Source organism: Mirounga angustirostris, unplaced genomic scaffold (genome assembly GCF_029215605.1).
Source record: "Mirounga angustirostris isolate CCGP_5_RB_7025 unplaced genomic scaffold, mMirAng1.0.hap1 SCAF_1, whole genome shotgun sequence".
Lineage (NCBI taxonomy): Eukaryota > Metazoa > Chordata > Mammalia > Carnivora > Phocidae > Mirounga > Mirounga angustirostris.
This window is the reverse complement of record NW_026991709.1, coordinates 111,255,207-111,327,295: the sequence shown is the minus strand read 5'-3', so window position 1 is coordinate 111,327,295 and position 72,089 is coordinate 111,255,207.

Below are 72,089 nucleotides of genomic sequence, written 5' to 3'. Positions count from 1 at the left end.
CAAATATTTTTATTTCAACTAGAGTGGAAACATATTTTCCTCATGTTCAGCAATCCTGGGACCAGCCCAAAGAACTTACCTACTTGCTCCAGAAAATACTTACTCCCAGACAGTAAGACTGAGAACTAGTTAAGATGACTTACCAAAAGTAACAGCTTGCTCAGTAAGACTCACCTTCAAGACTCTCTCCTCCCAGCCTGACAACCCAAAGCTATTGCATTGTAAACTCTGTCCATCCCAGTTTCCTGCCTTTTAAGCATTGCATTTAAGTCATCCATCTTAGGCCCTAAAATCCTATAAATAGCCTCCCTTGACTTTCCCTTTTTGAGACACAACCTGGACTGTCAAGGCAGGTCTCTTTCAATACAATATGGATAAGAAGCTTAGTTTTTTCTTAATTAATAGATTTTCCTGGTGGTCTTTTGGGAAGTCGGCACAATTCTGTTGAAATCTTTCCAAAATATAGCGTTCCAACTTTCTTCATCTAAGTAGGGATGGCTGTGCATGAAGGACATACAGGAATCCTATCTATGTCCAGATATTATTCAGTGCCTTAGGTGATCTTTCAGAGTATTGATTTTTCATCCAAATACATAGCCCACTAAACAATCTAAACCTCTGGATAGTTGAGCCTTAAGTGAAAATAAAGTGGAACAGTCTTCAAAACTGGCTACCTTAGAATCTTTAGGGATGGAGCCCAAGAACAGGGTAAGTTCAAGGGGAGCCTCTGGTCTAACGTATCATTAATTAGGGATCAGTTAGGTTCTCAAACTCCCATGTGCATCACAATCTCCTGAGGAGCTTAGTAAAAATGCAGTTTCCTGAGCCTCATGCCCAGAGATTCTAATTCATGGGCATTGGGTGGGACCCCAGCATCCATATGTTAATCAAGCATCTGTAATCTTCTACCTACCAATTGTGGGAAGTGTGGATTGATGTGCAAGAAGTAAGATCCTCATAACTGCAGGAAACTGGTTATGATTAAAATCTTTAGATAATATCTAATAATGAGGTACCATTTCCTGAGATAATACTATTTTACATTTTGGGCTTTAGTTTCCTCGTTTGCAAAATGGAATTGCTAAAACTTATTAACCATAAGAGATGTCCTATTTTTGTCTGTGTCAGTACCCCGACTGAAATCTGCATAGTGAAAGAACAATTGGCAATTTGATTAAGATCCTGTTTTGAATCCTATTGTTAATGTTGCTAAACTTCTTTAAATTTAATGTGTTGCCTTAAATAGAATACTCATTCTCTAGGAATAAGTCCAATTATGTATACGTTTTTCAAATATATTTGATTTGTGCTCATCTTGAAATTTGAACTTAATATTTTCATATGTTCACAAATCTAATCAGCACACAAAATCTTAAATTAACAAGTAAACAACTGAGGTCCTAAAAGTGCGAGGTACTATAGGGTAGGAGTTGATGAGATGTGACAGGTACATATAATTATAAAACAAGGCTAACTATAATAAATAAACAAAAAAGTTCTGGATCCAAAGGATAGGAGACAAATCTATGAGAAGGTGACACTTCTAAACAGTGAAATTTATAGTATATGAATTGTATCTTAACACATCTGTTATTAAATATATATATATTTAGACAGCAATCCCACTTTTGGGTATATATCCAAAATAATTGAAATCAGGATCTTGAAAAGATATCTTCATTCCTGTGTTCATTGTAGCACTATTCATAATAATCAAGACATATAAATAACCCACATGTCTATCAACAGATAAGTGGATAAAGAAAATATGGTATAATTCACACAATGGAATATTATTTACCCTTAAAAAGGAAATCTTGTCATATGTGACAACACAGATGAATCTGGAGGATATAAGGCTAAGTGATGAGCCAGAAGGACAAATGATTCCACTTATATGAGGTATCTAAAATAATAAAACTGATAGAAGCAGAGAATAGGATGGTGGTTCCCTGGGGCTGGTGGGGGGGGCACAGCAGGGAAATAGGAGTTGTTTAGTAAAAAGTCTTAGATGTACAAGATGAATAAGGTGTAGAGATCTGCTGTACAACTCAGTGCCTATAATTAATAATGCTGAATTGTATATTTAAAAATTTATTGAGGATAGATCTCGTGTTAAGGGTTCTTATAACAATAAGAGACACAAGAAAACTTTTGGAAATGATGGACATGTCTATTACCTTGACTGCAATGATGGTTTCATGAGTATACACATTATGTCCAAACTCATCGAGTTATATACATTAAATATGTGCATTTTTTGTACATCAATTATGATGTTATGATGTGGGAAACAAAGGTAAAAGAAAAAAATAAATTTCCTTACTACTTACAGCCCATTGACAAGTCCTCGAAACAGGCAGAGTGAACTTCCTCTAAGAACTCAGCTTCTTTGGGGGCGCCTGGGTGGCTCAGTCAGTTGGGCGGCTGCCTTCGGCTCAGGTCATGATCCCAGGGTCCTGGGATCGAGCCCCGCATCGGGCTCCCTGCTCCGCAGGAAGCCTGCTTCTCCCTCTCCCACTCCACTTACTTGTGTTCCCTCTCTCGCTGTGTCTCTCTCTGTCAAATAAATAAAAAAAATCTTAAAAAAAAAAAAAAAGAACTCAGCTTCTTTGATGTTGATCCTTCGCTGAAGGCAAAAGGCAATCTTAGGGGCTCCTGGGTGGCTCGTTGATTAAGCATTCACTCTTGGTTTTGGCTCAGGTCATGATCTTGCAGGGGAGCCCTGCATAGGGCTCTGTACTCAGTATAGAGTCTGCTTCAGATTCTTTCTCCCTCTCCCTCCTGCTCACTCTCTCTCTCAAATAAATAAAAAATCTTAAAAAAAAAAAGCAATTTTAGGTTAACATTGTCCCAACCTCCAGGATCCTGTAAGTCTCCTTGAACATACAAAAATTCTTTTGGAAACTTCCTTTATCTCTATCCCCCAAGATATATGTTAGCAATCCTCCAAGCATATGACCCACTGATACATATCTGAAGGATCTCATGATTAAGGTTTTACTAGACAGTAATAAATGAGCTTTTCCTAACAATGGCTAGTCCTCCAGGTCCTGAAAACCTTGCCTCCAAAATTCCCTAGAGACTTACACTATCCCTAACCCTCTCCCAGCTTGAAAGTATATAATGGGCCACTTCTCCTGACCTCGGTGCAGCTCTTCCTGCCCACGGATCCTGTCTCTGTGCTTTAATAAAACCACCTTTTTGCACCAAAGTTGTCTCAAGAATTCTTTCTTGACTGTTCGCTCTGAACCCCAACATTTCCACATCAAATTATACCTCATAGAGCTGTTAAAAATGCATATTTGGAAAAGTAAAATTAAGATAGAATTTTTTTTTCTTTTCTATATAAAAGTAATCCCAAGATAGTTGATTCAGGACTGATGTGGTGTTCCACAAGGTCAGGGAACCATGCTCTGTCATCTTCAGCATATGGCTTCCCTCTATGGTTCCAGATGGCTATTTGGGTTTCAGTGACCACGATGGCATCTTAGCCAGCAAGAAGAAGGAAGGGGAGGACAAAAAGCATGGTCTTACTCCTACAGTACTTCCTGGAAGTTGTTTATGTCACTTCTTATATCTCCTCGGCAGAAGTAAATCACATGGCCACACCTAACCTAAAGGGAGGCTGTAGAATGTAGTCCTTACCCAGAGCAGCCTGAAGTCTGGGGCTAGCATTCAGTAGGGAAAGAATATCTCCTATTAAGGAGGAGGGAGAGGACAAATTAGTAGGCTCTGATACATGGATATTCTGTAGACGGTCTTGAATACCATGTTAGAAGAGTTCGTAGTTAATTCATCAAGCAAGTTGGAGATGATAGATTATTTTGAGGCAAAATGTGACATTTTTTAGAAATGTAATCTCTGGCAGTGATGTGTAGGATGGGTTGAAATGAGGAAAAACTAGAAGCAGGGAGGTCAAATAGGTGATCACAATACACAAAGCAAGAGGTACTGTGGACAGAGTTTAGGGAGGCAGCAGGAGGACTGAGAGGAGACACTCAGTTGAAAGAATACAAGAGCTCCAGTAGATAGGCAAATGAGCAAAATGGGCTCCCACCTCACCAGCAAGAAGGTGGGGGTGTGGTGAGGTCTTCTGGGTGCCTGGCATGAGAAAGGCTGCTCGGGCCCCTGGAGGCGTGCAGCTCACATTGAACACCACTGGGACTGACTGAGAGTAAAATAGCACACCTTCATTGGAATTGTCTACAGCAGGAGATATAAAACATTAATCAATATCTCACATTTTACAAATCTCCAACTACCCTGTTAAGTAAGTATAAAATACCAGACTATGGGTATGTAATCGCTTCTACCTCAGGCCTCAAGATGGGTAATGGTTATATAACAAAGCCAGTATTTCGATATGCTCCAACAGTACATAAAAACTAGCATTTATGTACTGTTTTATAGGTGACAAAAATTTTCTAAACCATTCAATCATTCCCTTAAATGATATACCCATTTTATAGGTGAGAAGACTGAGAAATAGCCATGTTGAGTAACAGCCTTATTGATGGGAAGGGATGAGGCCGAGATCCTAATTGAGATCTTCTTGCCTCCTAATAATCCCAAGGTCTCCTGCCTTTGCTACTTGAATGAGCAGAAAATGGCCATTTCTGGATTGTGTGTGTGTATGTGTGTGCGTGTGCATGTATGTTGTGCATTTGGTTCTTGCAAAAAATGGAGAATGCGCCGAGTACCTGGGAATCATGATTAACTTGTCATCGTCAAAAATTGCTCCTGCGTGAAAGTGTAGCCAGTGTTCCCTATGACAGGAGTTGTTTCTCCAGCTAGGACATTGAGACTGGGTGGTATTTCTAGCCTTCCTAAATTACTTGTACATATTCTCTTGGTTGGTGTGGTAACGTGCTCCCCTTGTCGCTCCTGATTTATGCGGGCCTTTCATGTTGTTCATTGAACTTACTGAGACTTCTGGGTTGGCTCATGGCCCATCTACATCTCCTTAAACCCTTTTTTCCTAAACTCACAAAGATATAAAGCATGCTTTTAGCCTACTTAAGAGAATTAAATGTCTGCTAACCTAGAATAAATTACATCTGGTTAGGAAAGAAAATAGGAAGTATACTGCAGTTATTGATAACATGAGGAGTTTGGGACCAGCCCAAACATCTCATACTAGGGCTTTATGTGCCCTATTTATTTATCATCATGAGCAAATAATGATAGAGCTACTCAATGAAATGCTATTTACTCATTGAAAAATGGTAGTAACAAAGACTATATAGCCACACATACAAAAATACATTATATAACAAAGGGGAGAATGCAGTTAAATTAAACGTGCCCCACAGTTTTTATTATGTGAAGGGAATCTAAATATGCCCCCCCAAAATATGCCAACTTGGCATAAAAATTGCTTTGAGCTGATGACAATTAAGAAGCAGCAAATACAGAAGATGCTTTCTGGCTTCCCCCTATCTGCCTAAAAGCAGGATATAAATCTTCTTTTGTGAAAGTGTTCCCCTCCCTGCTCTTGGGCCAGGAGAGCAGTCATTATCACTGGAGACAGAAAGATGGCCCTGAGATGGGTCTGCACAAACAAATCGTACTGAAATAACTCTTATCTTCCATTAGTTTCCTTCATTTATTTACCTTCCCACAATTTACCACCCCCAGGAGTCCAAATCCCTTTTCTTTTGTCTTGCATTTCTCCACAAATTTCTCATCCTTTGTTAGGATGGTATATAAGCCCCAGATTCTGACTACCCCTTTGAGTGACTCATTACTGAGTCTGCCAGTGTATGTGCACATTGGACACATAAATAAACTCTGGGGTTTTTCTTCTCCTGTTCATCTGTTCTTTGTCAGTTTAATTTGCAGGGCTCCAGAGCCTAACCTAAGAGGGTAGAGGAGAAAGTTTTACCTCCTCTACACATGTTAAATAAAAAGGAAAATGGCAGGAAGGAAATATACCACCATGCTAATATTGGTTCTATAGTATGTAGTGCATTCAAACAAACAAAAAAAGTCTTAAAGCAGTATTGCAGTATTTTGTAAGGACTGCAAATTAACTGAACACCAGCATCTCAACTGTTACAAACAAATTTGGCTCAGGAGTTGATCAAAAGTAATACCTGCAGGGGTACTTTGATTTAGGCCTTGATAAAGAGAACAGAACTCGATGAGAGTGAATAAACCCATGCTATGAGGCAAGAGATACACACAGTTTGACAATAGAGTTAACAAAAACATGATGAAGAGTCAGGCTCTGGAGTCAGACTATTATTTGCAAGGCTTTGGTCAAGTTACTTAACCTTTCTATGCCTCAATTTCCTCTTCTTTAAAATGGGGATAACAGTAACTGCTTGGTGGTGTGGTTGAGGATGAATAATATTGCCTAAATACAGTAAGCACTCAATAAAAGTTACTAGAAGCATTCTGAAAATGATTCTTTTCTTGCTAAGAAAACGTTAATAATCATCAGCCATGTGTAGCAAAAGAACAGCTCTATCAAATGTTTGGCAACTTTATTGGCCCTTCCATCTGCTTGATTACCTAAAGCCTCTCTCTGGGTAGCATAGCCCTGGAAATTTCTCTTTGGCCTGGGAGCTCTGCGGTTTCCTCTCTGGGTGGAAAAACAACTCCTTATACGGGGTCCAAAATAAAATGATTTCCACAAGGGTCAGAAAAACAGATGCCATGATATGTCCCGTGAAACGCTGTCGTAGGTAGCCTTTCCCACTCGGCAGCACATCAGGGATGGGTCACAGGCTCCAACATGCAGCTCCCCTCATGTTAGGCATGAAGAATGGGTAAAATGAAAGGGGTATGGGTGAGTCAGCTGTAGGAGGCAGAAAGTGTCATTATGAGGATGACAGACTAGCAGTGATGCTCTGCCACAAATTAGCTTTGTGACCCTGGGCAAATGGATTCACTCTGAAAGGAGGGGCTGAAAAGAGGGGGCACAGCTGGATAGATTCCAACACTAAAATTCTAAGTTTATGCACCCCTCCCAGGGACTACGTCCTCTGAATCGACAGAGGAAACACTGCAGGTCCTCATAGCCCTCTACTGACTCACGTGATCCCAGGCAGATTACAGTGCACCCCCAGCCCTTCTTCACCAATAAAGTCTGACTCAAGCTGAATTTAGGCTGAATTGAGGATAGAGGTTCTAAGCTCCCCACTTATGCAGGCTCTGTGTTTCCTGGCTATCATCATTGCCATGGCCTATTGCTGCCTCATCTTTGGGATCCCCTCATGCTGGGTACTCTGCTTCTCTTTTCTCCCAACACCCTTTTAAACTGTGCTGATCTCTTCCTTTCCTTCTCAGAAGTTCAGTTTACTTTTGGCCTGAACTTAGAGCTTTGGTGATGAAAGAAAGGAGATCGTATTTCTTCTAATCAGAGCTATATTTTCAGGACAGAGCTGCCTAAACCCACTAGAAATAAAACAAGAGGAGATATGAGGTCATGGGCAAATCCCACCTGGCTCCCTCTGGTTGGAGAAGAGCCCAGGGAGAATTTAGTCTCTGGCAGGTTGAGCCCAAAAAGGCTTGTGGGGTGGATGCTGTATACTGGTGTCTCTTATTAGCTGATGGGTTGCAGGGAGAGCTCTTTTCTGGGTGCTGGATAGAGCTACCTCCAATCCTTGCTCTACCCCCAAGTTTTCATGACTGACCAAGGTCTAGGAGAGCCTTAATCTTTGACACATGGAATGCTGAAACCAGAGGGTCCCTAAAAGCTGTTCTGTAGTGTGACACCAAAGCCCTATTTGGTGTGGCCCTGAAAACCTGTAACACATATGGCTGGTGCAGAACACACTGGGGAGGACTTCCAGTTGGATTAGGAATCTTGTCATTTTCACACAACCTGAATAATGTTGTGTGACCAATACACACACACACACACACACAGAGAGACTTATGCTCAAAGCAGGTGACTAGACAATGAATGACCTGTTTGCCAAGGCATTTGAAATATTCACTCCAGGATGTCAAATAGCTGTAAGTACAAGTCTTATGATCTGGTAATAATAGCTGTGGGTAGGCAGTGTTTATTGCACTCTTATGAAATGTCAGGTGCTTAATAAGGATTATATTATTTCATGGTCACTATACATTTATCAGGATAGGGCTACTTTTCTCCACATTTTATGGATGGGAAAACGGAGGCTTGGAAAACTTAAATAACTGTTCCAAACTCACAAAGCCACTAAGTGGTGAAAACAGAATTTAAATACAAGTAGTCAGTCCATGGAGCCTGTGCACCCATCAGAAAAACTGAACTATTTCCTCATATGTGGTCTCTTTCCCAAGGATATGGTTAACACTGCTTATTCTATAATGAATTTCATTCATTGTAGGTTAAGAACTAGGATTTTGGAGACTTACTGCCTGGCTTCGAATTTCATTCCTGCCCTCTATTTATTGTTGTAATCTTGGGTGACTTGGCTTAACTAATGCTGTGCCTTAGTTTCCTCATCTGTAAAATCCCCTCATCTGGGGATAATAATAGTACCAAGCTCATGGCTTATTGTGAGGATTAAGTGAGATAACACAAATAAATCTCTTAAAACATAGTAAGTATTAGTCCTTCTTATCATATGTTAGTTATTATTAATGACACACATTTATTGATTGTCTACTATGTGCCAGGTACTAGGTTCTTAGATATAGACAGAAGAGAGGAAAGGTATTTTGTGGTTAAAAAGATAAGTTATGGGGAGGGGAAGACAGATATTTAAAGCAATTGTGATACAAAGTATTATAATCCATCATGTAACACTAAGAAAGAAGTGATGGGTAGGAGATAAAGCTGTAGGGGAAGGTTTGGGGCCAGACTCCGCATGTCAAAGGAATCGTATTTGCTAAGAGGTTGGGACTTCATCCTCTGTAGGCAATCAAGGGGCTGGGGCATTTTATTTTATTTTATTATTTTGGGGGGGTGCATTTTAAAAATAGGGCATGGCACAATCACTTAAGGGTTTTACTCCCCTCTATCTGAGCCTCACTTAACCAGAGGTGAGTGTAAGCAAAGATCCACAGAAGAAGAATAGTTCTTATGAAACTTTTTGGCCAGATTTTTAAAAATTCTGTTTGGAAGCTGATCTGTAGATTTTTATATAAGAAGATTGATTGTACAAAAAAAGGACTTCAAATCATTTTGTATCCTGATCCCATATGCATCGTGCAAGTGACTCTCATTGACTTAATACATTTGGCACCCTCCAGCATGTATAAAACATGGGTGTATAAATAGTAGCATAGCCCATGTTGCCAGGGGCTTCTCTTGACTAGGGCAAAGATGACCCTGTATTCTCTTGAGAATATGAGGTGACACATAAGGCAGTTCCCTCACTGTGTCTGCCAGAGAGTTTGAGCTGGGGACATAATCCCCAGGGAACAGCAATAATTTTAAGAGTCCTAGCTAGGGTTGGCTGGTTTTTACAGCACTAAGCCCAACCTGTTCCACCGGTTCCAGTCTGCATGGCTGATTAAATGACCAGCATAGCAAGCCAGCTCCAACACCGAGACTTAAAGGAAGTGGAAAAACCCAGGCTAATAATGAAGTAGCCAAGGATGGGTGCAAGGATTTAGCATACAATGTTCATCTCAGAGTTGATGATAGTAGTAAGAATGCCCAACAATTGGTGAAGTGCTTAACAAATATTATAGTACATCTGTAACACTCATTCACTACTGCATAGTTATTGAAAATGATAGGAAGAGTACTCATTGACAACCCAAGCAGGTTGTACTCTACCACCATGTTAAAAAAAAAAGCTTCTAAGATGATATGCAAAATAAAATCTTTTTTTTGTAAAAGAAAATAAAAGGCTCATATTTTAGTAGTTATTATCTCTAGGGGGAGGATTATAGTTAATTTTTATTTTACCCTTTGCTTATGTGTACTATATAATTTTTCTATACTGAATATCTATTACTTTTGTGTCTAAAGTTATTTTTTTTAATTAAAAAAAATTAAATGTAACTGGTGGGAACACAGAGGCATTTGACAACAGGGTACAGAGAACATTCAAGGGCCAGATTGTGATGCCCAACACTGGTGATGGGAATAACAAGAAAATGAAGCACATGCGGCCCAGCGGCTTCCAGAAATTCCTGGTCCACAACATCACAGAGCTGTAAGTGCTGCTGATGTGCAACAGACCTTATTGTGCGGCGATTGCTCAAAAAATGGTTTCCTCCAAGAACCACAAAGCCATCGTGGAAAGAGCAGCCCAGCTGGTTATCAGAGTCGCCAATCCCACTGCTAGGCTGCACAGCAAAGTAAATGAATAGGCAGCTCATGGGCATGTTTTATTTGTGGTAAATAAAACCACAAATTAGGGTGGTTATCTAGGGCAATACTTTGTAAGCTACCTTTTCTTCTCTGCCCACTTGCTTTGCACCTCGCAAACTTCTCCCGTCACTCAGCAAACTCCTTCCCCAGGACCCTAATGAGATTCCCTCATTCTTCTACCTTTCCCTTTTGCCTCTGAGTTCCATAAAGAAGCCTCTGGAGAACCTCTCTGGCAAAGGCAGATCTCTCCCAGAGGGCACTAGAGCAATTAATGGTGAACAGGGTAAAGCAGAATCCACTGCAATGAACTTGGGAGAGGAAATCTGCGAATTCTCATATATCGATGCTTTTTTGTTACCACACATCCTACAAGTGAGTGAGGCTACCCTGCCCATTCTACTGCTGCTTCTCTGTGCCCTAGACCTGGCAGTCGTCATGGGATTGTGCGCCAGGAAACCCAGAGTCTCCAGATAAGTCTTGTTGTGCAGCTCAGGAGAGGCTGAGAAGCAGATAATTAGACTGCATCACAGACCAAGAGCCTGCACTCTAGGAAAGCATACTGTGGACAAAAAACCTTAGGACTTATACCCACTTGTGCAAGAAACAGAAATTTTCTTTGTTGTTCTTTAACTGTACTCATGCCTTAGCTTTCATCCTATCTGCTGCTAGAAACGCAATTTCGTTCAGAGTTCCCCCATCTCTGTGAGGTTGGGTCTAAGTTCCAGGAGGCTAATATTATGTCACAGCATTGGGAAGGGACATCTATTAGGCTGGCATCTGCTTAGACGTGCATTCCCTCTCCTTGGTCCACATGTGTACTGTTATCTCATCCCCATTTCTGACCTCTGGGCCTCTCCAAGTGTGGCTCTTTTTGCTTCTGTCAGCCCACTCTTGGGCCCACTTTTTGGTGCATCTTCCTTTTCTGCTTGGGAGCATGAGGGAATTCAATGAGGCTTTTGCAGGCCCATCAACCCAGACACCCCACCTAACCATTTTCATTCATTGCTTCTGCTTCCTGCCCAGTGCCGGATAAACTGGGGAGGCCTATCACCACTTGGGTTCCATTTGGACAGTAAGAATAAACACCTTCTGCACTTGAATCCCCCAGACCTGTGTAGGGTTTCTAGCATTCCCCCGACACCCGACCCCAGGGAAGGCAAGGCACAGAGCAGCTCTTCAGGGGCCCAGCTTTTTATACTCCCCTCTAGTTCTCTTCTCCTGGCAACCCAGGGGATTTGGGAAAGCTAGTTTGGAGGGTGGGAAAAACTGGCTCTGGGTCATTATGTATTCTTTGGAATCTTTTGTCCTATGCCCTGTGCTCTTTCTAGTCCCTGCTGGGGGTTAGGCTTTTAGAACTACAAAGGCTCTTTTCCCCGCCCCCCACCCCAACCCCACCCCAGTGTCATTCCTGCCCAGAGGCAAAGTGCACTGAGCTTGAGTGGGAGGAAGGGCCATGGGAAAATCCTGGGGCTGGGTGGGGGCCCTGTGGTTAATATCTTAAAATATTATTCCACCACAGGGTTCTGATATGTAATGTTTGGCGAGGGCTGATTCTGGCTTTTTATGAATGTCTAAGAATATCATGCTCCTGCTCAGTCTCCCCCATTAGGTGGTGATTAGATTATAAGACACTGCTCACATACGGTCAGTGTGATTGATTCCTTTGATCATGTCCATTTATTTAAAGAGCGGAGATTATTGTATCTTCCTGTACTATACAAGTGCAACTTTTGTGTGTGCATCTGAGATTAATTGCTATGAAACGAAGTACACCATTTTCCTCTTCTTGACTTTCACATAAACGGAATCATATACTGTACTTTCTTTTTTTAATTTTTATTTTATTTTATTTTTTTAAGATTTTATTTATTTATTTGAGAGAGAGAATGAGAGAGAGCACGAGAGGGAAGAGGGTCAGAGGGAGAAGCAGACCCCCTGCTGAGCAGGGAGCCCGATGCGGGACTCGATCCCGGGACTCCAGGATCATGACCTGAGCCGAAGGCAGTCGCTTAACCAACTGAGCCACCCAGGCGCCCCTATACTGTACGTTCTTGTGTCTGGATGCTCTTGCTCCACTTAATATTTGTGAGATTCACTCATGTGGTTTTCTGTATTTTTGAAAATTACTGCATAAGACTCCATGGTATGAATAGGTGAGAACTTATTGACCTGTTCTCTTATTGATGGATATTTGGGTTGTTCCCAATTTTTGGTTCTCATTAAAAAAGCTGCTAAGAACATTCTGGCACATGTCGGCTAGTAGCACTGGCTTCATTCTTCTTGGGTATATACCTAAGGTGGGATTGCTGGGTCATCAGACAGTTGCATGTTTACCTTTAGTGTCTAAAGCCAAATGGCTTTTTTTTTTTTAAAGATTTTATTTATTTATTTGAGAGAGAGAGAATGAGAGAGAGCACATGAGAGGGGGGAGGGTCAGAGGGAGAAGCAGACCCCCTGCTGAGCAGGGAGCCCGATGCGGGACTCGATCCCGGGACTCGATCCCGGGACTCCAGGATCATGACCTGAACCGAAGGCAGTCGCTTAACCAACTGAGCCACCCAGGCGCCCCGCCAAATGGCTTTTTAAGAATTGTACAAATCCACACTCTAACCAGCAATGTATTAGAATTCCAGTTGCTTGACATCCTAATTAATAATTATTTGTACCATCAGACTTCGAATTTAGCCATTCTAATGGATGGAATCACACATTCTGATGGGTTACATCATTGTGGTTTTAATTTGCATTTCCCTGAGGAGGAATACTGTTGAGCACCTTTTCATATGCTTATTAGCTATTTGCATATCCTCCTTTGTGAGGTGTCTGTTCAAGTCTTTTGCCCATTTTTTATTTCGATGTTTGTCTCTTTCTTACTGATTTGTAGGAGTCTTTTATACATTTAGATTCAAGTCTTTTGTTGGATATGTACATTGCAGATATTTTCTCCTAGGCTATGGCTTGCCTTTTCTCTCCCCTACAAGTATCTGACTTTTGGCAAGCAGAAGTTCTCAATTTTAACTATGCCAAATTTATCAATTTTTTATGTTAGCAATTTCTGTGTCTTGTTTAGTAAATCTTTCCTTAATCTAAGTTCATGAAAATATTCTATTTCTTCTAGAAGCTTTATTCTTTCACCCTTCACATATAGGCCTACTATCAATCTTAAATTAATAATTTGTGTTTGATGTCAGGTAAGAGGCAATGTTTATTTTTTTCCATATGGATATACAATTGCTATAACACCACTATTAAAAGATTATCCCTTTGGGGGTGTTTGGCTGGCTCAGTTGGTGGAGTGTGCAACTCTCGATCACGGGGTTTTGAGTTTGAGCCCCACGTTGATATAGAGATTCTTTAAAAATAAAGTCTTTAAAAAAAAGATGATCCATTTGCCATTCTGTTGTTATTTTGCCCATCAAGGAATTGTATATATTTGGGTATATTTTTGGATTCTGTAGTTTATTTTTTTGACTTATTTGCCTATCTTCAAGTCAATATCACATTTATTTCATGTTAGCAAGGTATTCTATAAATATCTTTATAAATTAAGGAAGTTCCCTTCTAATCCTAGGTGTGCTCTTTCTGTGTGTATTGAGGTGATCCTATGATTCTTCTTTTTTATACTGTTAATTTGATGAATTATATTGATTTCTGAGTATTAAATTAATCTTGCAGCTTTATGAAACTACTTGGTCATATGTATGTCTTTCTTATTTATCACTGGATTCAATTTACTACCATTATTTTGTTCAGGATTTTAGTATCAATACTCTTAAGGCATAATGGCCTGTCACATTCCTTTCTTACAATATCCCTGGCAGTTTTTGGTATCAGGGTTATGCTGGCCTTATAAAACTGGTTTGGCATTATTTCTTCTTTCTTCTCTAAAAGTGTATTAATTCTTCCTTGAATGTTCAGAAAAAAATTACCAACAAAGCCATCTGGGCTGGGCTTGTAGGGATTTGTGGGGGAGAAGGGAGCGTTTTAATTATAGTTTCAATTCCTTTTGTCAATGTAGGACCATTTATTTTTCCTATTTCTTTTGTGTCAGTTTAAGTAATTTATGTTTCCCAAGGAATTTGTCAATTTCAACTGTATTATCAAATTTTTGGCATAAAGTATATTACCTTCTTAAATTTTTTTAATATTTAAGATCTGTAGTTATGTCCCCTTTTTTATTCCTGACATTGCCAATTTATGTGTTTTGCTTATTGATCCCATGCTAGGGGTTTATCAATTTCACTGATCACTTCAAAGAATAAATTTTTAGTTTCTATTTCATTAATTTCTATTCTTTTTTTTTTGCTTCATTTGCTTCTTTGTCTACCTTCTTAGACTATAGGCTCAGGTCATTAATTGTCAACCTTCTTTTAAAGTTAAAAATTTCCCTCCAGGCACTGCTTTGACTGTGTTCCACAAATTTTGATGTGTCATATTGTTATTTCTTTGATTTATTATTTTTATATTTTGAATAGGTGATGCAAGCACATGAAAACACATGTACAAATGAATATACAGTGAAAAGTAAGATTCCCTCTGTATCACTTAGAATCTGGCAAGAAACAAAAATTTCCCCAATTTAGATGGTTCATATGAAGATATTTTAATAAGAAATTATTATGGAAGTGTCACTAGCACAGAGGGATCAAACAAGGAATGCTAAATCCCTGTTGTCTCATCCTCAATAGGATGTCATTATCACCTCTAGACCTGAAGGAGTAATGTGAAGAAATTGTTCATAGAAGCTAATAATAGCTAGAACCATGGGGATAGGGCCCTCTTAGGGGTGTGCACTTATGAAGGGGTGATGATATTGCCAGAACCACTTCACCAAGCAGAAAGGGAGTGGAATGACAAATATCCTGGCCACTCTCCTCTTGTGCATTCATCTTCTGCTGTTGCTTTTTTGTAGCTGAATCCAAGCCAGTCTTTTGGAGGTAATCCCCAGGATAGAGAATAGGTCAAAGAAGGGATGGGGAATGAGGGGGTGAGGAAACAATCAAAGAATAACAAGCACAAGAGAATGTTCTTGGGGTGGAACATGAGGGTGACGCTATGGCCTAATTCCATCCTGATTTAGCTACGTTTGTTGCATGATGGGTGGTTGTAAGGAAAGGCACTCTGGTAATTGGGAAGACCAGGACTCCATTCCAAAGAAAAGTAGGATTCAGAGGATCACAGAAGATACTGCCAAGATAGTGCACTGTACACTTTAAACTCTATCCCCAGTGTGGGATGTGTGTCACGGCGATACACAAAATAGCACTAGGGCTTGATATTATAGAATGTTGAATCACATACTGAGAAATGTATTCCCTTTTAAATTACTCTTCAATCTTGATTAAATCAAGAAGGAAGTTTTTCCACTTGAAAGTTTTAACAACTCTCTAAAAAGAACAGGCCCAGGGGCGCCTGGGTGGCTCAGTCATTATGCGTCTGCCTTTGACTCAGGTCATGATCCCAAGGTCCTGGGATCGAGCCCCGCATTGGGCTCCCTGTTTGGTGGGGAGCCTGCTTCTCCCGCTCCCCCTGCTTGTTTTCTCTCGCTCTCTCACAAATAAATAAATAAATAAAATTTTAAAAAAACAAACAAATAAAACAAACAAAAACAGGCCCAGGGTTCAGAGATTTTGTCAAGCAACAGGATCAAGCCAGAAGTTAATAAAATTGTTTGGTTTTCATGACACTTATTTTGAAGTTACTTTCTGTTTATGGCAAATAATACTGGTTTTCCATTTATGATAATGATATAAGGTTTCTTTTGAAAAAAACATATTTAGGTAAAAACCAAGTCAGTTTCAAAAAAAATATTAAGTAAACAAGAACACAGGGTAATCAGCTGTAGCTGATACAAGTATACTGAAAGGCTACTTGAAGACTAAGGTGGGATGAGATTGGTTTAAATGTAGATATATTACTAAGACCTGAGACAGCACATAATGAAGGGTAGGGTTTCCAAGAGGGAGGAAAGAAGCACATACTTCTATGGGGGCAGAGTGCTACCACCTGGATGGAGGGTTTTCTTAAGACATGCTCCCCACTTCTCTGCCCCTACAAAATTTTTATCAACTTTATTAATACACAATTCACACACTATAAAATTCACCCACTTAACACGTACAATTCAGTAGTTTTTTTTTTTTTTAAAGGGTTTATTTATTCATTTGAGACACAGAGATACAGAGAGAGAGAGAGCATGAGCAGTGGGAGAGGCAGAGGGAGAAGAAGAAGCAGACTCCCCGCTGAGTCAGGAGCCCGATGTGGGGCTCGATCCCAAGACCCTGGGATCATGACCTGAGCCGAAGGCAGACGTGTAACCATCTGAGCCACCCAGGCGCCCCTCAGTAGTTTTTAATATTTTCAGAGGTGTGCAACCATCCCTACAATCTAATTTTAGAACATTTTCATCATCCCAAAAAGGAGCACTGTACCCAGTAGCAGTCGCTCCCCACTATCCCTCTTACCAGCTCCTGGCAACCATTAATCTATTTTCTTTCTATGGATTTGCCTGTTTTGGGTATTTCATATAAATGGAGTCACACAATCGGTGGCCTTTTGTGACTGGCTTTTTTCAGTTAGCATAATGTTTTCAGGGTTTATCCATATTGTGGCATGTTATCAGTATTTTCATTCTTTTTCATTGCCAAATAATATTCCTGCAATGAATATGCCCCTCCCCCAAATTCATATGTTGAAACCCTAACCCTCAATATGATGGTATTAAAAGATGGAACCTTTGGGAGGTAATTAGGTCATGAGGATGAAGTCCTCATGAATGGAACTAGTGCCCTGATAAAAGAGACCCCCGAGAATGTCCTTGCCCCTTCTGCCATGTGAGGACAAAGTGAGAAGTTAGTAGTCTATGAACCATGATGTGAGCTCTCCCCAGATACTGCATCCACCAGTGCCTAGATCTTGGACTTCTTATCCTCCAAAACTGTGGGAAATAAATGTTTACTGTTTAAGCCACCCATTCTATGGTATTTTGTTACAGTTGCCTGAATGAAATAAGACAATTACCTTGTGTGAATATCACACATTTTCCATCCACTCATCAGTTGATAGAGATTTGGGTTGCTCCCACTTTCTGGCTATTATGAATAATGCAGCTATGAGCATTTATACAGGCTTATTTGTGGACATATGTTTTCATTTCTCTTGAGTATATACCTAGGAGTAGAATTGCTGGGTTATGTGGTAACTCAATGTTTAAAATTTTGAGGAACTGCCAGACTGTTTTCCAAAGTGGCTGCATCATTTTATATTATCATCACCAATATACGAGAACTACAACTTCTTCACATTCTTGCCAACACTTGATATTCTCTCTCTTTTTTTTTTTTATTATTATAGCCATCCTAGTGGGATGAAGAAGTGTCTCACTGTGGTTTTTATTTGTGCGTCCCTAATAATTATTGGTGTTTAGCATCTTTTAATTTTATTGTTGAGCTGTAAGGATTCTCTATATATTCTGGATAGAAGGCTTTCCCATCCCTCCCCCTCCAAAGGATAGCCCTTGCCTGCTACTTAGCAATTACAAGAGACAGCAAGAAGTAGATGTAAATTCTAGTCCACTGAAGAGTTACCTTGTCTTGTAGGAGGTAGCCTACCAAGTGGGGGTAGCCTGGGCAAGTGTGTTCTCAAGAAGCCTTTCGGGGTCTATGCAAGTGCTTGGAAAGGAACTGAGTGTAAACCTCAGATATCCACACCAGCAAGACTACAAGAGATGAGACTGACCAGGAAGATTTTGAGTCCAGAGGTTTCTAATTGCCAGTTGCTGCTATAAAAATTCTGCAGATCTTTGCTATTCCAAGTGTGGACCTTTGACCAACAGCATCTACATCTGCTAGGAGCTTGTTAAAAATACAGACTCCATGACCCACCCCAGATCTACTGAATCAGAATCATTTAAATAAGGATTACAGTGATCTGTATGCACTTCGTAGTTTCGGAATTGCTTCTACAGGACATTAAAAATAGATTTTAAAACTGCATTGCAGAAAGCCTGCCTGGGTACCTGTGCCAGATGGAGCTGGCTGGTACCCGAGACTGGATTGGGGAAAAACAATTACACAGGCAGACTTGTCTCCAGTATCCCTACACCAAGCCCTTCAATTCCAATTCTTTCCTTTTATATTTGGGGTCCTCCTTTTTCTTCTTTACTTTTTTTAAATAACCAGTGCTTTCTCTTTATTTTACCTCTCTCCTATAGCACGACATGCTCTGTGAAACACTTCAAATGCCATCACACCACAGAGAACAACAGTATTAAAGGTGTCTACAATTTATAATTTCTCCCCAATTAAGAAATGAGAAGAAATAAGCCTTTTGGAGAAAACTTGATAGACTGGGATGCCCAGGGATTTTTCCTGATCCCAAAATGACACCAGAGATCATCTTTATTATTTATATCCTGTATTTTAAATTGTGCTAAAAAGAAGAATTAAGGGTAACAAAATATGAAAATGCCACCACGAGTAGGGTTTATGTGCCAAATCTAGACCATATTGAAGAGTGTACTTTGCTAGAAATAGGTTGTAAATTTGGTTCTGAGCTTCCTAGGGGCCAATGAGAAGGGTAAAATACTATGACTCACATGTTCAGTGTGCAAAAGATAAAAACCAATCAGCTATTCAGAGTTGCCTGGCCATTCTTGGTGCTGATGTACAAGAGAATTTTCTTTTTCAGTCCTAAAATTTCCAGGTAAGAGCGGACACACCCAAACACATGGACCGCTCCATGTGTTCTATAGAAAATCTTAAGGAATCTTATCTTTAGTCCAGACAACTGGGTCAAAAGATTTATTCTCTTTTACCTAACAGGGAAACCTGCCTTGGCTTTCTTAGCTTGACTCCTCTGAGAACTTTGGGAATGACAGGGACCTTGGAAACCATCTAGGTTATTCTCCAAATATCAACAAGCCAGAAAGCCATGGAAATTGGCTGCTTCCAACGGACAGTCATTGCACATTTTGCTAATGGAACAGTGCTGATACGACTCATGATACTAGTAGTTGGCTGCCAAGTGGTTACGATAGAAGGGAGCAAGCTAGTTGAAAGCACGTGGGAGGTGGAAGAGAGGGCACAATGTGACTCACAGGCAAGAGGGGTTCATTTGGTATAATGGAAAGAGTGCTAGGCTAGTATCCACTGTGTGACCTTGGGCATGTCCTTAACCTCCCTGAATTTTTCTCACCTATAATAAATGATCAAAGTTGTTAATACCTACTGGGTCCTTAGTACTTTATGTCAACCATTCATGTTGAATTTTCACAACAATCTGTAAGCTAGATCCTACTATTTCTTCTATTTTCCAAATGGGGAAACTGAGGCACACAGACACAAAGCTCACTCAGTTGAACCCAGGCCATCTGACTCCACAGCCTGAGCTGTGTCACCTGAGGTGTCAGGTTAGATGAATGATAAACTCTTTCTACCTCTGCTATTAACTTCCTCTCTTGTTGAGATAATAATAGCTTCGTGAAGATTATAAAGTAACACAGATGAAGTGCTTTAGCACAGTGCCTGGATCATAAGTGCTCGATAGATGTCAGCTGTTACTATTGTTCATAATTCCACTTTTACTATTGCCATTTATGGAACAAATCACTTCTGTCACCTCCTCCACAGCTGCCTCAGTGCACAGTTAGCCTAACTGAACCGATTAATAAGTTCGAACAGTGGGTCAATTCAGCCATGAAATCGAGCAAGCCTGAATTGATGCCAAAGTGAACTGCCTAGTTAAATAGTCTGAAGCAGTGCTACCCAGTAGAATTTTCTGTGATGATGGAAATGCTCCTCATGTGTGCTAATATGTTAGCCACTAGCAGCAAGTGCCTACTGAGCACTGGAAATGTGTTAGTGTGACTGAGGGACGAAGTGTTTCATTTTATTTAATTTCACTTACTTTGAATTTTATCTTACTAGCTGCATGTGGCGAATGGCTACCATATTGGACAGCTCAGGCTAACGCCTATCTGGCAGCCAAGAACCCTTGGTGAGGGGACACTAAAGTGTCAGGCACAAGAAAGAAAGTTGGGAGCCCTTCTGACCACAGCTCTGTTTTGTTACAGGTGCCTTAAGGAATCATGGATATTTGAATTCTCCTGATTTAGAGGATTTCCTTTCCACGCAGTAAGTAAAGTTGTGTATTCTAGGGGTGGGAGGGCAGAATGATGAGAAGAAAGAAGACCATTGCACTTCCATTGCCGGGATGTCCCTAAGTGGTTCTGGGTAGAATTAGCTTCCTTATTGTTGTTAAAGATTATTTTTAGGGGGTGGATGGTTTATACTGTGCTATGTGACAACAACATGAGATTCCATCTTTCAAATGCTTGGTTTCACTATGTGCAGAAACTAACAAGTGATTTCAAGTCATGCCTTCAATGTTTAATCAGGGAAAAGATGATCAGAATGGATGATCGAAAAATCATAGACTTGGAAGGGGGCTGTCTTGCAAGCATATCCATAACAAAGTGGCATTTTAGGGAAGCCATACATACATCTCCAGGACACAAGTGCCTCGCTTTTCAGGCTGACTGGCTTTGGATCAAGAGAGGAGGAGCCGTCCGCCAGGTGGTGAGCACACCACCCTCAGCTCTTACCCTGGTCCTTCAGGATCCTGCCCCCCTTTTTTTCTTTAAATGAAAGAATTTCTTGATGATATGAAGATATCAATGAGCTCATTTTGATCTAAGTATGCAAGCATGTGACTACTGCCCGGGGTATAAATTTCTAGGCCTTGTATTATGTTCTGGTTCTAAAAATTTTTTCAGCAAGGAAGAATCCCTCTTCTACTTACTCCCCCTTACCACCAGGATTGGTTGGGTGACTAATTCAATGGCTGCCAAAATTTGCAGACAACAAAATTGAAATCTAATGAGGCTTGCTTGTGTTAAACCAATTTTTAAATGATAGTAATTAAGAGAGTTTTCATATAGGAAAGGCTTTGTTTAGATGGCAACATTAAAAGCCAAGACCAGAAGAAACACAAGGGTCTTATGCACAAAGGATTCTCTTTTTGTTGTTTCATAATCACGCTGGCCAGTGTTCGAGTGGTGAATGCTAACACAGTGGCCGCCCTGGCGTTTGCCCCACTTCACCACTGTCCTGGTGAGTCTACCTCGGAGAACGTCTTGTACCAGGGCTGCAGCCTCTCAGGCTGTCTGCAAACAGACACCAGGCCATCTGCCCTCGTGCCTTCCACCCAAACACAGCTGCTGGGCTCCATCCCAGCTCCAGCCATCTGGAGGAGGAATAAAGGCCCCTCTCCTCACCCTCCTCCTGGCTGCCAAGAGGAGACTGGGGAATCTTGGCACTCTCTTGGCCCCAGTGAGGAATGGAGAATGGAAGAAGCAGCCAGATCTGCTACCAGTGGCAGGCAGCTCCTTCTCTCTGGTTGTTGGGGGTCAATGAAACCCTTTATTCATTCCCCAAACATGTGTTGAGCTCTTGCACATGTCAAGCCCTGGACCGGACCAGGCTCTGGGGACTTGAGCGGGGACACCCAGTTCCTGGGCTGTAGAAGCTCACACTCTGGTGAGGGTGATGGACACGTGCACAGTCAAGTTCATTGTGGGCAGAAGTAGAGGATGGTAGGGGCCCAGCAGAGGGACGTTTGACCCAGTGTGAGGGGATCAGAGAAGTCTTCCCACAGAAGATGACATTGGGCCTGACGTCTCAAAGTGAGTCTGCAGTGGGTGTCAGCAAATCAGAATGTTGAAAGGCTGGCCCAGGTGGGAAGAGTATGGAGCCCTGCCTGGTGGGGTGAGGAGTATGAAGGGGGAGGTGATGAAGGGAGGGGCTGGACAGGGACAGCCGGACTCCGGTGGGCCTCGATGCTCATCAGAGAATGCAGGGTAGGCAGTGGAGGACTGTGAGCACCGAAGCGTGACAGTCAATGTGGGAAGATGTTCAGCTGGTGGGAAAGAGAACGATTTTAAGGCAACAAGACTAATTAAGAGCAGTCCCAGCAATCCAGAAGAGAAATAGTGGTGGCTGAATGAAGTAACTGTGGAAAGGAAATTAATTGGAGGGAGAAACCTTTACTAAAAATGTGTAAACCCTTCAAACTGGTACCCAAATCATTTTGAAATTCACAGGAAGCTCTGCAACGGAGGAACTCAAAACTACTCTGCAATGTGCCTGGACCTCTTCAAGGACAGGAAAGAACTTGACTGCACAGGGATCGCTAGTGCCTAAATGGCCCCTGGAGCCACCAGCAGCCACGGATGGTACAAAATGGCATGTCAGGCTACTCTCAGAAAGGATATTTACCAAGAGGTACCTGACTTGCTGAAATGGCTCAAATCCCAACTATAGCATTTACCTATGATCCTCGTTGCCGTCCTGTCCTCAAAGCTACCAGAGGAGACCGTACCTAAGGCAGGTTGTTCGGCTGGTTGCAGTCAGCTCTCTGGTGCTTTTGGCCTGATTGGGAGAAATCTCCGGGCACTGGAGGGCAGTTGAAGGGAGAGAGGCAGCTCAGTTGCCGCCTCTTCCCCCTCTTGCCCTCTCCATAAGGGCAGATGCTGCCCACCAGGCCCTGCGTGTCAGAGGCCAATGGGCTGTTTGGTTTCTTCTCCCTAATTAAAGGGAAAAAAGGTAAAGGCTCTTTCTGTCCCAATGCCCTTCATTCTTGGCCTCCTGAAAGTGTGCAGAGTCCATAATTTCAAAAGCACTCATGAAAGAATCGGGAGCCAAAAAGCAGGGGTTGAAACTGGCTCTTCTTTGAAAGGCAGGGATGAAATGCTAGTGACAATCTGACTTAAAGATAGAAAAGGAAGCAAAAGATGCCACAGACCCATCCCTGAGACCCAAGCAATAGTCTCCCTACTGACTATGCCAGAGAGCCCAAAGGCCTGGCTTACTGCTCAAAACCTCAGTTTCTAATCATAAAAAAAAAAAAAAATACTTCCAAAGCACTATATTATTTGCAGATTTTGCCATTTTTGAAAATGTGAGGCATGGAGAATTGTGGTAGGTCATAAATCTGGCAGGTAGATTAAAACATCCTTTAAGTCACGGAAAACGTGTATACCATTGTTTTCCTTTCTCAGGGATGAATCTTAATTTCTATTCCAAGGAATTCTTCTTTCCTTTTAATGCACAAAGTTTAAAAATTACAACAGCTAAAAATAACCATGGGTAGATCTTCTATCCTTTTCTCTGGTTTCTCAGGCCCTTGCATCCTTGCTGCTTTCCTCTAAGGAGGGTTGTTTGGATTTGTTTGGTAGGTTTTTAAAAACATATATTTTCTATTGCTTTAATTCTTGCATTGTAGAGCATCTTCTATTATTAATGTTACCCTAAATGAGACATTATAAGAACAGTAGATAAGTTTGTTAATTCAGCTGATTCATAATTTCTTACATAAAAAAAAAAAAAACCAACAAGTCAGCAGCTTTAGAAGACATGATAAATTAATACCATACCCTTCAAAACAGATTGATGAAGGGCCTAAGGATTACCACTCAGTGCCTTCGTTGGGGAAGGTTTTTTTCCCCTTCCTGGTGTTTTTCCCATATTTTAAGAGTGTAAAAGAGCATTTTTCAAGCATCAATCTTATTTCTAAAATTCACGCTGTGAATCCTCAGCGCATTGCTTCCTAGAGCACTGAGCTTTTTCAAGTCCCTTCACTTCCCTGGGCCTCGGTGTTTGCCCTCTTTGCTCCTTTGTGGCATGCCCAAATGCCTGCATTCTGAAATCTGCCTTCCCCCTTGCTATGGGCTCTTATTACGGTCTTAGGATCACATGCTTTCAGCCAGAGAAGCCTCGACACAGTTTGCCCTCCAAGATCCTGCATACTTTTGTTGGACCAGAAGGGCAAGTCACATGACTTCCTTTGCTTGTCTGGAAATTGCTCAGTCAAAAGATTTCTCAGGATTTCTTTCACTTCATTTATTCCAGATCCTTCAAACCCTACTTTGTTCTCATGCTCAGAATTTCAGCAGATGGTCTTCTAAAAGGAAAAATATGTTGTGGTGTTCAATTCCCCTCTCTTATATCCCTCACTTACCTCTCCTTAAAGCTTTTTGTACATGCTACCCTTTTCTAAGCATATATATATATTATATATATATATATATATATAATATATATATTTCTTTTGAAGTAGTGATCCACACCACCATAATTTCTTATTTTTTTCTCACTTCCAAGACAAATTCTGCAGGCAACATCATTTTGCACCTTCAGACAAATGCTGAAGTTTTCATTATAATAGTCTTGTTTTCTGTGTCCAAAAAAAACCCAAAAAAGATGTCTCAGCAATTCCAAAATTGAGTTTTCTAGGAACAAAATATAGAAGCACAAAATCATATTTTAGGGGAAGGGGAATCCTTCAAGAGGATGCGATGGAGCGTCCACGTTTCAGATGAGAAACTGACCGTCTGGAAGTGGCAGACCAAGGTCACGTCACAAATCATGGCACAGTCAGAACCAGCAGTGGAGCTGACAGCTGCCTCCCAGACCAGAGTCATCTCCAAGTCAGTTTCTTCAACTGTAAAGTGCAAAGGGTAACACAACTGTAAAGTGCTGTAGCCGGCCTGCAAGAGGATGTTGAAAGGTAAATGAGTTAATATGTGTAGGCACTTAGTGCCTGGCCCAGAGTTCATGTTCCATAAATGCTGGATCGACATCGTAGGGAAAGGATGCCCTATATTCTCATCGTGGGAATTTTGTCAAAACGATCTCATTTCTGTATTGTATGGAGTTTCTATCAGAAATCTGGAGGCTAGGCTTTAGCCCAAAATGATGCTGATAAAAAATTCACCAATATAAAATATAATACTAATAATTTAACAAAATAAAATATCTCAGTATTAAAATGTTTTATAAGGGAGATGGCATTACTAAGTGTATAGGGCAATTCTTTCATAGTCTGTTCTTTTTTTAACCACATTTATCAACTTTAAGTTTTATGATGATTTTCTCCCAAAAATATATACTATATTTTTAAACATAAACATCCTCTACTTTCATTGCTTAGTATTCCTTTTCCTTTCTTCTCTTCCATCTTGATTATTCTCCACTGAAAAACTAATGTAGGGCCTTCTAGACTTACAAAATGTATCCGGAAGTAGCAGTCTGTCCTTTCTATAATCCAATAAGGCTACCTGTTCATCAAACAGGCAACTCTGTTTTTAGTTATATTATTTGCTCCCTTACCCTCTGATATTTTCATTCTTAAGATATCAGAGGGAGTAGACAGGGGATGGCGGTGAAAAATCTTCAAAGACAAATGGCTTAAAATAAAAATGTCAGTGTGTCAATACACTTAAAATGTAATGTTCATGGGATATGAATAGAAGGAGAAGAGAGATGAAAATAACTAAGGTATTTGCCAAATGGTTGAAAATGTGGTATACATTTAGAGTTCCCTTTCAAATGTCAAATTTCTAAGAATATTTTTAAATGTATGGCTATTTTATATATTCATAATAATTTATATAGATCCTTAAGAACAGCAGATTAATTCTGGAGTAAGTTTGGGTCTGATTGAAATCTGCACTGTGTACCTGTGTGTTTATTTTTCTGTTGGTCATTTCTTATGAATAAAAAAAAAATCCAAATACACTCACTGATGGACACACATACACACACACACAGGTACTTCCAACATGGACATTTTAGCAGGAACCAGTCTTTTTTTTAGACAGTTTTTATGTTTGGTCTTATTCAAGATTTGTTCTCTTGGACACACTCAGATGAAGGTAAGTATGCAGGATGCTTATTCAGCAGTGCCTTTGGGATGAACATTTGTAAAATGGGGGAAATAAAGCAGAGGAAGTATGAGGCCCACCGACTGACTGCCTGACAGCCTCTGCCAACACTACAGAGATCCCTGGAGCTAAAATAGTCCTTTCAGGTGTCCCACGTGAAGTCAAAGGCCGGGCTTTTCTACTGCCATCTCAATCAGTCACTGGATGTGGGCTGCCCTGGGAAAGGCCTGTCCCTGGGCAAGGCTACTCTCTGCAACTGGGGCAAATCCTAAAGAGGCTGACAGCTAAAAGCTGTTGGCCAGCTCAACGGCCCTCCCATGAGCACTGGCAACAAATCCTTTAAGAGATATCTGGGGGACCCATTACGGAGACCACCATGGATCTGGTCCTGGTCCCACCATGGCTCAGTACACTTGGGCAGATCACTTGGGGTTTCAATTTTATTTCCGAGAAAAGGGCTGACTGGATTAGATAATCTCTAGGATGTCTTTTAACTCTAAAATTTTAAATTAAAAAAAAAAAAACCTAAATTTTCATAGCCTGACTTCTACCTTGCTTTTAGCAAATGTAGAAATAATCCTATGTAATATATACAATGAAAGGATATACACATGCATACAAGTAGATGGAAATTTGTCTTGTTCCTTTTGTCACAACAGGAGTTTGGCTGGAGGTACAAGCAAGGGAAAAAGTGGGAGAGATTAGATAAGAACTCCATTCTTGGGCAGCACTGAAGAGTTACCAAAGGGCCATACACTGTGTGTCTCTAGAATATAGAATTCAAAAATAGGGTTGTTTTCTGAAGCCTTTAGATCTCGCTACCCAACAGTGATATGAGCGCATTCTCTCTTTCTCTTTCTCAAATTATGGTGATTAGACCCAATTGTAGGAACATTAAGGGGAAAAAAGTACCCTTCTCATCTCTTCCTTTATCAGCCAGCCCACAGGATCTTCCACCTCCTCCCCAGCTAGATTTTTCAAGACTCGTGTGGGCATCTGCTGCATGGAAACCAGATGGCAGTTTTCTTGAATCTGCCTGTTCTACTTTAACAGCCTCTCTGCAAAAAGCTCCCCAAATGAGTATGCTGCAGGTAGGGTCAGCATGAGAAAACAGTTGATTCAGGTCATCTGAGAACATGGGATCCCCCCTAAACACCAGGTAGATGATGATAAGACAGTCTAAAGACAAACTCAGTAAAATATGCAACATGGGGAATCATATCCAAGAAATAGGTCTCTCTTTTTACTTGAGTTGCAGGAACATTCCCCCATTTGTAGGAAGGGGCTGATTGGTAGGGGGATATTTGGATGTCTGGTGGAACTAACCGTTTTCTAGACTTTGGGGCAGATCTTTGTCTCAGGGCAAAAGTCTCAGGATGGATCAACTTGGTTGCTGGGTTTTGGTTGCTACGAGAAAATGGTTAGGGCAGTGTGGATGGTGGAGGAAAGGGGAAATATTATGCGATGCTGAGGTGAAGAAAGAAAGAGGGCTCCGTGGGTTCTCAAACACCAGTGTGCAGGCTGGGATCAAGCTGGCTGCTTCAGAATCACGTGAGGAACTTGTTAAAAATAGAGATTTCTGAAACCCATCCTAAAAAGTTTGGATATTTCATAACGAATTCTCCTATTTGATTCTGATATACAGTTAGGCTTAGGAACTATAGGGGTAGTTAGAATGTAATACTTAAATCATTGGAATTCATCTATTATTCAAATATATGGTTGTTAAGCATCTTCTATGGAAAAGTTGCTTATTTAAGTTCTGTGGGGTTTATAAATATGTAGAAGACTTAGGCTGCCTTACCTACCTTTGAACATGAGCAGAGGACAAGAAAGGTATGTAGGTAGGTGACAGACAGGGATGTTCTCAGACATCAACTTACAGTCCAGTGGGATGGAGAAAATAGAATGGACCTATGATATCGGGGGATATAAGCAGATGTTTTAAACTGAGTAAGGAATGAGGAAGGAGACAGCTTGGCAGATTTCCCAGGGATGGTCCCTAGCTCAGATGCCCAAAGGTTGGAGCAAATATTAATAAAACCTCATAAGTTTATAGAAAAAATTCAGTGACAGCAAGTATATAGTGCTATGCACAGTCTGTGATAATCACCAATAGATGGTAGATATTAATAATTGTAGGAGATTTAAAGAGCTCTGGGCAAGTACCTTGTTCAAAAATAGCTCCCTCTCCGCCTGTCACAGCGCCTATAATTCCTTTACTGAGTTTTGAAGTCTTATTGGAAAAGACTTTTATTGAAGAAGCTATTTTGAAAGACTTACACCTTAAGCTTTTAATAGTCTAGGAAGAAGGAGAAGAAAACAGGGGACAGTGGCCACACAGGAGGAGAGAAGTCAGGAAGGAGTTGAGGTGGTGTCAGAAGCTCACTTTCATACATATGACATCATTGCTGTAGATGCTGTTTTCCTGGGAGTGAGTCAGCATTGAAGGCAAGTTGTAAAGCCCGTGTGATCATTCAGAGCCCAGGCCTACTGCACCTAATGGCCCCTTCTTCCTCGATCAGCTGGCAGATGGGGAAAGAGCCTATGGAGAAGAGTCCTATTTCTTAACTATTCGGGTCTTTAAAAAAACTCTTGGCTCACAGTCCTTCGGTGAGAATCAGCCACTTCATCCATCTAGACGTAAGTGGGCAGGTGGGTGGGGGAGGGTGAGAAGTGTAGCCCCTGGCTGGGCAGAAGGACCTAGGACTCTTTGAGTCCTGAGGGCTCCTGAGAATGTGACAACACATTCATGAAGTGGAATCAGAAACAAAGAGACACGGCTTGGCCAGCAAGAGAAAAGTTAAAGTCAAGAAACAGGTCAATGTATACGTGTCCCCCAAATCAACGAACCTTTTCAGGGAGAAGAAAGGTGTTAAGTTAGGTAGTAGTCTGTGAGAAGAGAAGGGAAAGCATTTGGGGGAGTTTATAAGGGATTGAGAGGAGCAGTCTTGGCTGAAAAGATGAGAAATCATGCTAGAAGAAAGTAGGGAGGCCCAGGAGAGGAGACGAATCCCCAGATGGAAATTTGGACTTTAAAGACATGTGATACACACGGCTAGTTGATCACCACAGATTCATGATCTCCCTGGCCAGCCAGAGGCTACATTTCCCACCCCTTACATGTAGGTGGGTTGTGTGATTGCTTCTCACCAATGGAATGTGAGCAGAAGATTTTTATAAAAAGTCAAGTGAGCCAATGGGCCAAGAAGGCACACAGATCTCCAGATAATCTCTTTCGCCATTTGTCAGCTTCTAAGAAGATGAAGTGGAACAAGGAACCACAAGGTGAAGAGGTCTGGGCCTCTGAATGATCACATGGAAGGCATAAGACCTGCATTAGGCTGCAACAGGAATTAGAAAGCAACTTTATTGTTTTGAGTCTCCGAGATGTCAGGGTTTATGTGTTTCAGCACCTAGCTTTATTTAACACATATAAAAGGTCAGGGGAAGCCTATAGGGAGCAGAGGCGATTCAAGAATCAAGGTGATGGGGCGCCTGGGTGGCTCAGTTGGTTAAGCGACTGCCTTCGGCTCAGGTCATGATCCTGGAGTCCTGGGATCGAGTCCCACATCGTGCTCCCTGCTCGGCAGGGAGTCTGCTTCTCCCTCTGACCCTCCCCCCTCTCATGCTCTCTCTCTATCTCATTCTCTCTCAAATGAATAAATAAAATCTTTAAAAAAAAAAAAAGAATCAAGGTGATGACTCCTTTGAACTGCCCCCACACAAATTAAAGACCATAGGCCGATAAACACAGCCACCCCACGTGCATCTTAGGCAATCACCAAGGCCAAGTATAAGGGAAACTTCCCTCCCCCTCCCTGCTTCTACACTAGGTTTCAGGCTCCAGACTTTGGGGGGATTGATTTCTCCTTCTTTTTTTTTTTTTTTTAAGATTTATTTATTTATTTGAGAGAGAGGATGAGAGGAGAGAGAGAGCACATGAGAGGGGGGAGGGTCAGAGGGAGAAGCAGACCCCCTGCCGAGCAGGGAGCCCGATGCGGGACTCGATCCAGGGACTCCAGGATCATGACCTGAGCTGAAGGCAGTCGCTTAACCAACTGAGCCACCCAGGCGCCCTTGATTTCTCTTTCTTAAGGCCTTGTCTTAAGATGACATCTTTTAAACCACTTTGATTCTAGATAAAACGTTGTAGAATAGGAAGGACACTGGGTGTTTAGCCTAGCTTTTTTTGCAGGGAAAAGGGGTAGAGTAACAGAATCAGATAAACAGGAGAAAATGAGTTGTGAAGAAGAGGGCAGTGCTAACCATAAGAGAATATCATAGTATCTCCGACCTGTGGGTGTGCTAAGGGAGGTGGTTCTTTAGTCGGGCTAATCTTCCATGTAAAAGGTGGGTAAAAACTGGGCTGAGAGCTCAGTTTGGGAGGAGGAACTGGCGAAGGGTTTGGTTGAGTTAAGTGTAAGGATGAGAGTTGAGGAAAGGAAGAAAGGTAGAGAGAAGTGACAGCAAAGTCCTGAGATGCCAGAAAGCTTGGCAGGGTGTGAGCATTAGGGACGTGATGGGGAGGACTATCTGGTCACTTCCATGTGAGTCCTTGTTTCTTCCATTATCAGTGAAAGCTTTCATACCAAGACATCTTCTGTGGGAGGTTTTTCAGGGGCCCCCAAGGAAGGGGTAGAGTTCTGCAAATGGCTTGACAAACTGTGGAACAGGGACATCATTGTGCCAGTTGGGTGAAGACCTATGAACAGAACTGATCGGGGTGGAGCTTGGAATCATAATGACCATCCACTCTGCAAACAGTCATTGAGCACCTAGTATGTGCCGGGTACTATTCTAGGACATGAGGACAATGCCTTGAGCCAAACAGAGAAGGTCTCTGGGAACTCACAATCTAGTGGAATGACGGACAATATATAACTGAGTTAAGTGAGAAAACAAAGCGGGGGGTGTGATGGGAATGGAGGATCTACTTGAGAATGGGTGGTGGCCTTGCAGAGGCTATATCGAAGCTGAGACTATTCCATAAGGAATTTGCAGACACCTTGGGGGGTGGAAGTCTAGTCTCCCTGGAGCAGAGCCACCCCAGCACATGTAGCTACAGACTAATCCTTTACTTGTTTCTACTGCTAATTCTTTCCCTCCTCTCCACATTGATGTAATGTTCTTTCTCAGTGACAATAAACATGCATTGAACCCTTCTTTTTCTGCTATGGAGAGGTATTTGCCATTCAAAAGGATAAAATCAAGGTTGCCGCCGAAGAAGGGGTTCAGGGATTCCCCTTTCCTCGGGTCCCAGGAAAAGGCAGCGACTGCGGTTTGAAATAATTTGATCTCACCCTTGTCTAGAGGCAGAAGAATAAAGCCGCCTAGAAAACCTAAGCGCCTTGGCTGTCCTGAGAGAAGATGCACCCCACCCTCCCCAGAGTAAAGACGTCTGTGGTGGCGGAAGCTGACGTCCTTGCAAGGCCGGCGGTGCCGGGGCCACGGCCCGGGCTTCGGAGAAACTGCTGAGCCCGCACCGGCTGCCCAGCCGCCTGCGCGAGTCGAGAGGGAACGAAAAGAAGGAGCTCCATCTAGTGTTGTCACAAAACAAGACCAAAGGCACCCTGGACGATTCATCGGGTGAACGAACACACCTTGTCTTGTGTCAAGAAAGTTTATCTAACAAGCCAGAACTGCTGGGTCGGGGGAGTTCAGCGCAAAGTAGAAGTGGGGTTCACCTTTGGGAAGGAAGACCCAGTCGCCTTCAGATCTTGCTCGTCCGTGACTACGCATAAAATGTCTCCTCCTAGAAGGGCCGACCCAGCACCACGCACAGGTTCTTTTGTTGTTAAAAAATCAGGGGGCCCGGGCCTTGACAACATCCAGAGGACTCTGGGGAGACATACACACTGGATCCGGCACATAGGTGACTTTTTGGAGCTTTTGTACCCGTTTTTGCACTTGACGGGTCATGGGGTTTTGCACTTGACGGGTCATGGGGGGGGGTATCTTCAGCCTTAGTGAATAATGGCAGAGTGGGATTTTCCAAAGTGGGATCCAACGATTTATGCTGTCACTGACACTCTGTGAGGGTGCCTTTTACTCCTTGTTGTCTCCAAAACTTGGTTTTGTCAGCCATTTTCACTCTTGTCATCCTGATGGGTATGGTACACCTTGTGGCGTTTTAATTTGCATTTTCTTAGTTAGTAGTGAAGTCAAGCACTTTTTCTAAGTTTCTTGGCTATTTAGATTTCCTCCTTTTATGAATTACCTATTGGCCATTTTCCCATGATCTGTCTTTTTCTTAATTATTTCTTAATTATTTGTTCATTACATATACCGGTTAAGAGGCCTTTATCACATATGTCTCATGTCTTCTTTTTTCATTTTCTTTTCATGGCATCTCTGGATGAACAGATGCTCTAATGGAATTCAATATATAAATCCTTTCTTTTGTGGCTTGTATTTTCTGTGTCCTATTTTAAAACGATTTCCCTACCTTGAGGACAAGAAGACATTGTCCTATATTATCTTTCAAAAGCTTTATTAGAGTTTTGCTTTCTGCATTGAAGTCTGCACTCTCCTGAAACTGAAATTTTGTTGGTAGGAGGTAGCACTCATGTTTTTTATTTTCTTCCATGTGGATTTCCGATTCTGTTTATTGGAAAGATCATCTTCTTCCCACTGTTTTGCAGTACCACACTCATCTTCTTCCCACTGTTTTGCAGTACCACAAATCAGGTGTCCATTTGTGTGTGTTTTGGAATGTTCTATTCTGTTCCATTGTCCCAATTGCTGGAAGTTTATAATGTGTCTTCAAATCCTGGAGAGCTAGTCCTCTCACCTTGTTCTTCAAGTGTCTTGGCCATTCTTAAACCTTCGTACTTATGAATAAAATTTATAATCCCAGGAATGCATTAAATCTGTAGGCTACTGGAAGAGACTTGACATCTTTATAATATTAAGCATGCAATCAATAAGCGTGGCTATTTATATAGGTCTTATTTACTTTCTCTCAATAATACTTTGTGATTTTCCATATAGACACCTTGGACATCTTTTACTGGACTTATTTCTAGGTATTTGATTTTTTAGGCTTTTATAATTTTTTAAATAGACTTTGTTAGAGCAGTTTTAGCTTCACAGCAAAATTGAGCAGAAAACAGAGTTCTCATATATGCTCTGCCCCCACATGGGCATAGCTTCCCCCATTATCAACATCACTTACCAAAGTGCACATTTGTTACAACCAATGAACACACATGACAAATCATTATCACCCAAAGTCCATAGTTTACATTAGCGTTCACTTTTGGTGTTGTACATCGCATGGATTTTGACGAATGTATAATGACATGTATCTGTATCCAGCACTGTAGTATCTCACAGAGTAGTTTCAGTGCCCCCAAAATCCTTGTGCCGCACCTGTTCATCCTCCTCTCTACCCTAACCCCCAACAACCATTGATGCTTTTACCATCACCATAGTTTTTCCTTTTCCAGAATGCCAGATAGTCGGAATCATACAACCAGTAGCCTTTTCAGATGGGCTTCCTTCGCTTAGTAATATGCATTTAAAGCTCCTCTATATCTTTTCATGGCTTGGCTGAAGGACATTTTGGTTGCTTCTAAGTTTTGACAATTTTGAATAAAGCTGCTATAAACATCCTTGTGCAGGTTTTTGTGTAGACATAAGTTTTCAGTTCCTTTGGGTAAATAACAAGGAGTGTGATTGCTAGATTCTATAATAAGAGTATGTTTAGTTTTGTAAGAAACTGCCAAATTGTTTTCCAAAGTGGCTGTGCCATTTTCCATTCCTACCAGCAATGAATCAGGGTTCCTGTTGCTCCACAGCCTTGGCGGCATTTGGTGTTGTCAGTGTTCCAGATTTCAGCCATTCAAATAGGTGTCTAGTGGCATTTCATTCTTTTTCCAATTTGCAATTCCCTAACGACATATGATGTTGAGCATCTTTTCATGTATTTTTTTCCATCTCTATTTCTTTTTTGGTGAGGTGTCTGTTCAGGTCTTTTACCCATTTTTAAAATGATTGTTCATTTTCTTATTGTTGAGTTTTAAGAGCTCTTTGTATATTTTAGATAACAGCCCTTTATCAGATGTCTTTTGTAGCCCTTTATCAAATATCTTTTTCTTCCCATCTATGACTTGTCTTCTCGTTCTTTTTGACAGCACCTTTGGCAGAGCAAAAATTTTAATTTTAATTAAACCTAGGTCATCCATGAATCATGACTTTAGTTGTGTATCTACAAAGTCATTATCAAATCCAAGGTCATCTAGATTTTCTCCTATGTTATCTTCTAGAACTTCTAGAACTTCTTTAGTTTTATATTTTACACTCAGGTCTGTAATCCATTTTGAGTTAATTTTTGTAAAAAGTATAAGATTTACTTTTTTGCCTATAGATGTCTAGTTGTTCCAGCATCATTTGTTGAAAAGAACTTCTTTGCTTCATTGTATTTTGCCTTTGCTCCTTTGTCAAAGACCCTTTGACTATATTTTGGAGGTCTATTTCTGGGCTCTCTGTTCTGTTCCCTTGATCTATTTGTCTACTTTCACCAATACCGCCTTGTCTTGACTACTGTATCTTTATAGCGGGTCTTACTATTGAGTACTATTAGTCCTCCAACTATGTTCTTCTTATCCTTGGGCTGGCTATTCTGAGTTTTTTGCTTCTTCATGTAAACTTTAGAATCAGTTTGTCAATATCCACAAAATAACTCAATGGAATTTTGATTAGGATAGCATTGAATCTATAAATTATGTTGGAAAGAACTGACATCTTGACAATATTGAGTCTTCTATCCAAAAATATGGAATATCTTTCCATTTATTTAGTTCCTCTTTGATTTCATTTATCAAAGTTTTGTAGTTTTCCTCATATGTATCTCATATATTTTGGAAGTTCTACTAGATATCCTCAAGCTCAAAACTGACTCCTTTATCATTATATAATGTCCCTCTTTATCGCTGATAACTTTCCTTGCTATGAAGATTGCTGTGTTTTGACATAAAACTCACAAAAATGTGGAGGCCCCCTAGGACTGGGTTTTTAACTCTCAGACTTACTCACAGTGGGCCTCCAGCAACTTGTTGATTATAGTTTAGGTTTTCCTACCCCACTACTCATTCTTAGGGAGGTTTCTGCTCATGGGTTTCTGCTTTAGTAAATTGTGATTCTCTGTATTTGCCTGTCTCTCTAATTTAGGGGGCAGTGCTTTGCCCTCTTAGCTCAATTCTCTTGACAAATCTAAGAAGAGTTGATTTTTCAATTTGTTCAGCTTTTTACTTGTTTTAGGATAGAGCAATGATTTCCAAGCTCCTTACAAGCTGGACTGGAAACAGATAGTCCCATTATTTTTTAAAGCAATTTAATAATCTTTATTTTTTAACTCAAAGATTTATTCTATTTATAGTTACTGTAATTGACAGATATATTTGGATTTTATTTCTATTATTCTTTGTACTCATTTTTCACATATAGTCCCTTTCTTTGACTTCATTCAGATTGACTGAGTATTCTCAGTAATCTTCCTAAGATTCTCTCTTGTTCTCTCTCGCTCTCTTTTGGCTAGATGTGTGTGTATATATATATATATATATATATATATATATTTATGTATTTATCCTGCTTGGGATTAATTTGGATTCTTGATCCTGTGGATTGATATCTTTCATCAATTTTGGAAATTCTCAGCCATTTTCTTTTCAAACAATTGCTTTTGCCACACTTTTCTCTTCCTTTCTAATTCTAATTTAAATGAGATCTTCTCACTGTGTTCCTTTATCTTTACTGCATTCTTTCATACCTCTGTGCTTCATTCTGCATATTTTTTTCTAAACTATTTCCAGTTCACTAATTTTTCTTCAGCTGTGAATAATCTACTATTAAACCCATCCATTGCATTCTTAATTTCACTGTTGTTATTTTTCAGTTGTAGAAATTCTATTTTTTTTAAATTGGCTGTCCAATAAGTTTTCAGTTCTTTCGCCAGTTAATCAATTTTGTCTTTTGTCTTCTTGAATATAGACTGCAGTTATTTTAATACTTGTTTCTGATAACTCCAATATCTGCCGTTTCCATAAATCTTTTTCCATTGTCTTTATTTCTACTGATTATAGTTCATGTTGTTCTGTCTTCTTGTATGCTCAGTTATCTTTGTGTGCCAGGCATTGTATGTGAAAAATTGTTTGTTGAAATTATTTGGAAGCCAAGGTGATATTATATTTCTCCAGAAAGCATTTTGGCTTGCTTCTGCCAAGCACCTGGAGTCCCTAGCATTATTGGATTACTTGTGTGAGGTGTGTAAGAGGTCTGTGAGAGACTTTTTTCTAGGTTCACTCTTAGTTCCAGGGTATAGCTCTTTGTGTCCCAGACCAAAATGGGACTCACCAAAGCCCTATCTTGGCAGATCATTTACTCCAACTTTTATCTCTCTGACTCTAAAACTAACAAAAGTACTGATTGGCCTCCTGGCATTTCAACTGCCTCTTCTAAATCAACAAAAATTTCAAGGCATAAACATTGCCTTTATGGTTTTCATTTTCTTCCCACTCTTGGCCTTATAAGCTCTCTCATGTTTTCAGACATATCTATTTATATATAATTTTTTTCCATTTTTACTCATTTTTCTCAATGAGTGGGTTGGTCTCATTTATCTAGTTCCCCATTTCCAGATGTTGGAAGTTTAGAGTTACAGTTTTTTAAACTAATTGTTTTAACGAATTTTAAGGGGAGAGAAGCTTAGAAAAAGAAATAAATACTAGATCTTCATTTAAGTACAAAAAAAGGATGTTGATGGAAAATATAAGTTTGAAGAAATGCCCTAAAACAAATAATTCGCCTTAGGCATAGCATGTTAAATAGAAACATCATTAATTCTTCTTCACCACAAATATGATGTTTGGTCCACTTAGGCATTACCACAATTAGACACAGTGGGACACCAGAAGACCAGTTCTGGTTTAACTAGACTGACCTTGTCTGGCCCTGGGTTTTAAGGGTTTCAGGATCTATAGGCAGATCTGAATATACTACCTTCCACTATCCACCCTAATCTTACTCAATTCATATGCTAGAGCAAAAGTATTCAGGGTATTTTTCTCTTATTTAGAAAACACTTAGCTAGAGATGTGCTTAAAGAAAATCTATTTACTCTTGCTGTGTCTCTCTCTGTCAAATAAATTTTAAAAAGTCTTAAAAAAAAAAAGAAAATCTATTTATGAGATAATTGTATAGTCTTATTTTTCCCACCCACTGACTAATCCAGAAGACATGTATAGTATTTATCATTCTAATGAGCAAAACACAGCTTATTATCAATAATTTTATTTGCTATAGAAACACTAATCTTTCATTAGAAATAAAAGTGGATTTTCATGCTTTTTCTTTGTATGTATAGCTAATGCACATAGATTTAAAAAAGCAACAAATAGAATAAGAGAATTGGCTTTAAGTCTATATATTTTGAGAGTTATGCTTAGGGTTTAAGAAATACATTATAGTATAGAGCAAATCTTTATTATGCCCACTGAGAATTTAGGATTCTATATCTACATGCTAATAATATTTCTAAAGGAATATTATATACCTGGTAACACCAGAGACCATGTTCCTATCTAGTGTACTTTCTGGATTTAAATCCATGTTGATAATAATGAAAATGAAAGTGAAAGCACACACAATTTAAATTTAGACTAAATAAAATCTATATTTTGGGATCTACAAAACTATTTCAAGTTAGTGGAATATAAGATCGACATGCAAAAATCAATTATATTTCTATATACTCCAATGAGTATATGGAAATCAAAACTAAAAACAATTTTTGTAATCACTGGAAAAAAAAGTAAAATAATTAGGCATAACTCTAATAAATCATGTGCTGGACTTGTATGCTGAAAAACAAAATGCTTACGAAAGAAATTAAAGACCTTAAAAAAGTAGAGGAATGTACCATGTTCACAGATCGAAAGAGTCAACATGATAAAGACGTCAGTTCTCCCCAAATTGAACTACAGTTTTAGTCCCATTCCTATCAAAATCCCAACAAGAATTTTTGCAGATATGGGCATACCTACTCTAAAATTTATACGGAGAGGCAAAGGAACTGGAATAGCTAAAACAATTATGAAAAGGAAGAATAAAGTGGACTAAATCCCTCTACTTGATGTTTAGACTTAACATATAGCTACGGCTATCAAGATGGTGTGGAATTGGCAAAGGGACATACGCGTAAATCGATGGAAGAGAAAAGATGACTCCGAAATAGAGCCTGTACGCAAGTATGGCCAACTGACTTGCCAGAAAGGTGCAAAAGCATTTCAAAGGAGGAAGGATATTCTTTTCAATAAATGATGCTGGAACAGTTGAACACGTATAGGCAAAAATAATGAACTTTAACCTAAACCTTCATACCATCTATAAAGATTATCTCAAAATAGATTATAGATTTAAATATAAAACCATAATACATTTAGAAGAAAACGAAGGAGAACATTTTCAGGATCTAGGGCTAGATAAAGAGTTTTTAGACATGATACCAAAAGCATGATCCATCAAAGAAAAAAAACGGTCAGTTGAACTTCACGAAAATTATGAATTTTGCTCTGTGACTCTGCTAAGAAAATGAATGGACTAGATATAGACTGGGAGAAAATATTTACAAACCACATATCTGACAAAAGACATATCTGGAATACATATATATTTAAAAACTCAACAGTATAATAAAACAAAAAACAAATAATTCCACTAGAAAATGGCAAAAGACATGAACAGATATTTCACCAAAAGGGATCTCAATGGAATTGTGTTGAGTAATAAAAGCCTATCTCAAAGGGTACTATATAAGCCCATTTATGCAACATTTCAAAATGAGAAAATTATGGAGATGGTGAACAGATAGGCGGTTGCCAAGCATCAGAGGATGAGGGGAGAAGAGAGTGGGTATAACTATGACTGGGTAGCATGAGGAATCTGTGGTAATGAAATAGTTCTTGACTGTGGTGGTGGGTACCTGAATGTACACATGTGATAAAATTTCATAAAATGTGCACGCATGCATACACATACACACAAATGATGCATATAAGATTGGTGAAGTCTGTAGAAGGTCTGTGAATTGTACCAATATCACTTTCCTTGTTTTGCTATTGTGCTATAGTTGTTAGCTGTTATCACTGGGGAACACTGGGTGAAGGGTACACAGGACCTGTCTATACTACTTTTGCAACTTTCTGTGAATTTATAATTATTTCAATATGAGAAAAATTTTAAAATACTACATTTATGTCACTGGTCTTACTCTCCTTTCTTCAAAATCTTTACAGATGATGCCAACAAGTAGCCAGTTGGGGTGATTTATTTTTCTACTACCTATTCTTCACGACTTAATGGCAAGGACCCTGGATTGAAATATCTACAAAGTCACCTAGCAGAGGAAGACGGAAAAAAATCAAGAATTTGGGCTAGGTCAGGGGAGTATTATATACTGTCATTACTGAAAGTGATGCTTTTCTCGGGGTGTTTTTTTTTTTAATTATTATTTGACAGAGAGACAGCGAGAGAGGGAACACAAGCAGGAGGAGTGGGAGAAGGAGAAGCAGGCTTCCCGCCGAGCAGGGAGCCCGAGGCGGGGCTCGATCCCAGGACCCTGGGATCATGACCTGAGCCCAAGGCAGACGCTTAACGACTGAGCCACCCAGGCGCCCCGGGTGTTTGTTTTTTTAATGATCTTAGATTAACAGGAGCCAGGGCAGCCAGCCCATCTTAGAGAGAAAGTGTTTGCAAATGAACAGGCAGGATGGGAGCCCTTGGAGGCAATAAAGAAGAGCGAAGGTAACAAAGAAGAGCTTTAGGAGAGAAGAATTCACTTAAAAGACAAGGTGAGTGGAGGAGACTATAAATTCAAAAATAAAAATAATCCAAAGAGGAAGTACTTGTTAAAATTATGAGCATTTTTACTTCTCACCCATCAGACAGAGCTAGTCTATGTTGTGGTTTCCATGAACCTCTGAATAGCATTTATTGAGGTGAGAGAGAGCTCAGTAGAATCCAGAAATACTTGACAATGGGTATTTACATATAAATCTTAAAGGGAAAATATCCTGTTTCAGCAATGTTAATTGCTTCTTCATTGTCTTGTCTTTTGTTACCAAGTGAGCAAAATACAAATTGTTTGTTTGCAGTTGTTCTGTGGTTCTATGGTGTTCTATCAATATTTGCATTACCCACAAAGGGATAATTGGACACAGAAGAAAGTGAAGAAAACTTAGACTTTCGCAACAGACAGACTAGGTTAAAATTCCAGCCCCACTACTCACCAGTATGAAGACTCAACATCCCTGAACCTCAGCCTTTTCAGATGGAGACAGTAACACCTCCCAGGACTACTGTGAGGATTAGAAACAATGTATAGAGACACTTCTAGCACAGCGTCTGCCACACTGTTGGCATGTGGTCACTGATAAATATCCCGATTATTATGTTATTATTAAGTGATTTTTGGTATAACACTATTCACTATAAGGTGTCATTTTGCACACGTTGCATCCTCCTTGAACCAATCCAAAGAAGACCAATTACTGATGAATCACAAAGGCTTCTGTATGAAGCAGTCTTACTTTATAAGGCTGTCTCCTGGGATGGATCCCAATGATAGAGTTACAGGGAGGTCGTACAACGTTTATTTGCCCAAATTATAAACCTTACATAGTAGTGCTCTGTATTAATATAGTAGAAAGCATGTACTGCAGATCTTTTTTTTTTCTCTTCTGGAAACCCAAATAACATATCCATAACATAATCATAAAATAATTAATAGACTTACCCGGAAAACCTCAGGAAGTCAAGACCAAAATTATATATATTTTTGTCCCTCAGAAGGAAACAGGTTTTTCTACCTCTTGACATAGATTCTTTGCTTGACCAAACTTAAGTCAGGCTCCTGAAGCTTTTCTTAGGCCCATTTGCACACTTCTTTACAAAGTCCACTTTCAGCAAGAACCCTGAAGTCAGTGTACCCAGGATCCCCCTTCCTCCATTTCTGATCATTCTGGACATCTACTTAGTTTCCTCAGCCTTCACATTCCCTGGGTGATGTCTGGTCACCCTGGCCTGCCTGCCACAAGAATCCTGTTAGGTCAGTTTAGCCAGATCCCCCTTGACCCCTGATGCTTCCTCTAAGTAATTGTCCATGCACTGACTCCTGCTCTGCTCCTTGGCAATAAATTCCCACTTGCCCATGCTATATTCAGAATTGAGCCCAGTTCCACGACAAGATTGCTTTTCTCCTATTGCCAAGAGTCCTGAATAAACTCAGGTTTTACTGCTTGAACTACTCTCCAGCTCTGGTTTTGTTTTGACAGTCTCACATCCCCAAGACTTGCCGTAGTTCTCTGAGTCACTCAGGTGTTCAGTGCATTCACTAGACCTGCCTCAATTTTTATGGGATTAAATTACACATTATGACTGCAAATCTTTGAGGTGGAAAGTAAGGAATAAATTCCCTGAAAGAAGTTAACTATGGTTGTTCTCCCACCACGAAGTTCAATGTTACACTTCTAGGCATTCATCTTCCAGTCATGAAGGATCCACTTGTCATAACTGAACCTAAGTGATTCCCTGTGAGGCTCTTGCTCATTCACTTTGTTATTAAGACTTCTCAGATTCCCCTGTGGCTCAGAACCCAATGAATCCTGGAACATTTGGCCATCCTGAGTCGGCTGTCATGTTCCAATGACAATGGAAACATTTTACATTATAATTTTAAAAGGAGAACAGCAGGGTAAGTTTGGAAAAAACATGTTCTCAGGGAAAGTCAGGGAAATCAAATTATCCGGGAAGATTTAATTTTCACAAAAATATTGCCTTTACCCCGAGTTCTCTCTGAGGTCTGCTCTATAAATGAACTAAGTCTCTGGAAGAAAAGTACAGTGGAATTTGACAACAGAAAAAGCATGTTATTTTTAAGAATTAATGGAAGAAATCATGACCCCAGTTCTTTTCATAATCATAATTGGTGATTGCCTGGGCCCATAAAACTTTACAATGGGAGAGACCTCAGAGATTATAAAATCCAGTCCCATCATTTTCCTGATGATGAAACTAAAGCCTGAAGGTGTTACTGGACTTTCTCATGGTCACACAGATCCTTAGCACTGAGGTGGAGATGAAAACCCAGGACTCCTCATCTGTGGGCCAGGCTCTTTACACCACCATAGCAGCCACTTTAGGTCACTGTAGGAGTCAGAGTTCTCCAGAGAAACAGAGCCAATAAGGACATATACAGGCAGAAAGAGGTTTATTATGGGGTTGGCTCACATGATTATGGAGGCTAAGAAGTCCCATGATCTGCTGTCTGCAAGCTGGAGCCTCAAGAAAGCTGGTGGTGTCCTTCTAGCCCAAACCTGAAGTCCTAAGAACCAGGGTAGCCAATGGTATAAGTCGCAGTCCACGTCTAAAAGCCCCCAAATCAGGAGCACTGAGGTACAAAGGCAGAAGAAGATGGATGTCTCAGCTCAAGCAGAGAGCAGATTCGTCCTTCCTCCATCCTTTTTGTTCTGTTCAGGCCCTCAACAGATTGGAAAATGCCCAGGCTCATTGATAAGGGTGAGCTTCTTTATTCAGTCTACTGATTCAAACACATATTTCTTCTAGACACATCCTCACAGACATACCCAGAAATAATGTTTTATCAGCTATCTGGGAACCCCTTAGCCTAGTCAAGCTGACACATAAAATTAACCATCATAGTTACATATATTTTCAAATATGTCTTCTCTCTCCTCTTATATGTCCAATAAGAACCTCAAACTTAATAGAAGGGGACTTTTTTTGGTTGTGTTTATTACATTCCAGAGCCTAGACTAGTTCCTGACACCTCATGGACAATCTGTATTCCCTAGAGAAATCACAGGGAGTATTAGGCCCACTCTCAGAGCTATGCCTATCTATTCTAGGTCTGTAGATCATGTCCAGGTAATCTTATAGCTCACTGCACCTGTGGAGGATTAAAGATGGCCACAAATTCTTAGATAATCCTCCAATTGGGTGGTAGGTCTAAGTCCTTTTGCTCGATAATCTAAATAAGCTCTGTAACTGCTTTGACCAATATAATACAGTGAAAGTGATGCAATGCCTATTTCCAGGGCCAGGTTTGAGAAACTAGAAATTTCTGTCTGTTAGAGCTCTTTCTCTCTGGGGGCCTTGAGCCACCATGGAATGTCTGAGCCCATCACGCTGGAGAAGCCAAGTGTATGCACTGCATTTGAGAGACCCCACTGAGCCCTACTTTAGAGGTTCCTTGCCAACACACCAGACATGTGGGTGGAGCTGTCTTGGACCCTCCAGACCCTCCACCAGCTGAGTACCACCCAGTGACCATAGTTGATGCCATATGGATCAGAATAATTGCTCAGCTGACACTGCCTGAATTCCTGACACAGAAAGCCAAGAAAGATAATAATTGCTGCTTTAAGCTATAAGTTTTGGACTAGTCTGCTATGCTGCAATAGATAACCAGAAACCCCTCCAACAAAAACCCCTTTCTGTGCCCTCATGGAGGGTCTCAATAAAGAATATGTTTGGCTGCAACTAACAGAATACCCTATTTAGTGGCTTAAAGAGCTATTGGAAGTCCAGGGCCAGGCATCCTGGAATGGGACGACTTCTGCAAGCTGCCCTTAAAGGCTGGGCTCCTTCTACCCTCCTGCTCCCTCCAGGATGACTACAGTCTCTCCAACCACCGCAGCAGTGTTCAAGACAGTAAAAAGAGGTAAGGGCAGAGCAACGAGGGGACAAAGGCCTATGAGATTGCCAGGCAAATCTGTTTCGTCCAAAAGGCTTTTCTGGAGGTTTCGTTCGGTGACTTCTCCATGCATTTCATTGGCAAGATTTGGATCACATGGGCCACCTCAAGCCGCCACGGGAGTCTGAGAAGGTAAATATTTTAGCACAGCACATTGTCACCCTCATAATAACCAAAGTTAGCAAAGAAGAATAGACTGTAGAGAAGCAGTGAGCGTATGCCACAAGGATTCTTTTTGTCCAAGAGCCTCAAGCAGAGAAGAAGCTGCTTGCTGCTACAGCTTCTGAATTCCTATTGAGGAGCGGCTTAAAGCATAAATCTCTTCAGAAGGGTAGGTGGCGGAAGCTGAACTTTCAGAGCAAGTTCACTGGGTTTTGCTTAAATTCATTTGTACATTTATCAGGATGGCTTAGGGAAGCCTACGAGTTTTAGTAGGGGAACGACTCCCCTCCCCCACTGAGCACCCTCTGAAACTGACACTGTCTTCTCAGGCAGTGAATGAAGCACCAGCATCCACAGCTACTCTAGGGAATGGTTTGAAATTTGCTCTTCACAAATATAAAAGGCCTTAATAACTAGGTCAACCCATACCAATCATTTCTGTACATCTTTGCATGACAAATGAACAAAGATGCAAATCCGCTTTCAGTGGCACCCATATACACAAAAACTCATTACAAAAATGGAGGCTTGTCATGTTTGGAACAAGAATTAAAAAAAAAAAACCTCATCTGAAATCCAAATACCTCACAAGCACTTGAATGTGTAACATGGCCTAAATGTTAATGAAGCAATTCGGCTCACTCAGCAGGATGAGCAACAAAAGAAAGTCTTTTCAAGACACAGCTGTCAACAATTACACTTGGTGGGGTGGAGCTGGCTGATATTCAGCATCTTAAAACTCATGGAAATGTGGAGCCTATTTGACCGAAACCATTCCAGACTCCAGGGAAGACAGTAAACCCCTATTTATTTGGCAGGCCCGAGAATAGGATATTCTGGGGAGCTGGGCATCCCCACCCAGCTCAGAAATAAATGACAGAGTTTTGTAAAGACTCAGAATGATACAGAAAGCACTTACGAATATAGAGGCTCTAACCTATCCTTCTTTTGATGTGGTGATTCAGATGGCATTTCAGGGTACTGGCAAGGGCTCGATTTTATATTTCAAAATTTAAAAAAATTGGAACGGTCTGATTATTTTAATAAACTGAAGTTTACTTTGTGGTATTAGGGTTACTGAGAGGAGAAAGCCCCCATTCTGGCTGAGGAGGGCTCCTTTGAGAATTACTCCCCTTACCCCAACATACTCCCACACGCACGCACCTAGCAAACATGTTTGTACCACAGATAACTGGACCAGGAATAATCCCTGACCAAAGGGAGATACTCAGATTCTCTTTCCTGGCAACTGGGAAGTCAGAATTCAGGGAAAGCCCTGCAGCCTCTACCAGTTGCCTTGAGCCAAGGATATGAGAACTTGGGACACAGGGAGTGGTCCTGTTCTGCCTTGTGCATAAAGATACAAAGCACCAGATGGGAAAGAAAAAGTAGGAGGTAATTATGCTGAGTGAAGAAAGACTAGAAACCATGTAGCCCCAGAAGGAGACCCCCCAGAGTGGCGGCCTGGGTTCCTAATAGCCTGCAGTTCCTGGTTCTTGCCCAACCCCCATGAGGCCTGACTCAACAACTTCCCTCCTGCTTCTCCCCCTTTCTCCCCTCCATTTTGTGGCAGGTCTTTCTGCCACATTGGCCTAAGACGTAATGCTTGTTTAATCGTGAAAGATTTCTAACCTCTACAAAAAAGAGCATAATTAAAAACAAAAACACCCATATTCCCATCACCCAGATTTAACAATTATCAAGACTTTGCCACATTTATTACATTTTTTTTCTTTTCTGAAGTATTTTAAAACAGATCTCAAATGTCACGTTATTTCACTCCCACATACTTCAGTGTGTTTCCCAGAAATATGTATAATTCCAAGACTTTTATCTTGTAAAATCAGAGGAGGGACAGTGAAGGATGGAGTTGAGCCAAACTGGGGGAGGAGGGGGAAAAACAGTGGGGAAGGGGAAGGGTAGTGGGGGGAGGAAAGTGGGGGAGGGGTGGGCAGAGGAGGAGGTGGAAAGGACTTGTCAAAAGCAGTGTCCTAGAGAGCTGCTGGATTAGGGATGAGGAGGAGGGTTTGGGGGTGAGCTAGCTGAGAGGCTGGAGAAGACTGAGGTTTATTAAAACAGAAAGAAGAGACAAGGGTAGACTAGAAAGATCATTAAGGACTTCATTTGATTACCCTTCCATTCCTTCAAAAGACTGAATAAAGACTGAATTTTAAAAACCTAATTTCTTTTCATATTTAAATGTTAAAAATATGACTCTACGCTCAGTTTGAGTCATGTGTGACTTGGCTCCACTGAGGTACATTAAATGTGTTAGTTTATCTTATGAAGATAATGGACCACATGGGTTTCCTTCAATATTGTAGGCATCTTAAGAGTGTTTTTAAGATTCCCTCACAATGGGTCAGTCACTGCTCTCAGTACTTCACATGAACTAACTGGTTTAAATTCACAGTAACTTTATGATGTAGGGGCTATGGCTATTATTATCCCCGTATTACAGATGGGGATACTATGGCTTAGAGCAGTTCAAATGTCTTGTCCAAGGTCACAGGTTGTGGGGCAGAACCAGGTATTGAACCCTGGTCTATCTCCTTTCAAAGTGTGGCTCTCAACCGCTCCTCCACACTAAGGATTAGGAGGCTGTGAACCCCGAGTCGTGGGTGGGATGCCCATCTGATATGCACAGAACATTCCATGACTCTGTGCTGTCAGAAATGCCACCATTACCAGTGTGCTTTCCTTTCCCAGGGTCCTGCAGGGGGTTCTGTGTTTATAAATTCCTGTAAAAATACAAACTCCTCCTGAGAAGGCAGAACCAGTGAGGTGAGTTCACTGCTCATGAATGTGATGAGCTGGAAGGGAAGTCTTAGTCTGTTCGGGTTGCCATAACAAATCACCATACACTAGATGGCTTATAAACAACAGATATTTATTTCTTATGATTCTGGGGGCTGAAAGTCTGAGATCAGGGTGCCAACACGGTTGGGTTCTGGTGAGAGACCTATTTGGGTTGCAGTCTCTTCTTGCTGTATCTACACATGGTGGAGAGAGAGCAAGCTAGCTCTGAGGGGGCCTCTTAAATAAGGGCACTAATTCTCTTGATGAGGGCTCCACCCCCATGCCCAAGTACCTCCCAAGGGCCCCACTTCCCAGCGCCATCATATTGTGGGTTAGGACTTCAACATATGAATTTTAGGGGGACACAGTTGACCGCAGGAATGAAGTGATTAGGAGCAGGAACTCTGGATTCAGGGAACCCTGGTCTCAAGTCCTGTGTCTGCCCTTTCAAGGTCTGGGACCTTGGGCAAATTGCTTAATTTCTCCAGGCCTCAGTTTGCTCCTTGGTGAAGTAGTAATTACATGATTACAAAGAGTGGAGAAGGCAGAGAATAAGGGAAGAATGACATGGTTTATAAACACTAAGAGGGGAAATAACATGGAAAGGCAACCATGTCAAAAATAAGTTTCCCATGTTGGGCTGGTGATGTTGGCCTTTTGTTCTGCCTATTTCAAAGCCTTCGCTCTATGTCATAGTTTCTAAAGAATGTCCCTGACATTGACGTAACCCCTTTGGACTAGACTTTGTGGGTGGAAGGCACCTGCTGACAGGCAGAGGTGTGGCCTAGTGGGATCATGCATGGAGCCAGAACCATCTACTAACAAAACAACATCTTATTTCAGGCTAAGAAGAGTCAAGGATTTATACCGCCCTCCTCCTCATTGTTCAACATTGTAAAACACAGCCAGGCCTTCTGCACTGCACATAGAGTGACGAGCCACCAAAGAGGGGCTTTCAGTGCCAACACTGGAACCATCCAGGGCAAACTGGCAGAAACTGGCCATCCCACCTGCACAGCTCTGGGGCTGGGGCTCCTCATGAAGTTGCCTATGTGAATGACACCCCTTGTGTGAGGCACCGTTTGTGTAACTACATACCAGTCCCCAAAGGGGTTATTTAAAAAACACTTTCAGGTTAAATTACTATGGACAGTTTATACACTTTCAATGGTTAACTCCAAGTGTCTCCAGAAATAAGAAGAGGTTAGAGAAGTAAATAAAGTTATTTGGGCTCTATTTGGAGAAAAGGTCAATCGTTTTTGGCTCTAAAAATAAATAACAAAATTATTTGGTCTCCGTTTGAACAATGAGACCAATTTTTCTCCCAAACCATTTATTCCCCCAACGTTTTTGCACATATGGAAAAGACAAACTAGGACAAAAACAACCATACACACTCCACCTAGTTTTTAACAATTGTTAGCATATTGCCATATTGCCATATTGGCGTATTCTCCCTGCACCCCCGCCACTCTCTCTATCTATATCTATATTACATATCCTACTAAATATCCTACAATACACAGGACAGGCTCCACAACAAAGGATTACCTGATCCAAAGTGTCAATAGTGCTGAGGTTGAGAAACTGCTTTATATGAATCTGTCCAGAGTCCAGTAGAACCATTATATTTTATAAAGGCCAAAAACGACTGGGTGGCTCAGTCGTTAAGCGTCTGTCTTCAGCTCAGGTCGTGATCCCAGGGTCCTGGGATCGAGTCCCACATCGGGCTCCCTGCTCTGCGGGAAGCCTGCTCTCCCTCTCCCACTCCCCCTGCTTGTATTCCTCTCTCGCTATCTCTGTTTCTGTCAAATAAATAAATAAAATCTTAAAAAAAAAAATAAAGGTCAAAATACTTTCTAGAATGCAATTCTTTGCTACCCATTTTCATGACTCTGTTACACTCTTGCTTCACATCAGACTTTATGTTGAATAAACCTTCTTCTACAAGGTATGGTCTGATCACGTTCTTCCTTATCTTATACATAGGCCATTGATTCTTTGAAGCTAAATGAATCCTTGCTTTGTTTTTTTAAATTCCACATTGCTGATTTTATTCAGTGGGAATTGTTTTCCCACATAGCATATAAGTTGCCCTCCTTGCTTTGAATAAACTATAACTAGATAAACAACTTTATGATACCTTTGTTTAAATTATTGATGGAAAATCATTGACCAGAAAAGGGCCAAGGTTGGGTGTTTTGTGGCACATCAAAAATAACCATCAGCTGGACACAGAAATTAATCACTACATTGTATGTGCTATGATGTTCAAGCAGAAATGACTTAGGAAAACTGTCATCCAAATGGTCACACCTCACTGGGAATGATACCTGCTATGGACTACATTGTACACCCCCCACCCCGCCTCCATTCATATGTTGAAGCCCTAACCCCCAATGTGATGGTATTTGGAGATTAAGTCTTTGGGAGGTGCTATGGTCTGAATGTCTGTGCCCCCCAAATTCATATGTTGAAATCCTAACCCCCAAGGTAATGGTGTTAGGAGGTAGGGCCTTTGGGAGGTGATTAGGTGACAAGGGCAGAGCCCTCATGAATGGGATTTGTGTCCTTATAGAAGAGGTCTGAGAGAGCTCCTTTGCTCCTTCCACCACGTGAGGACATAATAATAACTGGGTCATCTGCAGCCTAGGAAAGGGCCCTCAGCAGAACCTGACCATGCTGGCACCATGATCTTGGCCTTCCAGCCTCAGGACTGTGAGAAATAAATTTCTGCTGTTTATAAGCCACTCAGTATATGGCATTTTTGTCATAGCAGCTGGAACAGGCTAAGATGGGAAGTAATTAGGTTTAGATGAGCTCATGAAGGTGAGGTCCTCATGAAAGGATCAATGCCCTTACAAGAAGAGACCAGAGTCTCTTGTTCTCTCCCGCCCCTTCCTCCACCCGCCTGACCTGTGAGGACACAGAAGAAGGTGGCAGCCAGGAAGAGGGCCCTCACCAAGAACCAAATCTGTCAGTACCTTGATCTTGGACTTCACAGCCTCCAGAATTGTGAGAAAGAAATGTCTATTGTTTAAGTCACCCAGTGTATGGTACTGTGTTACAGCAGCCGAGCTAAGACACTATCCTTTGACGCTCTGGAAATATTTTACTATTTTTATGCCATTTGTAATCTGATAAGTGCATCAAAAGGTACAACCTCAGATTTCTTCACAATGCATTTCCCACTGCTCTGAGTTTCCGGAAAGGTTCTCTCTTCTCTGGAGCTGCCTTGCCTATGTGTTGTATCTCATAAAGTCCATTGATACTATTAATTATAAGACATACCATTATTTGAGGTACTATGAGAGATAAAAACATATTGCCCAATATCATAATGTTAAGAGATATACAAGGCACGTCTAATTTTAAAGATGCTGAAATGTAAGAAATGCATGCTTTGTAACTGAGGACCATCTCGCCCTGGGTATAAGGTGGGACTCTAGGAGGGAGGAAAGAACCAAGCATTTCCAGTCCATGGTACTGGTCCTAAAGCTGAAAGTTCCTGTCTTACTTTGGGTTCCTTTTTCAAGGTCCACATTTGGAGAGTAGCTCTTTCCTCAGTGGTGCTGAGTGGAGTGGAAATCCCTTTGCTCTAGCCATCTGCTGGGAAAAAGATTGTTGCTCAGCAATGAAAGTACTGTCCGATTTGGTGTCAGCAAGGTGCTCTTTTTTGCTGTCTGAGCAAAAAGATGTGATGAGATCTGTCTGAATTTCATGAAATAGGGCCCTTCCCATTCCTGGCTTGCAGCAGAAATGTTCCCTTGTAGGTAGACTACAAAAGAACAGGTCTGGAAATCCAAGAGAGGAGATGACTCATGATGAATGGGAACCAGCATAGGACTCAAATATATTGCATACTTTCCAAAACAAGTCCACACCAGAGCTGAGTGCTGACGTAGCATTCTCCCCTAGATTCTCTGAGGCAGGCACTCACACCAAAAGCCAGCATCCAGACTCACAGACCATCAGAGGCTCTCTGTGCTGGTGGGGAAAGCATATCCCAACAGTGGATTCCCTCTGGTGGTACTGGGGAAGCAGTGAGGTTTCTCTAACACCTAGTTAAAAACCAACTCATGATTCTGAGGCTGTGAGGCGCCAAGGGAGCCTGTGGGTTTGCTGGAGAGCTGTTCTATTCTCAGTCTCGCGTCAGAGGCCCTGGACAGTTGGGAGTCCCAGGAGGAATGTCTCCTGTGGCTGGGCCCTGAGGCTGGAAGCAGTGACCTTTGAACATTTCTCCTTTCAGAGTCTCTCACAGAAGGCTCTGACTGGTACTGTTTTACTGGGCCCAGAATGAACCCAAGGACCTTCCTTCAGCATGCTCAGGCCCATCTGGTGGGGTGAGGAAGGCCCCCCTGCCTGCCTGTGGCAAGTGGGGGCAGTCACACTTCTCAGGGCCTCAGTTTGGCTGATGGTGCTCTCTCTGAGTGCCTTTTGCTTTTCTGCTGGGAAGCACGCTGCACCTCACCATGGTACCCTTGAGTCAGCAGAAATGAGCATCAGTGATCCCTGTAAACCAAGTCAGGCATCTTGTTAACTAGCCAGAGTGACCTTGCAGCTACAGAAAGCCGTTAGCAGGCGGCTCCATTTGCTCCCTGTGCTTCCAGGACTCTGGCACACCCCACTGGGTCTCACAGCTTGGCCTCCACACACAGCTCTGCTGGGAAGCTGCATACTGTGCAAGGCGGGGCAGGGGGGACACTCGGCAGTGGTTTTATTCTTGGCCATCACCACTGGAAGGCTTTGTATTTTTAATTTCAATATTGTCATCTTGCCAAACAAATAAACAAAAAAAATCCCTATACCCGAAGTGTTTTAAATGTTTACCAATGTACCTTTTTGCAGGGTGACAACCCCAAAGACCAATCCGGGAGGACATGGGAAGTGAGCACCACAAAGTAATAATAGCACTTGAACGTTATGCTGCTGCCCTAGCAGCACCCTCCCCTGGGGGGCACTGTGGAAATCTGTGGGAGAGTTTTGGATTTCACCATGACTTTGGAAGGGGGCTCCCAGCCTTTAGGGCATGGGCTCCCATCTCACACAAGAATTTTTTTTTTAAAGATTATATTTATTTATTTGACAGAGAGACACAGGGAGAGAGGGAACACAAGCAGGGGGAGTGGGAGAGGGAGAAGCAGGCTTCCTGCTGAGCAGGGAGCCTGAGGACCCGGGGATCATGACCTGAGCCGAAGGCAGACGCTTAACCGAATGAGCCACCCAGGCGCCCCTAAAACAAGAATTTTTTCTGCATCCTGGATAACTTGTAAATGTCCCGTTGGACGGTTGGGTAAATGAGAGACCTGTTTATAGTTATATGTGTATAAAACCTAACTTGAATTACAAGGTACTTTTTGTGAGGTTTTAATATACACTGACATTTTGGGGACTGCCACTAGCATATAAATGGACAGAAGACTGTACTCTGTTTTGTACAAAATTTTACCAGGGATTGTTCACTGTTTTGGAAAAATGTGGTCAGGCTGCATTTGTACCTGTGACATTCTCTGTGGTTCTATATACAGGTGCAAATATCTGGCTCTTTCATATGTCTTCTTGAGTGATTATGACTGGGCACTCACTTGTTGAAATATATGTATTATTCTCCTTTTAGAAAACCTTCCTTTTACTTCTCCTTATAATATAGTTAAGACATTACACTGAAATTTTATTATGTTATATAAGCAGACTATATTATCTATGAATTTTCTTTCAAGATGGAGAAGGTATTACTTTTCCAGTGTGGCGTTAACAAATTACCAAAAATTTAGTGGTTTAATAACATATTTATTCTCTCCAGTTTCTGTGGGCAGGAGTCCAGAGGTACTCTGTCAGGACCTCACAAAGCTGAAATCAGGGGAGGTGTTTGCTAGTTGTGTCCTCATCTGGAGGATCAACTAGGACAAGATCTGTTCCAGGTTCATTTGGGTTGTTGGCAAAATTCAGCTCCCTGTGGTTGTAGGACTGAGGTCCTGGTTTCCTGGCAGGCCATGGGCCAGGGCTGCTCTTAGTGTCTAGAGGCTTCCTGCAAGTCCTTGCCAGGCAGTTCCTTCTACAGATCCTCTAACAGTGTGGTAGTTTGTTGGAGAGACTGTAATATTTCCCTTTCTTCTAGAGATCAGGGTCACTTGAGATAATCTTTTTTATTAACTCACAATCAATGGATTGGTAACCTAATCATGAGAGGGACAGCCCATCCCATCACCCCCTGGTACTACCCACACTCTAAGGGAGGGGATTAAAGAAGGTGTGTACCTGGGGGGGTTGGGGAGGCGCCTAGATATCTGCTTGCCACTGGCTATAAACAAATACCTGTTATGAGGAGGAGGCCTTGGTTCTCATAGAACTGAGGAACATTGCATGCCATGAAAGGGAGTTTTTCACATACATTTATCTTATGGAAGCCCCAAAATCACCTCTGGAGGAAGATATAATTTTTCTGGCAACTCTCCCCATAGCCAATGTGAATTACCACTTGGGCTGACTTAAAAATGCTTAGGGCACCAGCATAGCAGGATCAAAAAAGAAAGAAAAGGAAAATTTAAGCTTCAATAAACTTACCTGGAATTTGCAAAACCTAAAATTTTAGAGGAAATAAGTAAAGCTATTATACTGCTAGTGGCCTAAGAGTTTTTGTTTTAGTATTTTATAATTTTTAAATTTTAATTAAAAAGAATTTCATTGCTTACAACCTCTAAATGATTCCAACCCCGCCCACTTCTCTTCTACTTTACAGTTAATATTTATTGAGCACTTCTTATGTGCCAGGCACCATTTTAAATAACTCGACACAAATTAACTTGTTCAATCCTGATAAAACCCCAATGAGGTCTCCATTTCACAGGTGGGAAGATGGAGCGAGGGGGCTTGGCAGCCGACTGACGATCAAAGTGGGAGTTGGACCCAGGACCTCAACATCAGAGCCCACGCTCTCACACACTTCAGTCTGCTGCCCCCGGGTGAGAAAACGAAAACCGCGGGCAGGATTTGTCCAAGGTGTCAAGACAAGACTTGCCCATGGCCACTCTCAGTAAACACCCCACAAAATTCAACCTCTAGAGCCCATGTTAATATACCTGCCCTTTGGAGCTCTTTTCGTTTGAATCATTTTTATTGTGGTAAAATATATATAACATAAAATTTGCCATTTGAACCATTTTTAAGTATGTAAGTCAGTGGCATTAATCACAATCATCATGTTTTGCGACCATTATACTATCCATTTCCAAAACTTTTGTCAACAGAAACACTGTGCCCATTAAGCACAAATTCCCCACTCTCCTTCCCCCAGCCTTTGATAACCTCAACTCTACTTTCTGTCTCTATGAATTTGCCCATTCTAGATATTACACATAAAAGGGACCATACAATATTTGTCCTTTTGTGACTGACTTATTGCATGTAGCATAATGTTTTCAGGTTCATCCATGTTGTAGAATGTGTCAAAACTTCATTCCTTTTTATGGTTGAATAGTATTCAATTATATACCATAACCAATATACCAATATCTGTTCATCTTTTAATGGATACCTGGATGTTTCCACCATTTGGCTGTTGTGAATAATGCTGCAATGAACATTGAACTGCATGGTTGAGTCCCTATTTTTAATTATTTGGGGGTATAGACCTACAAGTGGAATTGCTGGACCATATGATAATTGTATGTTTAGATTTTTGAGGAGTTGCCCAATTGTTTTCTACAGTAGCTATACAATTTTACATCCCCACTAGCAATGTACAAGGGTTCTGATTTCTCCACATCCTCACCCATGCTTGTTACTTTTGACAATAGCCACCTCACTAGATGTGAAATGGCGTCTCATTATAGTTTGGATATATTTTTGGGAGAAATGTCTATTCAAGTCCTCTTCCCATTTTTTAATTGGGTTATTTGCCCTTTTGTTGTTGCACTGTAGGAGTTTTTTATATACTCTAGAGATTGCTTGACTGATCCTTGCTAATCATCACTCACTCACTTGTCAGGTAGTCTTAGAGACCCAGGTGGAGATAACACGCCTTTGACGGGAGACACGAACCTGGATGTCGAAGAGAGCAGGAGATGAGGAGGGAACTGGGAAGTCATCTGCCACTCCGTATCCACCTACCCTCCTCTACCATCAAGACAAATCTTCGCATTCTGCTTCTCAGTGCTTACTGAGCGCTATCCCCAGCAGAAGCTCCGTGAGCCTGCGCCCTAGTACACGGATGGCGGGACCCACACCCACATTCGGCGGCCCTCCATCCCCAGCCACAGCTGTGGCCGAGGGGCGGGGATTGGAGGAGGGCGGGGCTTGTGGGGGGGAGAAGAAGAACAGAGCGTTTACCGTATGGGACGGTGCTGCTCGGATGGAAGTTCCAGGGGCCGGGAGGTGACACCTGCGAGGACCAAGACGAGATGAATTTATGGAAGAAGTGACAGCTGGGTGGAGGCGGGTGGGGTGAGGGCGTAAGAAGGAAAATCATGAGAGGATGAGGGGAAAATACCAAAAAGGGGCAAGCTGGTATAGCCAGAGCAGGGGGGAAAGGCTTCCGGAAGAGAGCACCACAGACCCGTGTTTCGCTGACAACACTTTTGAATTCGCCCCAAGCACCCTCTCATGCCCCCGCTTCTGGCTCTCGGAAAGCTTGTTTGGTGGTGAGCGACCACCTTCCCAACTTCCTCAACTGTTTATTCAGCAGGCCGCACATGGGGGCTAAGAGGGGAATGCAAACACTTCTTTCCACCACAAGTGAGCCAGGCCGCCCGACCCTATGCGTCGACAGCCAGAGACACCGCGCTCGGGCCGGCAAGCTTCCTCAAGCCCAAGCGACACGTGCTCCGTGGAGGGGAGGCGGGGCGCCGGCCGCCGCAGGGGAACATGGGACGCGGGGCGGGGCCTGGGGACGTCTTCCTTCCTTCCGGCTCGCGCGCTGCGGGAGGAGCGGCGCCACCTGCAACACGCTCCTGGCTTCCGCGCGCGCCTTTCCGAGCAGCTCGTGTGCCGTTTCCCACGCGGCCCGCAGAGCCGGGCCACCCCCGGGAACTGGAAAGAGATCTTGGCCCGGATCCTCCCGCCTGCAGCCGGGGGTGGCGGGCTGGGGGTGGGCAGCAGAGGAGGAGGACGGGCCCCACAGCCCGGCGTGGCGGTAGCTGGATGTGGCTCACCGCCAGCCGTCCTCCAGCAGCCTTTGCGCCCGCAGGCCCGCTGGGGGCAGTTTAGGAACCTCTGAGGAAAGAACCAGTGCTGGTGAGAAGATGTTCAGGTTTCCACAATGAAATCAGACGTGCTTTTAAGAAAAGAGCTTCAGGGGCCCCTGGGTGGCCCAGATGGGTCCTGGGATCGAGTCCTGCCGCGGGCTCCCAGCCCAGCGGGGAGCCTGCTTCTCCCTCTGCCTCTGCCTCTGCCTCTCCCTCCTGCTTGGGCTCTGTCTCTCTTTCTCAAATGAATAAATAAAACCTTAAAAAAAAAAAAAAGCGTCAAAGTGATGATTAAGTTGAAGGAGCAAGCATAACCTTTTTACTGATGTCCCTATTCCCGCAACTGGCTCATTTTGTAGCTGCCTGAACAGGTGTGCAGGATAACAACAATATGGGGAAGGATATAGTTTAAATGTTTACTATTGCCCGCTGCTGCAGAGAATTTTTTATTTTTTTTTTATTAACTCAGTTTACTATACAAGTCATTATCCTGTGAGGAAACTGAGCCATCACTCAAGGCAGGAGGATGAACTGATGTAGGAAGGCCCAGGATGGAGAAACAAAGTCTGGCTGCCAGAAGGAGGGGACAGTGACAGGCTGGTGGAGGAGCATGGTGCCTGGAGGGAGGCAGCATCAGGAAGAGGCCCCATCAGTAGACAGCAGGCACCGTGTCTCTGACCTGGCTAATCCATGTGGGCCATCCAGGCACCAGGTGGCCTCTGAGAAGACGAGAGTAGGCCACAGGGTTCTAGGCAAGGGATCAGAGGGGAAAAAGCTTTGTGCCTCTTACCCACTGTCTTCCTCTCTGCCCCCCTCCCCCCCCCCCAAAGTGCCTAGCATGGAATCTGGCACATAGTAGGCCTCAGTATATACTTGTTGAAGGAAGGAATATGAAGGAGATGCTAATGAGAATCAAGGAATGCTCCTATCCTAAAAGGATGGGGAAAGCAGCACATAATCCAGATAGAGTCTCAGAGAGAGGGAACAAGTATGGATGTTTGGGGAAATGTGGCGGGTAGCCTCTATGATGGCTAACACTGACCTCTGCCTCCGTTATTCATGTCCTTGTATAATTTCCTCCCCTTGAGTATGGGCTGGACTCAAGGAAATAGATTATGGCTAAAATGATGGGATATCACTCCCAAGATTAGGTTGCAAATTTAGTGGCTTCTCTCTTAGGGGCTTTTTCCTCTCTCTTGCTTGCTCACTCTGAGGGAAGACAGCTGCCATGTTGATAAAGTGCGCTATGGAAAGAGTTGTATGAAAAGGAACTGGGGGGAGTCTCCAGCTAAAAGCCATTCAGGAATTGAGGTCCTCAGTCTAATAGCCTACAAAGAACTAAATCCTCCCAATAGCCATGTAAGTGAGCTTAGAAGCTGATCCTCCTGAGCCAAGTCTTCAGATGAGACCATGGTCCCCAGCCAACAGCTTGACCACAACTTCATGAGGCATCATAAAGCTAGAGGCACAGAGCTAGGCCCCACTTGATTTCTGACACAAAGAAACCATGAGGTAGTAATTGTTATCTTAAGCTGCTAAATTGTGGGGTAATTCATTATTTAGTGAGGGGCTACAAACATATGAGAGGTACAAAGCTACAACTGATTAATATTAGAAGAGGCCCACTCACCAAGCCGATTTCATGCTGACTCACCAAAGCATTAAAACAGTGCTTCAGAGGGTGCCTGGGTGGCTCCATTGGTTAAGCGACTGCCTTCGGCTCAGGTCATGATCCTGGAGTCCCGGGATCGAGTCCCGCATCGGGCTCCCTGCTCGGCAGGGAGTCTGCTTCTCCCTCTGACCCTCCTCCCTCTCCTGCTGTCTGTCTCTCATTCCCTCTCTCAAATAAATAAATAAAATCTTAAAAAAAAAAAACAAAAACACTGCTTCAGAAATGCAGACTTCTTGATCTATGGATGAAAGAGGACTATGTATAAGGATAGGAAGAGGTAAGTTATTCTAACATGAGCAGCTTAATATCCAAATGAGTGCCATTCCCTTCAAAATAGTCACCTGGAGTGACTGTACATTTACTCTAATGACACAAATGTTCCAGCCATGTCTGGAACAACTCTTAGATACTTAGACCAGAAGTTGCTGGTCACATCTCAAAAGTAACAGCCAAAGACGGGAACCCTAACACTGCTTCCTGTGGCTGTGGCTAAGCCTGGTGAGCTCCAGGAGAGCTTGGCCCTGGGTGTGAAGTCAGCTGAGGGCACTCTCATACCGGTAGAGCCATGACCTGGGATTTCCTTCGGCTCCTCTCCTTGAGGAGCTGGCTAAGCAGGATGTGAGTGAAGATTCCTTGAGTTCAATGTAGAAGAGGAGTTCCCCCACAGTGGTTTGTAGTGGGGTGCTCTGAATGGGTTATTAGTGTGCCCTAGACCCCGATTTTCTTAGGCCTCTAGGCTTGAGAGGCTGGGGCATCACTAGGGACATCTGTGTTGGTTGCTGCACACGGTTGAACTGAAGGCAGTGAAGGAGGAGCCGGCCCCCCTAGGCAGCTACATCCCCTGCAGAGAGCAGCAATGCCTGTCTGGATGAGGGACCCAAGAAGCAAGAATGAAGCCCAAGGGGTGGCCAGTGGAGAATAAGGAGACAAAAAGTCCCAGCTTCTAGGCTTCATAGATCCCTAATATCTGTCTTCATATCCCTGGGATACTTCTGGCCACTTGCAGCAAGGTGAGCCCCCTAATGACACATGTGTCCCCTGCAAATGAGAGCCCTTATTTTGAAATATTTCATCTGAAAACATTCCACTGAATTCATAATCTACTGGAAATGCCTACATTCCCTTTCTCAATGAAAGAAGAGGAAGAGCAGTTGGGTTCTCTTTGGTTATAATTTCCAATGTTGTAAATTTTTGAATGGCTGTAAAGCTGGCCTTAGAAATTTTATCACCTTCTAGAGCAAACAAAATCATTGATGGTGGCTGTCAAAACTCTGAAGAGGTTATTATTAAAACGTCTTGAGGAATTGTTGCAAGGAGCCATTTTAAGCATCAAAATCCAATTAAAAAATTCTGTTGATGAAAGCAAACTCAAGCTTCTCATTAAAAGTGTTAAAAGATTTTATTTGAAAGTTTCATACAAATTCAATACTTATGTAATAGAAGGTGATGCCTCCTAAAGATCCCCTTTAGTTCTAGCTTTTTATACAAAAAATTAGCTCTCTTTATGCATTTATGATATACAAATGGTTAGGAAGCATTGGAACAGTATAAGCCCACGTCTCCAGGGCCCATACCAGTTCAGACCCACCTTCAGAGGAGTGGAGGTTGAGTAGAGGCTGCCCTCTGCCCCCAGGCTTCTCTCAGCTGTGTAGGAACCAAGGAGAGACTAAGAGAGCATGCCACAAAGACAACTAGAGCATCCAACCTCCTCTCTCATCACAGAGCTATAACCCCAACACCAAGGCTGGATTCTGTTTATTCCTCCCTCCTTGTCCTGGAATGGTAGCCCCTAATGGAGGTGGTGAGTCTTTATCCTCTGAAGGTGGGTTAATTTCCGGAAAAGCTTTGAGCCACCTGAGGCTAAATTCACATGCATAAAACACTTTTTAGGATGGCTAATAACATTTGGAGTCCCAAAGAGGCATGACATAAGTCAATTTTTAAAAAATGTTCCCTAAATGGACTCCAAGGGCAATTTCCTAAGCCAAATGCTTTGATGCCTGCAAAAATCATATTGGTTCCCGTGGTTTGCAGGAAGAGTGTCAATTAGATACAAAAGGTCTAAGACGTTTAATTAAAATCATTGTCACTGCTTTATAGCTATGCCTCTTAGGATATGCAAAACAAATTCTCTAAATAGAGGCTTCCAAGAGGCAACTGAAATAGCTTTACTATTGTTTCTAATGAATTTCTAACAGTTGAATGGCATCGATCATTTGGAATTTTACCGTCATAAAAAAAGTGGAAATGGTAACAGCTTCAGTTAAGAATCATTGCAAAAACATTGACACTCTCTGCTATTAATTTATTTCTATTAATTTCAGGCTAAAGGTAGTGTGCTCAGAAGGCAATTACAGTTCATAAGAGGATGAATGAAGGAAAAAGAAGCCATGGAAATGAGTACAGATGTGGAAGTGGAGGGGTAGTGCCTCATAACAAAGCAAAAATCCAAGAATGACATTGATGTTTCCTAGAACTCCAGAGCAACTTTGGGATTTCCCATTTGTTTTAAATAGGTTTATTTATGCGCTGTTAATTTAGAAAATAATGTATGCTTCTTTGGGGAAAAAATCAGAATAGTGCAAAGTAAAAGATGAAAGTCCCCCAGCGATTTATTTTTTATATAAAACATGATTAAAATTTTGACACCCTCCCCCTCTGTTTAACTCTGCAGTTCTGTTTTCTCTCACGTTCTCTCTGTTCTGCTCCCCGCTAGGCCTCCCCCTTCTCCCACCTTGGCTTGCCCTCCGGATTCCTTTTGTGGGTTCAGTCCAGCCTCTGGGGGGGGTCAGTCCTGCTGCTGGCGGCTCTTTTAAGCCTGACTTCCTGCACCACTGGCTCCCTCTTGTGGCTGTAGTGGGTCACTGCATACCACTGAGCGGCCAGCCTCTTCCAGAGAGGCCTGACCCTGGGAGAGCAGTTTCACCTTCCCCACCCCCACCCCCGACCCCCAGGTAGCTGAACAGCTCTGCACGTTGTGAGGAGTCAGTCAAGATTCTACCTTCTAACTCGAAAGACATTCCCAGAGAGCAGTTTGGGTCTCCTAATAAATGTGAGGGCTCCTCTGACCCCCTCATGATTTCTCAGGTTCTTCTGTGTATGGGGGTCTCCAAGATGTATCAAAACACACACCTGAACTGTGTGTTGTTTAATTCAAATTTGCTGAGAGTAGGGGCGCCTGGGTGGCTCAGTTGGTTAAGCATCTGCCTTCAGCTCAGGTCGTGATCCTGGGGTCCTGGGATGGAGCCACACATCGGGCTCCCTGCTCAGCGGGGAGCTGGCTTCTCCCTCTCCCACTCCCCCTGCTTGTGTTCCCTCTCTCACTGTGTCTCTCTCTGTCAAATAAATAAATAAAATTTTTTAAAAATTAAAAAAAAATTCATTTGCTTTACCTACAGATATTAAGCAATCAAATATACCAGCACTGGGGACGCTGAAAGGAACCAGATATGATCCTACTATCAAGGCTCTCTTTTACAGCTAATGGGAGACAATTCATAGGAAACGTTGGCAGAGAAACGTTGGCATGAGAAAGCACTGAATGGCACAGAATCAGCAGATGTGAGCTTGAGCCTCTCCTCCACCACTATGCAGTTTGTGACCTTCGAAATAATGCATGATAGTTGGAAAAAAGGCAAACAGGGACAAGGGGCCACCCTAAGAGGTAACCACCCTTAAAAGGATTTTACACCACCCTGGAAGGAGCCCTCCACCCTTTTCCACGTGATAGGTAGATGACAAAAATCTGATTGGGTGACAGGAGCAGGGAGGGTTAATCAGATTAAAACAGCCCGCCAAGGAGGCCATAAAACCCCCCCGCCGAGACTTAGAAACTCTTGTGGCAACCCTCTCTGGTTCCCTCCCTCCTCGGGAGCTTTGTACCATTGCTCAATAGACTGCTTTGCTGCCCACCACTCTGTCTGGTCTATCTCTTCATTCTTCAAAGTGGCAGGACCAAGAACCTCAGGCACTAAAGGAAAAGAAATCCTGTAACAGAAATAGTCACTTAACGTCATCGAGTCTCAAATTCTCTTCACCCATGAAATGAGGACAAAAATACCCCCTCATTTTGCTTCCTTGCCTCATTGTGAGGGTCAGTTGAACTCATATGTGAACATGCTCTGAAAACCCCATACAAATGCAGCTAGATGCTGTTATTTTCAGTATAATTTGGCCCTTCAAAAAGCTGTATTTCTCAAAATACTTTCCTACAACTTGTGCCTGGAAATTCTCACCCACCGAGTCACTCTTTAGGGGGTTTTCCTAACTGGGCAAAGCATTGTTACCTGGAGGGCCCAACGGTAATCTGCAGCAGCTAGTCTGTCAGACGAATCTGTCCGTGGATTACACCTCCTGCCATCCCAGTGGAAAGACTCATGTGGGAACTGGCCTGGTGACTCACCCCACACAGCAGGGCAGGGTTCTAGCTCTTTAACTGGAACTCCTGACCACTGTGTTACCTAGCCAGTGGCTCCAACACCAAGATCACCCAGGCTCTCCATGTCTCTCCCCCCTCCGCCCCCGCAGTTTTCAAGCCCCGCCCCCACTTGGGCTGGGTCATATTTTTTGGGTATTGTCACTGCTACCATAGTGGGGTAACCCTTAGCTCAGTTCTTTTTTTTTTTTTTTAAGATTTTATTTATTTATTTGAGACAGAGAGTATGAGATAGAGAGAGCATGAGAGGGAGGAGGGTCAGAGGGAGAAGCAGACTCCCCGCCGAGCAGGGAGCCCGATGCGGGACTCGATCCCGGGACTCCAGGATCATGACCTGAGCCGAAGGCAGTCGCTTAACCAACTGAGCCACCCAGGCGCCCCTAGCTCAGTTCTGATACAAGTTTGTAGCAGAGGCCAGCATGCCCAGCCTGTATCTCCTTGGCACTCACCTCTAAATACCAACAGCTGTTTTTGTAAACACCTGATTTTTCTTTGCTGAGGGCTGTTTTGGGATGCCAGAGAGTTAATGCCCCCAGATGCAGCCCCCTGGCAAAGACAGAGGAGGTGTGGGTGAATAAATGCATCAACTTTCTCATCCCTTGGGCAGTGGGTAACTGAGGAATATTCCAGAGTGTTTCCCAGTGGGATAAGTCCCAGTGTCTCCCAGAGGGCTCTTGCTTGATTATACACCCTTATTGGCTTCCTGCCCTTCCCTGTCTCTACCAGTGCTTCCTAGGATCCCCTCACAAATACACTACTTGCTCCCAAATCCTTGTGTCTGAGTCTGATTCAGGAAAATGCAACCTAGGACAGTTGGTACTGGAAGTTATCCTGGGAAGCAGACCCTTGGAATGGAATAGTGGGATCGGATCATTCCGCAGCCCGATGGTAACGAGACCCCATTGTTAGTCTTATGTGGAGCTGAGAAAGATTCTAGAAGATTCTCCCCTTAGCTTGTGAATAAGTTTGGTAAGACTCATTTGCTGTGCTGAAATGGAGTCTGCTCGAAGGAGATGCATCCTTATACAGTAGCTCTGGCAGAGGCATGTCAGAGACACAGTGGCAAAAGATTACAGAGCTGGTTAATTATTGAAGAAAACAATAGGCTCAGGTCAGCCAACCATCAACTTAGAATACAGCGTGAAAGCCAGAGGCTTTGGGGCGCCTGGGTTGCTCAGTCGGTTAAGCGTCTGACTCTTGGTTTCGACTCAGGTCATGACCTCAGGGTCGTGAGATAGAGCCCCATGTCAGGCTCTGAGCTCAGCGAGGAGTCTGCTAAAAGTTTCTCTCTCCCTCTTCCTCTGCCCCTCCTCTCTCTCTCAAATAAATAAATAAATCTTAAAAAAAAAAAAAAAAAAAGCCAGAAGCCTTCTCAGGCAGCATTTTTAAAACCCTCACCTACTGCAGCTGGAGGGCCAGTCATAAAGAAAACCAGGTCTAGGACCGGATTTTCAGATTGTTGCTGTAACAAGAGAGGTTGGAGTCACAGCCTTGGCATGTCTCCTATGAGGAAGTGAGGGCCCTGATAAGAGTGGGACCCTGAGATGAGAAATCTGGGGTGATGTGCCCTACAACCTCCAGGCTGGCGACAGTAGCCCCCTCCCACTCGCTAAGAGAGCAGCCACTTGTTACTTAGAGATTAGACAAAGGCCTCCCCCAAGCCAGACACCTTGCCAGACAGTGTTTGCTAGCTTTGAGATTTGCTCCTGCATCTCCTCTTTGTAGCTGTATCAATAATTATGGTCAAGTCGTAGTAAGATTTGGAAAGCGAGTAGTATCCCTGCTATCGGAAGGAAGGGATCATTCACGAGACCTGGCCTGCGTTCTAAAGAACTCCCAGGTGAGTTCTGCCCGCTATTCAATATATGCATCCTGCTTACACACTGAGGAACTTAAACATCTTGTCCCTTCATGTTAGTGGCTTGAAATTGGCCATGGTGGAAGTAAGTCCAAACTACAAATCAGCAAATGCCACATATTCAAATCAGAGTATTTTCTTCTCTCTTTCCCCCTTCAACCCACTTCCCCTCTGCTCCCCCATTATTCTCCTTCTTCATAGATAGCTGGCTATCAGCGTATCATTGTGAGACAGGGACCCTAGGAGCAAGCCCTAAGTGAAAAATATTGTGCAGCCAGCGTGCTTTCTATTGGTTGTTGTAGTTATACAGCTTCTCAAACAGAACAGAACAAGGATATGTCCAAGAGTCGATCCCGTACACAAGCCAAGTTTAAAACAGGACCCCGGCTCCAAAAAGCACCAATGAGCTGCCTGCATTGCCTGCCCATTTTGACCAATCAGGATTAGGCTCTTCCAACCAATCAGGACAAGGTCTTTCCAACCAATCAGAGTGAAGCACTACTTTTCTTTCCCTTATTAGCATATCGGACCGGAGTGGGAACGTGAGTGGGCACATTCTCTATATAAGGAAGGCCTCCCGTTTGTCTTCCACCAGTCTGACAATATTCTGTTGTTTGTTTGGCTGCGTCTCGGCTCGTTTTTTGCCAGTATCAAGAACCCGGCTCCAGGAACAATTGGAATGGAAGAAAGAATGATCCACATGAGTCCGTTGGACACTTTGGAGACTGACTTGGGCCATTTATGTCATAGTTCCGTTGTGGTCCATTCGAATAGGGGCCATGCTGGTGTTTGGGGTCCCTTTTTACCAGTTTCCAGCTCAGATCCTGCAAAGATCTAGGTATTCTTTCCTCGGGATATAATTACTGAGTAAACAGCTACGGGAACGTTTAGGGAAGGGTTACGCTAAGAGCTACCAAGTATATTTAATAATAGCATGTGACAGGGTCCTTAATGTGCCCTGGCTCTGACGACTGACATCTAGAAACTGGGTGAGGGCTGCCATTCTTCATGTGGCAGCTGACGTCGGCCTTTGTTCATCTGCTCTTGATCTTTTCAGTTACGTAGGCCAAGAGGTTCCGGTACCAGCTCCCTTGACCTGACCCCCACGGGCACCATGGTCTAGCAGTCATTATCAAAGGCCTTTGGAGAGTGGTCTCTCTGCCGTGCTTGCCATTATGGCAGTTACTTCCACCTTGCCTCTGATGGGCAAATGCCTCCCCCTAGCCCCAACACACACACACAATGACTAGAGCCCAAGCGTAACATAACACCCACTTCAGTCAGTATTGGTCTGCAGAAGACCGCCACTGCTGAGCTGCTCAGGGATGTTGGGTGTCAGCTCTCCCAACTAATGGGTTCTTTATCCAACGAAGAAAGTGTCTACCATGCCTTCGCCAGGATGTGAGTCCTGATTCATGAGAGTGCCCCCAAATCAAAAAGTTCTACCTTATTTCCTACCCCCACAGTCCTGACTCAACACTGAAGATGAATTTCCATACATGTTCTCCTGGTCGCCCAGTGTATAAACAGGATGGTTATATTGATCAGCTAGCAGAACTGACCTGGGAGTTCGTTAGAAATGCAAAATCTCAGGCTCATCCCAAATATTGAATCAGAATCTGTTTTTAATGAGCTCCCAGGTGATTCGCATCCATATTTAAGGATGAGAAGCCCTGCTTCAGAACTATCCAGAGACACCAGCAGAAAAGAGTCTTCAGTTTCTTAGGCCTGAATAAAATAACTGACTCTCTCCAACACCATCAACACCATCCCCCTCGTCATTGTCAGTGACTGTCCCCATTATTACCATCGAGCAGTATCCATGAGGTAGGTACTTCATCACCGACCATTTTTATAACAGCACATACGGAGCAGGCAATGCCTTGCCCTAGCTGACCCCATTTCCACAGATATATTTATAAAGTAAACCCCCTTTTTTTTTTTTCCATTCTCCGACAGGATTCTGTAACTTTGCTTTCACTTGGGGTTTTAAATCGCCTTCCCCGGCAATTCCCACTTTCCCCAACTCCTCCACACGCGACTGCTTCTCATCTGCCCAACACCCCAGGTTCCTCCCTCACCCTGCCCCTACACCTTTGTGCGCTTACTCGAAGGCTTCTGCCTGCTATTGTCAGAACTGCCAAAGATGACAATGCTTCAACTGGCAGGAAACAGTCTTCACACTCAGGATTTCCTATTATGTGCAGCCTTTTCCAGAAACACAATTGCATCTAAAAATAGAAAGTGCCTGGATTTACCTTCATCTCAACACAATGACTCCACGGCCACTGTGACTGGCCTTGAATGAGAGCCAAACACTTTGAAACACAGAGACACTCTATCAATGGAGGTGAAGGAAGCCACTTCCAGGGACTTCCAAGTGAGGGTAGGCAGCTGTTTACTTATTCCCCATTCTTTTGTTATTTTGCTCGATTTTGCCAGTAAAGCTGAGGTAGGAGGAAGGAAAGAGAGGAAGACAGGGGGCCATGGACCAAAAGGAAGGAATGCAGGGGAGAGGGCTAAGGAAGACCAGGAGGTGGGAGTGATAACTGGGGTGGAGGAGGTGACTCAAGAGAAAAGGAAAAGTGGCAGGTGTGTTGTTGAGGAAGAAAAGTAAACTGGAGAGGGAAGAGAGGAAAGGGACTGCGGTAAGATTTTCAGCAGTCTCCACACAGCTGGAATGGCCAGGACTTCACAGCTGGCCTGTGGTTTCCTGAGAGTGGAGAATGAAGAGAGCCACGTTTAATGTCCGTGCCAAGTTTGGTGTTGTTTATTTCCTTCTTTACAATCCCCTGAGTAGCATAAGTGCCTCTGAGGAAGAGAAGTTCTCTCTTCTGTCCTCATTCCCTTCTGTCGGTGTGTGTTGGGGAGGGAGGGTGGGGTGGGGGACAGGGGAGGGCAAACAGCATCTTGAAAGCTAGAGAGATGTCTGCCCCGTTAACCTGAGACCAGAGAAAATAAGTTGCCACTAAACTGTATGGAGTTAAATGCAGTTACATGGAATTAGGCTCCTGTTTGAGAAGAAACCACAGCCCTGGTTTGGATATTGGAGGAGGTGATCCTGGCAGAGAGTTCCAGTGATGATTCTGGGAGAACATTTTTCATGACCTGGAAATTCAGGAGCAAATGGAGAACTGGTGAGAAGTCAGGAGACAAGTGCCTTGGCAGTTACCTGGAGAGAAATAAGCAGAAGGCTCGGAGTTTTTCAGGGCTGGCAAGCTCTCCTGACTCAGAATTAAGCAGAGCTAAGGGTAGGCCCCTCTCTGCCCATTACCAGTGGGGGATCTGGAAGCACTCTCTTCCCTTCTCTGAGCCTCAGGGGCCCCATCTGTGAAACGCAGACAAAGACACCCACTTCATAAGGTGTTTGTGACGATTCCGTGGTTTGTGAATGAAAAGTTCCACTTCCTGTTTGTTCTATTGAGGGAATTTATAGGCAGAGTCAGGATTCAGGAGGTGTTAATAAAAGTGCTTTGAACTGAAGTCAGGCATTGGGCCAGAGAGAGAAGGAGGCAAGGGAGCCAAAGTAGACTTCACATCAGACCTGGTGAATGGGAAGAGAACACTGGGACCCTAAGGACCTAGACTTTGTGAAATGGGGAGAAATGGTAGCGGTGGAGAAAGAGACAGGTTCTTATACATTCTGTGCCTCAGGGCAGCCAAAGAGATGTAGAAAGTATCTCCCTCTAGGAGCATTCCAGCTAATAAATGAAGATAGCGAGAATTAAAATGTAACCATTTTGCAACCCCTAATGAAATAAAGGACCTAGTTACTGATCATTGTGTCAGTTATCAATTTATTGCCTCTCAGCCCCCTATCCACCCTTCAGTACCTGCTGTGTAATAACGGATTGGACTCTTGAAGCGTTTCTTTTACAATGAGTGCAATGTTAAACTTTGTCAGTAGAGGGCGCAGTAGGGACATTGCTGGAGGAAGGGGCTTTCGTCAGTCCTCGTTCCTGTATTGTTTTTCTTGCTCCGACTGCATGGCCTCTCAACCGTGCTTGCTCTGCCCCGGCCACGTGCTCAGGATGTGCAGTCCCTCAGAGATCTCAGAGTGCTCGCCTGGACCCAGCGACCACCTTCGCCTCAGCACTTGTGATGTAGACACTGCACACTCCAGGCCTCGCCTGGGCAGTGGAGCCCCAACTACTCCTGTGCGCTGTTCACCATCAGCCGCCTTGTGCCTGAGGACATCGGTCCCTCCCGTCCTCCCAACATGAATGCTGCACACCAGGCCTTCCACCCATAGCAGCACCCTGCACCCATGCTTGCCTGCATCCATGGATTCTTTCTTGCTTGCCTGTTGACTATGGACTGGCTCTGGCCAAGAAGCCCAGTGAACTTACCTGCCTGTATCGACTGTGCTACAACCAGACCTGCTCCAACCAAGTGGGAGTCTCAGTCTTCAGGGAACTCCCACTTCCAAGCTCATTTCTCCATGACTACTCTCCCTTAGATATTGGATACCATATACCATACTTCTTCATTGTTACTCTCCTATCATAGTTAATCATTCTTTATATGATTAACCTCATGAAGAGACAGCCAGAGTCATGTGGCCTTGCTGGAAACACAACACACCTATGAGGTATTCTTGTCAAAACATCAATCTTGAATTTAAGCAAGCCTTAGACACAAGTATTCAAGAAACACACAGGATACAGGGACATGTCGAATGATACCATCAGATGCCATCAGCAAAATCCAGGCTGTGGGAAACTCCAAGGAAAAATAACCTGAATTCTCCCAACAAATTTCTCTATAGAGAAAGAATCTATAAATTAAAAGAGACTTAAAAGGCCTATTAACCAATGAAAATTCATTGATCTTCTTTGGATCTGGATTCAAACAAGTTGTTAAAAAAGATTTATGAGACAGTGGAGGAAATTTACTGGTCATTTGATGACATTGAGGTAATTTATTTTTAAAACTATAAGAGCTAATGAAGGAAATACGAACACTGGATGTTTGATGATATTAAGGGAATCATTTTTCTTTTTGGATACGATAATACTGTGGATACGTTTAAGAGCTTTGATTTTTTAGGTTTACTTACTAAAATATTAACAGATGAAATGGTATGATGTTGGGGATTTGCTTCAAAATAATCCATGCATGGGGTAGAAGTGGATAGGAGAATATACCGGCCCTGAGTTGATAATATCAATGCTGGGTATGAGTACATGAGCTGATTAAAAACATTTTTAAACTCCTAAAAGTTGATAAGAAAAAAGGCAACCAAAGTGAAAAATAAGCAATGGGTATAAATAGGCAATCCATGAAAGAAATATACATGGCCAAAAGAACATGTAAATGTGCTCAACCTTGCTGGTAATAAAGAAAATGCAAATACAAAACAACAATGGAAGATTAATGAGATGGGGAAATGGGTATTCCCATTGGTATTACCATATTGAAGGACAATTTGGCAGAATTTTTCAAATGTGTAAAATGTGCATTTCTGTAAACCCAATAGTTTTGCTTCTAGATATATCTATCTTAGAGAAATGGTCAAATATCTGGACAAGAATATTTGTTTATTGCAATTTTTTTTGAAATAGCAACAGCCTAGAAGCAAACTAAATATTCATCAATGGAAAAGTGGTTGACAAAAAGGAGTAGCTAAAACATGATATGATATATCCATACAAAGGACCCTCTGTAGCCATTTTAAGAGGATTCATGAGCTGACATAGTAAAGCACTCTAAGATATATTGTTTAGTGCAAAAAGTATGTTACAGAGTAATGTGTTCCAACTGATCCCATTTCTGTAAAAATAAGACTAAATTAATACACCTAGGAAAAAAAACCCACCTAGAATGTGTCCCCTTAAAAATGGCATATTGTAAATGTTTATGTTTGTGTGTAAATGTTTACTTATATACATGTGACTTTGTATATACACATATTCTTGCTTTGTTGATTTTTCATAATACTTTCATGGTGCTTCTATAATTTACTTTTCTTTTACTTTATAAGTGTTTACTAAATTTGGCAAGAAATAAATCATTAGTGACCTGAGCATTAGTGATCCCTCCAGGGCATGGCGGGAGACCAAAGGCAGGGGAGCGGAAGCATGGTGGGGGGTCCCTTCCCAGCGGCTATGCCCACAGCCCAGCCCTGGCCCATCCTGGCCCACCCTACCTGCCTGGTCCCATTAACCAGCCAAGTTTTAAGATAGAGAAAGCTCAAATAAGTTTTTCCTGTTTAAAAGGGTTTCCTCAAATGTGTCTTGTCATAGGACTTTCAGGCCAGCTAGTCCAATTCCTGATTTTTAAGGATGAGAAAGCTGAGGTCCAGGGACACTAAGGGAGTTAGTTACCCAAGGCCTCTAGACTACTTGGCATTTTAAAAAGATCTCTTGCAAAGTACTAAGAGGACAATCAGGAAAGCATTCCCAGGAAACCTCTGAACGTTTGGGAACCATGAGGAAGTAACTAGGGAATTATGTGTTCAGGACAAGCATTCAGATTAGAATTCCTGCAAAGTTGCTGACAGCCATGTATAAGTGACCGGCATCCAGTGGTAAATCACCAGGATCAGGAGAATGAATCATCCCAGGCTTTGTTCTTTGTAGGACAGCACATTTTTCTCTGGCTCTCTCTGTTCTATATCAGGGGATTGTTTCCATCAGGGTCACCGGGCTGAAGGACCCACTAAATCTGGCCTCAATCCTGTCTTGGCAAGCGGCCATGGCCAGGGTGATAGAGGAGTGTTTACACATGTCAGATCCCAGGAACATTTTCTCTGTTCTGTCTGATAAAGGCCAGAGTCAGATAGGCAGTGGTGAAGAGCACTGGACAAAGAGTCGGCTTGCCTGGGGGCGGTTTGTGTTCTGCCCTGAGTCCAGCTATGTGAGCTTGAATCGGTCATTTAGGGCTTTCTAAGCAGGCAAACTAAACGGGTTAGATGTGACACCCCAGCCGTCCTGTCTCAGGAACCTGCTTTGGGATAAAAGTAGCTTCCAGCCTGAATACCCACTTTCCAAATCTGTTCTCTCAAGCAGAGTGAGAAAGAAGTGCAAGTTTATAGCCATGACTAGTGTAGAACCAAGGCCAGATGTAAGGAAGAGAAAGAATCAAAGCTGACATCACTACCCTATCTAGGCAGAGCAAGTAGGATCACCCTTGGAGCCAACTATTTGTAGCGGCTGCCTGGAGCACTGTGTTGAGAAGGATCTAAAGGAAAGCTGAGCTCAGGGAAAAGGGCTCTCGGACCCATGAATGACGTCAGCCATGGGTGAGGAGGGTGAGGACACACCATGTTCTTGCTACCCTTGCGCCTAATCACTGTATTTATGTTCCTATAGCCATGAATCCAGGGACCCAATCTGAAGCAGGAAAATGCATGTGATGAAACCTTTTTAGAAAAAAATTTCAGGGGCGCCTGGGTGGCTCAGTAGGTCGGGCATCTGCCTTCGGGTCAGGTCATGATCTCGGGGTCCTGGGATCGAGCCACATGTCAGGTTCCGCGCTCAGTGGGGAATCTGCTTCTTCCTCTGGCCCCTCACTCCACTCTCATACTCTCTCTCACTCTCTTTCTCTCAAATAAATAAATAAAATCTTAAAAAAAAAGTTTCAGGAAGCTGGCTCATTTGGGATAAAATTAGCAGATAAGAGAGTGGGGAATCTGGATGCCTGGGTTCTGTTCTTTGGCCTTTCACTAAAAAACTAATAATCTTGGAGGAAATCAGTATGTTGGGATATTGATGTTGGGATCCATATATTCTGGCTCTGTTGTGGGCTGAGGTGTGATAAGGCTGCTAAAGGGTCTTTGGAAGTAGTGGGGAGGGGCAGAAGGAGAGCGAGAATCTTCAGTGGGCTCCATGTCTAGGGCGGAGCCCATCACAGGGCTGGATCTCACACCCCTGAGATCATGACCTGAGCTGAAATCAAGAGTTGGATGCTTAACCAACTGAGCCACCCAGGAGCCCCCAAAATTACCCATATTCCTATCACTCAGATCCAACATTTGATATCTTGTATTCCCTTGATCTGAAGAGAATTTGATGTAAATGTCTTCTGTGATAACTAATAGATTCACTTCTTTGGGCTCATGTTCAGGAAATTAAACCACAAACCAAAAGAATTTTGTATGTTAAATATTCATTAAATAATTATTTAACACAATTAATTGGTAATAATTTCATGTTATTTTATTATCATTATTATTATGAATGACTAACAAAGGCCAAATGAGGGTGACACTCTTTA